General features: G+C 45.6%; 3 protein-coding genes across 3 annotated transcripts in view; all 3 read right to left on the reverse strand.

Moving 5' to 3' along the window:
• The window catches only part of KRT74 (keratin 74), an 8,079-nt gene extending 6,995 nt beyond the window's left edge, over positions 1-1,084 (reverse strand). Inside the window, exon 1 of the mRNA XM_079140892.1 lies at positions 572-1,084. Coding sequence (XP_078997018.1) covers positions 572-1,042 — 471 coding nt within the window. The 5' untranslated portion in view covers positions 1,043-1,084. The remainder of the gene's footprint in view (positions 1-571) is intronic.
• Positions 1,085-13,298: 12,214 nt separating this feature from the next.
• On the reverse strand, positions 13,299-25,936 carry KRT72 (keratin 72; the record flags this gene model as incomplete). The annotated part of the gene is made up of 9 exons (XM_079140896.1): positions 13,299-13,864; positions 14,572-14,606; positions 15,232-15,452; positions 17,538-17,663; positions 18,233-18,397; positions 19,109-19,204; positions 19,596-19,656; positions 23,820-24,034; positions 25,481-25,936. The coding sequence occupies 9 exons, from the start codon at positions 25,934-25,936 to the stop codon at positions 13,674-13,676; spliced, it is 1,566 nt and encodes a 521-aa protein (XP_078997022.1). The 3' UTR covers positions 13,299-13,673.
• Positions 25,937-43,201: 17,265 nt separating this feature from the next.
• Positions 43,202-52,988, reverse strand: LOC306661735 (keratin, type II cytoskeletal 73; the record flags this gene model as incomplete). Its single annotated transcript, XM_079140886.1, has 9 exons — positions 43,202-43,775; positions 44,364-44,398; positions 45,299-45,519; positions 45,860-45,985; positions 48,499-48,663; positions 49,308-49,403; positions 49,989-50,049; positions 50,799-51,013; positions 52,545-52,988. 9 exons carry the CDS (start codon positions 52,986-52,988, stop codon positions 43,519-43,521), a joined length of 1,620 nt encoding a protein of 539 aa, XP_078997012.1. The 3' UTR covers positions 43,202-43,518.
• Between the last annotated feature and the right edge of the window lie 19,101 nt (positions 52,989-72,089).

Genomic DNA, 72,089 nt, shown 5'->3' on the forward strand with positions numbered 1-72,089 from the left:
AGGGACTTTTGTAAAGTCATTTTGACTCCAGTTCTGACTCACTGACCTTGGCATCTGCTGCAAAAAAGACCCTTTACAAGTTCTAGCTCCCTCACCTTCTGGACTACCAGTTGCTAGTAACTCACCAAAGAAAGATGCCACAGCTTTCTTTGGTTGCCTCCCCTAGTCCCTAGAATGTTCTTTCTTATCTCAGGAAAGTGTTTCTTCCTGTGCTCTGAGTTCTTCCCTCTGAATAGCATTTGATTCTCTTAGCCCTTCATGTTCTTTGGAGAGCTGGGGTTCTCCCAGCTACCCTCCAGGAGCCCACCACTTCTTTCTCAAGGTAGGGCTACCCTCTGCCCAATTTCCCACCCTTCTCTGAAAAATCTCCAAAGAAGACAGCTCATTCATTTATTCCCTTGTTCTACCTGCCTTGCAAATCTGCTGAATCTGTTCTCTGTCCCTTTTGATGTGGGAGCCCTTCCTGAGGCCCAGCTCACCCTTCCATCCACATTGCCCAGCCCATTCCCAGGCATTAAGGAAATTTCTCCCACCTTACTGAACTGCTTTCTCTTCCTCCTGTGAGACCCACCTTGTCAATGAAGGAGGCGAACTTGTCGTTCAGAGCCTTGATCTGTTCCCGCTCCTGGGTGCGCACTTTCTGAATTTCAGGGTCCAGCTCCACATTGAGGGGGGCCAGGAGGTTCTTGTTGACAGTGACCTGGTGGATGCCCCCCGGCAGGCATGCGGAAGCACACGAGGGCCCCAAAGCCACACTGCCAAACATACTTCCAGCAAAGCCGCTGGCCCGGCCCCCTCCATATGCAGAGCCATGCCCAAAGCTGTACCCTCCAGCCCGAACGCCACTGCCAGCCACATGGAGAGAAATACGCCGATTCCCTCCGAGACTGTAGAGGCTCCGACTGCCAAAGCCAGCCCCCGGCCCGTGGCCAATGGTGTGGTAAGAAGCCACGTTGCCCACCGTCTTCCTCGGCAGCACTGCAGAATGCACGCTGAAGTTGCTCTTGTCACCACCGGACTTGAAGTTCAGTTGCCGACTCATGGCGGGGAGGAGGAAGCTGAGAGAATGGGAGAAACGCAGTTGCCAAGGGCTGGACAGCACGAGGCTGGGGCAGCCAGAGCGCTGCCTCCTTTTATCCCTGCTGAGCCCAGGCCCCAGGAACAGGGCGGCTCTGCTCCATCTCCTCTGCCCTGCCGCTGAAGGGCCGGGGGCCATGGGCAATTTGCAGAACAGAGATCTCCAAGCCCTTTGCAGCAACAAAGCCCTTCTGATAGCAAGTGGAATATGCTGCCCTTGCACACTGGAGTGGTCTAATTTGGAGTTTATCTGTGCTCCCTAATTAGGGGCCTAGAGAGTTATCCCCTCCCGAGATCTCCCAGTTCTGTTTTGCCAGCGCTGCCTCCTTCTTGCTTATCTATCATCAAGAAACAGGGGAAGGCCTGGCTTTATCCACAGAGGGCTCATCTGGACACCCCAGGTTTGCTTCTGAAGGAAACCATCTTCTGGTATCCATTCTTGTTGAGGAGCTGAGGTGCTTAAGCCAGAGAAGAGAATACTTGGAAAGGAGATTCTTCTTGGGAAGATATCTTCAAGGATCTGGAAAGAAGCTCCATGGAGCCACTCGGGGGTCATGTCAAGGATCACAGCTGTATGGCAGTGGAAGTGACCTGAGAGAGGGTAGGAATGAGCAGGCAGCAGCTCCACCAGCCCCTTCAGGGCTGTTGTTTAGGGATTTCTGTATTGGGCACGGAGAGTCTGGCTGGTAGTGACCTCAAAGTTGCCTTTTCAACAGTGGGAATCTTGTCAGACAGCTGGCATTTCTTCCAGTGGGCTTTTCTTTCCTGGATAAGGTTATCTGTCCCATCCTGGAAGGCCAGGCAGGAGCTGGACATTAGCTCATCTCTCTGTGTGTAGAACACCCCCTGGCTAAAGTTAATCAGGTACAAGGAGCCCTAAGTTTCACTATCGGAATCAAGGTGGGCTATTCTGCCAATGTCCTGATCACTGCCAGGAGTCACTCCATTTTAGAGCAGGAAATATCAGCCCTTTATAGCTCAGGTGGTCCTGATGGAGTGGAATGCTTAAAAATTATTTCAAACCTAGATATGTGGTAGCTGCCCTGCTGCGGGACGCTGACCACTAACTATGACTGTATCGGGGCCCTCAACTGTTTGAATCAGGCAGAGGGTAGCAGACAGCTGCTCCCACAGTTGGGGAAAATGGGCAGGGCAGGGCAGGGGAGATGGAGTGGAGGCTGGAACCCACCTCAGAGGACTTGCCCTGCACAGGGGTTTTCAACTCAGTCCCTGAAGCAGCAGTGGGGCCTGCCTCCCAACCTTACTGGCAGAGCCTTACCCTAGGGCCTGGGAGGGCATAATTAAAATGGTGGCTTGTGGTTTCCTAAACCCGATTACCCATCCACAGTTAAATGTGTGCTCTCTACCAGGCAGATGCTGGTTTTGCCTCCTTTCTGGTGTGAAAATGTTGACAAATAATGTAAATTCTTTGATCTGGGGGTGACTGACATATAGTCCCAGCCCTTAAGGAGTCTGCAATCCAATGAGAGGGATCTGCACCAAGAATTTAAACCAGAACCAAAGGTCCAGAATAACAGAAGAGCATTTTGAACTATGGAACAGAAGGCTGCAGAGGAGGAGTGGCTAATTTTGATGGGATTTTGGGAGCCTCCTGAAAACTGAGCTTAGTAGCCCCAAAATCCCTCATCACAGGGACTGCCTTAAAGGAGCAGGGATTACAGAATAACTTCCAGCAATAGTAGCCATGGTGTCAGCAGTAAGATAGTCACAGTAACAGTGTAACAGAGGAGTCAAGGCCTACCATTCACTTCATCCAAGCCAGGATTCCTCCAGGTGATGCATGGATCTCTAATTTAACCCTCACATTACTAACTTTATTTACAGTTGAGGAAACTGAGATTTAGTCCCATTAAAGAACTTTCCCAGTCGCTCAGCTATCCAGTCCGAGCTGGGACTGGAGTTCAAGTACACCTGGTTTCAAAGGCCACGTTCCTAACCACCATGCTATGTGATAGAGGCAAAGATGCTGAGGCTTCCCGGTGCGTGTGGCGGGTGCAGCAGGTGTGTGCTGAGTCCCTCTTGATGATAGTATTCTCTTTTTTTTTATTATTATTTTGGTACCTGGGATTGAACCCAGGGGTGCTTAACCACTGAACCACATCTCCAGCCCTTTTTAATATTTTATTTAGAGATAGGGCCTTGCTGTGTTGCTCAGGATCTTGCTATTTGCTAAGGCTGGCTTTGAACTTGCGATCCTCTTGACTCTGCTTCTTGAGCCACTGGAATTACAGGCGGCGTCGTACCTGGCTCTCATGTGGTTTTGAGTCAAGTGCTGTGTGAGGGGAAGGAGAGGTTGCCATAGAACTGGAGGCTTGTATTAAGTGCTTGCTCAGGATTGGACATCACTCTAGAGTTCAGAGAGAAAGTTAGGCCAAATAGGGATGGGCAGAGTGGAGGGAAAGACTCGCCTTCCTAGAGGCTTATTCTAGAATCCCCAGTATCTGGCCCTTCACTCCAGGCTCTGCAGGGGAAATAAATCTGGTTCTGATTAGGGCAGTGTCCTGGGCCCGCTTTTGTACCTCCTCTGCCTGGCTGAGGGCAAGCCCCAGTGTGTGGGAAAGCTGGGCCTCTTGCTGGGGACCCACAGCAGAGCCTTTGCAAAGTAGGAAAGGTTGGATCCTGGAGAAGACTGAGGATAAATTCCAGGCAGATTTCCAGGTGCCCATGGAAATGCTGTAGAATGAAGCGAACCCACCTGTGCTCTGAAGCCATGGGCTGGGCAGGGTTTGGGGTCCTAGCACCCTTGTGTTCATTTACAGAGTGCCTCCTGCATTGCCGGGCCCAGTGCTGGGGAGTGTCAGCAAGGACGTAATGATGGCAATGAAGATAGTGATGGTTGTGGTGACAGAGAAGGACGAGGCAGAGGTGGAGGGGATTTCCCCACAGCAGTGCCCTTTCTAGGAGGTTCCTAGGGGGTGCAGTTGCAGGGGAGCTGCCTTTGGCCTAGGGAGGAAGATAGCCACGGTTCCAGCCCCCCCCCCCCCCCACATTGGCTACCCTTCAATCACTCATCACACACCACGCCCCGCTCTTGGAGTTCATTGGACTAATTTGTGTCCATGGCCTGAAGAAATTGATTCATTCAATAGGTATGAAACCGATCACCTGATCCCCTACTGAGTGTTCAGCGCTCTGCTAGACATGGAGAGAGATGTCTAAGACACTCTCCTCTAGGAAGTTAACCAAACTGGAAGAGACAAAGCATAAGCACATAAAAATGTTCTATCATGATTGTTATAGTTTTAACTCTGAATGCCTGTGTTGGATTATAGGCAAAAGTGAGTGACTCAGATGAGCTATTACTGAAAATCTGAATTTTAAAAAATCACCTAAAATGTGCTTTTTGTTTCCCCTAGGTCATCACCAGCCTAAACAAACAAACAAAACCAGAATAAGACAGAGATGTGGCCATCTGGAGTGAGGGGTGGGAGGTAGGCCAGCCTGGGCAGGTACATGGAGCACCCGGGAAGCAGTGAGAAGCCCAGGTGGGCTATGGGTGGTCCCCTTCTCCTGCAGACAGTGTGGAATCAGGCAAGGGTCCTGAGGAGAAGCAACAGGGCCTGTGCTTTACATTAAATAGTAGAACCACAGGGATACGGGTGTTCAGAGAGCCAGAGGAAGCTGGGTCCACCGTTCCATAATCTCCCACCATCTTGGTTTAGAAAAGTCCCAGAGGGCAAAAATCCCATTCTGCAAAGCACGTTATGCCAGAGGTAAAGAGAAAGCAATCCCAGATGGAACATCGTAACAATCCCAAATGGACAGAAGTCAGGTAGGCTGGGTTTGAAGATGGATAATAAAGGTCATCTTCCTCCAGCCCTTTGGCCTTCTGACTGCCCCGGCACAGGACAACAGTTGAAGGATCAGAATCTGTAGGTAAAGGTCATTCATAAAGAAGAGAAGCGGCTCGAAGGATTCTTGAGCTAACTTTGGGGCAACATGATCCAGGGATGAACCACAGGACCACAGTGATGACATGGAATTCTCTGCTTTCCCTTAGAAAAGAAGCTCGGTTTAGAAAGCGGACCCACTACTTGTCCAGGATCAGCCAGCAGATGAGACGCATCTGTGGTCCCTTCCTCTCCCAAAGTTAGCCAGCTCACACAACGCCGGCCGTCTGTGTCCTCCCTGTTCTCACTGTGTCCCCACCCCCAGACTCTCCATCTTCCCCACCTCAACTGCTCAGGCTCCCGGAGAATTCAGCCCCACAGCAGAGATGAAATGCACCCGGGATGGGGTGTGACTGCTGCCATCTGATCTGGGGCACTGGAGAGGAGGGGCGGGGAGAGGGTGTAGGGAGACAGGTGACAGGTCACCATTTAAAAATAAAAATCTATTTGATTTTTGGTACTGGAAATTGCACCCAGCGGTACTTTACCATGGAACTAAATCCCCAGTCCTTCTTTATTTTTTATTTTGAGACAGGGTCTTGCTAAGTTGCTGAGGGGATCCTTCTGCCTTGGCTTCCCGAGTCACTGGGATTACAGGAGTGTGTCACCATGCCAGGCTCAGCATGGTTTTAAATTTAGTTCCATGCACACTCACTAAATGCCTACTCTGTGATGGATACTGTGCTGAGTGACAGACACACAGTCACTGAGGTCAAAATTCCTACTTCTCAGTGCCACGGGAGTGTAGATGTTTTACCATGAGCCTCTATTCATGACAAAAGGAGCAGATCGTGGTCAGTGACCTGAAACCTGGCAGCAGGCCTCCTGACTGCTGGCCTCACAGACTTTTCTATAGCACTCTGGGGGTACACATGGGGGAGTGCCTCTCTGCCACACCCTCCTCTGAGTCAAGGGTCTTCCCCTTTCCAGCATTAGCGTCTCGGCCCTTCTCTGCAGCAGCCTAGCTCGGGACGGGCACATGCCACTGTTCTCATTCAGTGAGAAGAAGGCGCCCTCTCTTCTGGGAAGATACAGTCCTCTGCGGGGTGCGCGAATGGGTTGCTGCCCCACTTGCCCCTGACCATGCCCTAGTGCTGGGCCCGACCTACATGTGGCCCCCCGAGCAGCCTTGCCAAATCTCAAGGACAGGCTCATGTTCCACGGGTGAGCAGAGCCTCTGGTCAGAATTCTCCCTCCTACCCAAAGAGGGTCCTCAGCATCCCCTGACTCCCCAAGCTCCCACCAGCTTCTGTAGGAAAGCCTGAGCTCTATCTTCGACCCCTGTCTTCTCTCTGGGTCCCAAGAGGAAAGTGACAGTCCCCAGCCCCTCAGGGCTCTGTCACCACGAGCCCTGCTCTGCCTGGCTTCCCTCTGGTTTAGGGGCTGTGAACCAGTTTTCATTTTCCCCAGTCCGAGTGTCCTCTGCCTGTAGCAAATGCTGGCTGGGCCTCACCAAGCTCCTCTGGGCCCCATGCCTGTTTCTTCAGGCTCTTCTACACACAAGGCCTTTATGGTGGGCCAGGCTCTAGCTTTACTGTAGACCAAGCCATCTTTAGTTCTCTTTCTCTCTCCTGTTTTAAGAGGAAAGCTCTCTGAACTCTTTACAGCTCCACCCACCCTGCCCAGTCATCACGAGGAGCTCCCCCCAGCGCAAATGCACCCAGGTATGTCCAGGCAAGCACCGTCTTGCTCAGAGAGAGATGGGATTCCTTCCCTTCACTCATTTCAAGATACCAACAGGCCCCTGTTTGGGTATTATTTCATCCAACCCCATATCTCAGGCTCTTCAACCACCACCGCCACCACTTTTGGAAAAGGTTTTTGTAAGGTATTTTCTGACTCCCAACCCCGTTCAATGGGTGATTCCTTTTTGAAAAAGAGAACAGAGAGGCTGAGGAAATGCCTTAATCTTTTGATCGTGACTGTGAAGACTGATGCTTGATCTGCCTCTTCCTCTGCCCATTTACAAAGTAAACAAGCCAGACTGCACAGCGGGCTGTAATTAAGCCACCTCATCACTAATGACATGCTCTCTATCTCCTATCATCCCTGTCCAAACAGGAAGGAGAAGCCCAGCCCCACCCCGTCCCTAGGGAGATGCCAGAGTAGTGGGCAGGCCTGGGGTGGCACATACCTAGGCTGTGGGGAATACACGGCCCCCCTCCCTGTGCCCACATTATAACTGGGCCTGCTGGGCCCTGGGGAGCACAGTTAGGAAAGGGACAGGGAAGGGGCACTAGGGACCCCGATAACACAGACAGGATGGAGATCGGGAGGATAAAAGATAAAAGCAGGATGTCAAGAAAGAAGTAGAAGAAATAAGAAGGGGGTCTTGAGGGAAGGGGAGCCTATAGAGCCAGGTCGGTGGGGAGGATGGTCGGGGTCTGAGGGAAGGGGCTGCAAACAGAGAGCGAGCGGGAGATGCGCCCTGAGGCTGGAGGCAGGGGGTGAAGTGAGCCCTCCAGAGTCCAGCCGCAGCCTGGCCTGGAAGGGGCAGCTACCCACGGGCCACAGGGAAGCTCTCACTGCTGTGGAGTGAGGGCCCTCTGCCCCACCCTCGGGGAGACAAACCGGCTGCGCAATTAGAGGTTGGGGCAGGTGGGTTCCAGGGGCCACTTTAACACTGGCACCTGGGGCTCGGGTCAGAGTGTGAGCTCCTCCTGCTGAAGCTGAGACCGGAGCTAAGCCCCTGCCCTGTGCAGAAGGAGGCAGGAGACATGGAGGCTGGGAGACCATGTCCTCACCTCTCCAGTGTGATGGGCCCCCAAAGGAACAAGCGGGGCTTATGGCTGGACTACAAGCTGTGACACCAGCTTTGCAGTCAGGAGGAGGGTTGGGAAATGAGCCAGGAGCCTGCAGAGCAGAGGGGGCGATGACATACACTGGGGAACAAGTGGCCTGGAAGTAAGAACCAGTGATCGCGAGGACTGGGCTGCTGGGCAGCATGGAGCAAGGCCGTGTCCCGAAAGGGAGCCAAGGACGGGGCTCAGAGGACCCAGCAGCCACAGAGGAGAACCTTCTGGAGGGTCAAGGAATGCAGTGTGACTGGTAGGGAGCAGGAAGCCAGCCTGGCAGGTTCACACTGCATGTAATGGAGCCATCATTTGCCCAGGGTCTGCTGCAGACTGGTCGCTGCGCTAAGCTCTGCGCACATCTGAACTCACTTCATCCTCATGTCAGTCCTGTGAGGAAAATACTCATATTTCTCGCTCTTTCTGAATGAGGACACTGAGTTACCCAAGTTAGTTTTAAATAGCAAAAGAAACAAACTAACCAAAGGATTCGACTCATACCTGGTCCATTGCAGTATTGTGTCCTTACACACAGGAGAAGTGCTACTGTCCCTTCCAGCCCTGGACCCAGCATACCATGGATCAGTTCGTGGGCTGGGAACACCTTTGCTCTAGAACTTGCTGCTTCGTCTGGAGTTCCAGCAGTAAGAAGGCTCTGGAATCCCTGAGAGCTGGGTGCAGAAGGATCAGCTCAACACTCCTGAGAGATGGTGGGACTGGAAGCAAGAAGGAGGTGTAAACTTGAGCCTCCTCAGCGGGGTTTGCACTGACATGGGGAAGCAGTGTGGACACCTTGCAAGGGGGAGGGTGGGACAAAGTGAGGAAGGTGGCTTGTAGAGGGGTGACCCTCAGCATTCTAGAACACTGGCCAAACGTGAATGTTAAGAACTGAGGGGCTGCAAAATGATTGTCCTTTATACAGGTGTCACCCTGCTGGTGGTTGAAGTCATGGAACTCTGGAAGGAAAAGTACAGGCAGCTGGGAAAGGGCAGTTCAAGCCCCCAAAACAACTTCACAGTGAGACCTACAAAATTTTAAGAAGTCCCCTATCTTGAATAAGTCATGCTCATTTTTACCTCCTCCTCCAGGAAGCCTTCCCAGCTTGTGTTCAACTCTGATGCCTCCCTCCTCCCTAGCTCTTTGGTTCTGCCTTTCTCGTGCCTCCATGGTCTGGCTTATCTGCTACATGAGACAGAAAGAGTTCTCTGAGGGCTCCCACACAACCAGGACCGTGGTCTGTGCTTTGGCTGTGGCCTTGGGAGAGCGGGTGTGTTATTGCCTAGTGACAGGACTCACTCCTGGCACCCCTGGAGCAGCACCAAGATTCTCAGGCAGCCATCGAGGAAGGGCTACCTGAAGACCCTGGGCTTTCTAACTAGAGGTAAGCAGTCCCAGCAGCACCCGCCCACCACCCTCCTGGGGAGGAGAAGGAGGGAAACAGGAGCCAGGGCCTGGGCAACATGGAGGCCAGGGCCAGCCAGGGCATGCCAGGGAGCAAAACAGCCTCTCTTTCAGCTGGCTGCTCTGCGCTCTGCCTGGCAAGGAGCCTGTCCAGGATGCTCCCTCACCCCTCCTGGAGGAAGTTTTTCCTCCAGGGCCACAAGGATAGGGGATGCAGAGCCTGAAGCTGCCGGCAGAGGGCAGTATGTGCACAAAATAGAGTACCATCCCTGAAGATTTGTCCTTGCTGGGCAATGAACAGTTGGTGACCCCATGGAAATGTGCTTCAGTGACCCTGACCCTCAGCGCAGCTTCGATGGACCTCTGAGCAAGTCCTGCTACTAATGCACACACCTTCGGCATGAACCAGTGCATAGCCACAAACAGAAAGCCCTGCCAACACACAGTAGTGCGTGCTGGGAATATGGTTCAGTGGTAGAGAACTTGCCTAGCATGTTCAGGGCCCTGGGTTCAACTCCCAGTACTGAAAATAAGTAAGAATAATAACAACAACAAATATAGTCATGCACCATGTAACGTTTCGGTCAACAGCAGGCAATATATACCACAGTGGTCCCATGAGATTCCAATGGAGCTAAGAATTTCCTACCTCCTTGTGATATCATAGCAGTCACAGGGCAAGGCGTTGCTCAGGTGTTCATGATGATACTGGTGCAAAGAACATATTGCCCTGCAATATCGCAGAGCACACGTATTGTATACATATGATTGTGATTGATGGTGGTCACAGACACTGTTACTGGATTCTGTATCTGCCATACTGTGCCTTTCATCATTATTTTAAAATGTGCCCCTTCCACTTATTAAAAACCCTCGAACAGCATGCCATGTACACGGCAGCATCCTCATCCAACTCAGGCTTGCTGCACCTCTTATTGCGCCAAGAGACCACACCGAGTGACCAACTGGGGCCAACTAAGGGTATGTGTGGGGGGGAGTGCACTCTGTGATTTCTGCATGACCACAGAATCACCTAATGACACTCTTCTCCAAAAGTATCCCCATTGTTGTGTGAGGCACACTGTAAACAAAATAGCAGTGGACACATGTAGATTTGTATTCCAGGCACAATTTGTCTTCTCTGATCTCTTTTCACATGCTCAGATGTCCTCTATGGTGAGTACTTTGATTGAAAAGAGATGTCCAAGCAGAAGCCTAGACGCCCGAATGGGACTGGCTTTAGCTTCCACCTCCGCCATTTCCTCACTGCATAATCTTGGGGGAACTATATTTAACTCTTCTAGGCTTTAGTGTTCTCCAAGTGCAACGGAAATCATAACAATAGCTCCTTCTGATAACAATTCATATGTAGCTGATGGGAGAGTTAGCCATGTTGCAGGCAAGTGCTTAGGTGGTCTGAGGGGAGCTCCTGGCGTATAGAAAGCACTCAACAAAGGTTAGTTGGTTTCAATCCTATTTTATAATGCCACCAAGTTGCACTAACTAGTAGAAGAGTCAGCCCTAGAGGCCAGGTGTACAAATCTTCAGCCAGAATGCCAGATCTGGAGGTTCTATTGTCTGATAGGCTGATTTTACCTGTTGTCCATGAATCCAGCTTAGCATCTGTCAGGACAAAAGGGCCCCAGTTTGGGTGATAAATTATACAAACTGCAGACATATGAATGGATATAAAATAGCAATTTATGAAATAGTCTCATCATGTCTCATCATGTGCATGCCAAGACACCAGACATACACAGACCTCCTACTTCCCCTTGGAGGTGGTGTTACAGTTTGGATGTGAGATGAACCCCAAAAGTTTGTGTGTGAGACATTACAGAAAGAGGAGAAATGATTGGGTTATGAGAGTCTTAATCCAATCAGTGAATTACCACCCTGATGGGATTAACTGAGTGGTGGCTGAGGGTGGGTAGGGTGTGGCTAGAGGAGGTGGGCATTGGGGGTGTGGTTTTGGGGTATATATTTGGTATATGGTGAGTGGAGTCTCTCTCTGCTGTCTGTTCATCATCTGAGCTGCTTCCCTCGGCCACACTCTTCTGCCATGATGTTCTGCCTCACCTCAAGCCCCGAGTAATGGACCTTTCTGTCTGTGGATTGAGATCTCTGAAACTGTGAGCTCCTAAATAAACTTTTCCTCCCATAAAATTGTTCTTGTCAGGTCTTTTAGTTACAGCAGCAAAAAAGCTGAGTAAAATAAGTGGGCTACACTCAGCCATGCATTCCTGCAGCAAATGTAAGTCATTGACGGCTACTGTGAGCCACCGGAGAAACCTGGAACTAGGGTACATGAGGAGGTGGATGAGACAGAAACGTGAGCCACTGCCATGATCCCAGGTAAAAAAGCACCAGCTGTAACACAGGTTAGGCACGGCACTGGCACGTGCAGCCATCGGTCCAGACCCTGCTGCTCCCAGTGCTGTGAACACATCACTCAGCACTTGGGGTCCCGGTTTGCTCACCTCAGACTGGGGGAATGGAGGGAACAGTTTGACCAGAAGCTTGAACGTTGCTTCTCATTTCATACTAGATGGCTTGATGGATTTCACCTTGAGGAACCAGGTACCACGTAAAATGGGAGGTGACATTACAGCCTGGTCACAAAGGGTGAACAGCCTCCTGATAAGTGGGGAATGGATACCCATCATGGAGAAATCATTATTTGCAAAGGCCCGCAAGTATGAAAAGCCTGTTTTTTTAGGTAAAGACTAGAATGTAAAGGTAGGGAAAGATAAGGGAAGAGAAGGCGTCATGGGTACCCCAAAGCCACCCTCAGATGAGGCTCATCCTTGAAAGATGAGCTGTCCCTTAAGAATTTTCCTCAAGTCAATGGTGCTAACTGACCGGAAAATGAATGATCTTGCAGAAACACACATTTCTAAAAAGAGCACCCTTGAGTCCCTCCGCTTCTCACGCTGCTTAGTTTTTCTTCATAGCAGTTAACGCCACTTGACATCCTATCACATGTCACTTTGTAAGTTGCATTTTTTCCTGTCCCCACTAGACTGTGAGCTCTATGAGGTCTGCGACAATTTTGTTTATTCTAGTGTCCCCAGTGCCTGAACCATGCCTGCATCACTAAATAGTTGTTAAATGAGCCACTATTTGATATATACAGTAGATGCAGATGCATCCATAGCATCAAGACATACAGGCCACACACTTGAGGGTGAAAATGAACTTGGCTAGGGAAGAGGAAAGCAGGGCCACTGTGAGGGAGTAGGACTGTGGGGCGGGGGTAAGGAAAAAGGAGGAACAATACCACATAAAAATAAACAAATAAAAAATAAAGGTTAAATTTTTTTTAAAAATGGGAAGTTGTATTTCGTGTCTGTATAATGTCAAAATACATTCTACTGTCATGTACAACTAAAAAGAACAAATAAAAAAAGAATACCAAAAATGATTTTTTTTAAAAAGTTCTAACTTCTGACAGCCCCAGCACATAACAGGTGCTATTACCCATCTCACAGGGCCATTTTGTAGAAGAGGTGACACAGTGCCTAGGAACCACTGAACCCGCCCAGTAAATTTCAACTATGTACAGGACAGCTAGCACCCAAGGGCTGCCTGGCTAGAACCAGAGAGGAAAGATCCACAGGAGGCTGGGGACACAAAGGGAAGCAAGAGTCAGACCAAGAAAATTTAGGGTGAGGCAAAGCCCAACATCCTGGGCAACAGAGTTCACTCTGAGAACCAGTGACCCTAGGGTTTGGATCAGGTATGTCCCCACCAAAATTCTGGTTGAAATTTGATCCCCAATGTGGTGGCATTGAGAAGTGGGGTCTTGGGAAAGTGACTAGGTCAAGAGGGTACCACCCTCATGAATGAATGAATGTCTTTCTCAAGAAACTGGATTAGTTCCTCCAGAGCAGGTTGTTATAAAGAGTCTGGCATCTCCCCTCAGCCTCTCTCACTCACGTGCTCCATCCACACATGCCCAGTTCCCCTTTCCACTTCGCTACCATGATGGGATGCAGCATGAGGCCCCCACCAGAAGACAAACAGACGCTTGGATCATGTTCTTGGACCTCCAGAACCATAAGTCAAAATAAGCCTCTGTTTTTTACAAATTACCCAGTCTCAGGCATTCTGTTATAGCAATAGAAAACAGACTTTATTGAAGAAGAAGCAGAGAACAGGACACAATCCCAGTCAGGAGACAAAGAGAGCTCCTTGGCAGTGAAGACCCAAGAAAAGAACCCTGAAAGGGGTTTGCAGCTGGCTGCAGCCAACCTCCTGGGGGTGTGCACTCTCTCTGCACATGGGCCAGTTAAGCAATGAAAAGTGACCAGGAAAGAGATGCCTGGCCTTCCCACATCAGAGTATGGCCCCACTGAGGACAACAAGGAGAGAAGATGGAATTGGGATTATGGTGACAGGCAAAGCATTTCCTGAGTTGGAAAGGGGACCCTGGGAAGGAGAGGGAGGAGGCGATGGCTTCTTCAGCCTTTGCAGAGTCGCCACCTGCTGATCATCTGGAAGCCTTTTTGGTTGCACAGCTGCTACCCGAGGTTTTGGCAAGGGGATCCTTGAGCTCGCTGCCACAGCTGCCTTTGGTCTTGACCTCCATCGCCACAGGTTTGTAGCTGTAACTGCTCGAGGTGCCAAAGCCCACACTGAAGCCGGCCCCTCCTGCACCTGCATTGGTGCTGCTGATGACAGCTGTAAGGGCAGAAAGAAGACCCCATCCCTAGTCGGCCGGGTGCCCTGGGCCACTCCTTCAGCATGCGCTCTCTTGTTCACTCCCTCTTGAGTTTACTAAGAGATTTTCATGAGCCACTGATATGTGGCTTCATTTTTCATGTACTTAGTCCCATATTTTCAACTTTCCCTAGTGGTCTGTGAAAATTTATCAAATCAGAATTTCAGCTCTTAGCAGACAGGACTCTTATCAGGAACGTCCCCACAGATAGGACCAAATGATGACAGGCACTTCACGGAGGGAGGCCTTCTGGTTGCTGCTGATGCTGAAAGGGGCTGCTGGGAGTCTCCCTGCCTCTCTATGCAGCACCTCCCCAGCCCTCTCCCCAGGGCTGAAGTGTGGAGGGGGTTGTTTCATGATTCAGCTTTCAGGTCCCCCTTAACTCCTTTTCCTGAAATCTAGGGCCTTTATGTCGGCCTGACCTCAATCAGGAAAGAAGGTAGCCATTAATGTTCTTCTAGCCAACAACTGGATTATACACTGTTGGGTATCACTGAATTTTTCTATAGGTTGCACTTTTGTATTTCGTAATATTACTATTCTCCATCCATCATTTCCCTTCAGTTACTAAAGCCAGTTCCCTGACTTCTGTTTCATGTCCTGGGATTAAAAGGACAGACTTCTGGTAAGATGATGGAGGGTAGAACTGGGCTGTGCAGGTACTTACAGATGCTCACGGAATTTGGGTATTCACCAGACATCCTGCAAAGGGAGAAGAAAACAGATAAATCTTTCATAAACAATTTCCCCATCTGTGAATTAACCTCTCCTCTCAGAACATGCCCTCCAAACCCATCCCAGCCTGTCTCTTCCTATATCCTAGGGGGGCCTCTCAAGAAATGGAGGACTAACGTGAACACTGTTGTAGGGAGTCATTCTTCATCATAGGCATTGGGATTATCTCTTCTGCAAGACAGCTTTGCCTTCGGTCCCCTCTAGTTATGCCATTGGTCTTAGACAATTAAGAAGAAGGAGCCCACATCCTCACTGGGCCCTAGGCTTCTCCAAAGTGACCTCGAACTTGAATAACTCTTGGGAGGCCATCTTGCTCCCCCTCTCCAAGCCAGATGAAGAACGAGAGGATGATGCTGTTCTCAAACACTGCTGACATTAATACTCCTCATCCCATGAATTCTTTGGGATTTTTACTACTTAGTCCTTCTTGCAGTCTAATTTCAGCCTTCCCTACCATGTGGCAAGCCCATCTGCTTATGATTTAGTCTGTGGGACCTGAACAGAACTAAACTGTTCGCCTTCAGACAGACAGTAGGAATACTTTATGAAGAAGAGAGGAAACTGCCCCAGGCAGAAGGTATCTACCCCTCACCTGCTCTCCTCGCCCTCCAGCAGCTTGCGGTAGGTGGCGATCTCAATGTCCAGGGCCAGCTTCACGCTCAGGAGCTCCTGGTGCTCCCGCATCATCCGGGCCAGCTCCTCCTTGGCCTGCTGCAGGGCGCCCTCCAGCTCGTCCAGTTTGGCCCGGGCGTCCTTCAGGGCACAGTCACCCCTCTGCTCGGCGTCAGCAATGGCCGTCTCCAGACTGGAGCACTGGTGACAAACAGATTTAGCACTTTAAGTCAGAGTCCCGTTCTGACATCCTGCTTGGGCAATGGCCACTCTGGTGGCCCTGACTGATAGCAAATGCTTTCAGATCCTCCAGGTCGATCCAACTTGGGACATCACTAGAGGTGAATCAACCCTTCCCCTGACTCCAGGCATGATCACCCTGGCTGATGCCTCAGCTTCTGAAGATGAAAGTAATTGTTTTTACAGGTGACAAACTTCTGCTGTTGGTAAAATCAGGTAACCTGCCAGAGGACACTGCAGATGGGGATGTGTGCTGACATGCATGTAAAAGCTCCCAGGGCCTTCTTGAGTCTTTTGTCTGGACATGTTCTGGTCACTCAATGTTTGGTGGGATCTAAGGACAGACTTCTTTGTGGAGTGCCCCCTTTCTGTGAAGGCAAGTTTGCTTCACACCCAGGAAAACAGCAACTGATCCAAAGGCCAAATGGATTTCTAGAATGCCATCTAGCTGGCACCACCCTCTTCTGCTAAGCAGCCCCCAGACTGCCCACTCTCACAGCATTTTGAGTAAGTATCTCACAGCCTTGAGGAGATGACCAGGACCCAGTTGCATAACCACAGAAAACCATGTCTCATCCTCGGGACTGTGGAGGGCTAGTCATTTAGAGGATGGTAATAATAACTCCATCCCCTGAATTCAAATTGCCCCCTGCCCTTTTTAACTGAGCAAGACCCCAGGATGAACCCAGGGCACCTCAAATCTTAGGTCTTATGAATGCAGTGTGAATTGAGAGGATGTGAAATCTTGGCATTCTTTGATACAAATGTCACATGGATTCTGGGGACACCAAATGCCAAGAGGCTAATGTGAAACTGTGAGCTTCTTTGAGAAGGGTAAGAAAGATCCTTGGCTGCGGGTTCTCAAAAGGAGACTTGGTGGGGACCAAGTGTCACAAAGGATCCCCACATGTTTACTATACAGACATCTTCCCTGATCCCCAGAGCACAGTGACATTCTGACCTTAAGTCACTTTCTGGTAATAACCTCACGGAACTGTGAGCACACAGAATTTGATCAGCTAGACACCATCATCAGATGCCAAGGGGGGCTTCAGCACCACGTGTTTTTCTTGCATTTATACATATCTTGATTAAACAAAGAACTTAAATAAGTTCTTACTTAATTCTAAGTTCTTCTTCTTCTTCCCAGAGTGATGAGCCTACTACACAGAGTAACAGTAGTGTGCGTGCACATGCTCAAGAGGAGCGGGTGGAGGAGGATGTGAAGGGCAGGGAAATGGGGCAACTTGGCCTGCCCAGGCTGCTGAGAGCCTCGGATCCTTGCACAGGTCTCCACAAACTTTGGAAAACTCCTGGGTTTGCTGGCTTCAGAAGCACAGGTGAGGTGGCCAGGAGTGGTCACAATTATGCTCTCGCAAAGAGGGGGAACTGAGTGCAGAGCCTGCCACATGGCAGCACTGTAGGGAACCCCCCCCCCCCCGCCCCCACCACCCTAAGCTGAGTCTAAGGAGGGAGATGATTTCCTCCCAATTTTGTTCCAAAATTAACCGCAGATTCTCCTTCCTCCAACAAGGAATGACCATGTCAAACCTTAAAAAGGCTTCCTTTTACCTTCAGCATCAGGTCTAACCCACTGCCTGACTTAGAAGGTGTCCAGAATCTGCCTACCCATACCTCCTGGTTTCCAGTCGCCTTGCTGCATTGCAGGTCTTTTGCTCCAGGGAAGCCGCCCCTGCACATGTGCCATGCACATCCCTACCTCCTTCCGTGTCTCCTGCTGGCTCCTTCAGCTGGGTACCTTTCCCTCGTCCCTTTGCCTCCCTTCCCAGTGCAATCCCACCTCCTACAGACAGCTTCCCTTGGGTCCTCACCCATCCCCAGCCCCTCTGGATTCCCACGGCACTTACAGCACACACTGTGCTGTGCAGAATGCCCTATGGTCCCCACAAGCTCCATCCTCCTCTCCAGATGAGTTATGAATACTTGGGGGGTGGGGGAACCATGTCTTACCTTTCATCCGCATTCTGTCTTGTCCAGATTGGTGCTCAATAAACCCCATTCACTGATTCATTTCATAGAACCCACCTGCTTCTTCACATTCCCTATTTCCGAGTGAATCCTCTGGACCAGCCGGTTGAGCTCAGAGATCTCTGTCTTGGTGAGTTTGAGGTCATCCCCATGCTGGCCTGCTGCAACCTGCAGTTCTTGGATCTGAGGTTGGATGGCAAGAGAAGAGAAGCACAGGTCAGATAGAATTCACCTGCTGAGGGGTGCTCCGCATGGGGACGGTGACCCCATGCATTCTCATTATTGAAGTAATAGGAGCGCAAGAGGAGGGTGAGGAGGGGCTGGAAACGCTTTCTCCTGGAAGGATGGTTTCTACCCTAATTCAATAGGATTCCTGGGTTCTCAAACATGAGAACCTTGGCAGAGTTTTAATTTTTCTGTCCTCATTTTGTCTAAGTTGGAAACAAGAAGAAAACCTGAGATACATGGATTATTCATAGACATGATATCTATCAGGGTTGTGGCTGTCTAGCCTCAGCATTCAGTCAAGGGCCATGTCAGGGGAAAGGCTAAGTCCCATGTGTATTCCTAACACTCGCCAAGACTGTGGTTGATCTCCCTGGGCCGTGGGGAGACATTTCCACACACATGCACATACACATCAAGCACACGCAAGCACATACACACATGCGTGCTCACGCGTGCACATAAGCATGCATGACGCAGTGCTAGCTGCTGTTACTGGGCTTTGGCACACCTGACACCCAGCTCACCTTGCCCTGGTACAGGGCCTCAGCTTCAGCCTTGCTCTTCAGGGTGGTCTCCTCATACTGGGCACGGACCTCATCAATGATGCTGTCCAGATCCAGCTGCCGATTATTGTCCATAGACAGGACGACAGATGTGTCACTGATATGGGACTGCATCTGAGCAATCTCCTGGAGGACAGTTGGGGGAGAGGAGCCAGTTAGGGGATCCCTGTGCAAGAACCACTTCTCCTGAGCCTCCCTGGGCAAATGTCTTGCGGCCCCTCCTGCTATCTGCGTCACCGCTGCCTCAGACTCAGGTGGTGGGACTCCTCTCTAACATGTCCTCAGGCTTCTCCCATCCCTCTCCACTCTTCCTCAAAAACCAGCAATGCCACCTTGCCCCACAGAATCAAGCCACTCTTCATGTGGCACTTACAGGTGTCAATGGAACGACTGCCGCCTTTCTCCTCTCCAAGCTTCCGCTTCCTCCCACACCCTTCATGCTTTGAGAGCGGGCTTCTGAATCTTCACTTTTTCTGCCCCTTCAGACAGGAACAGAAGGCCCTTCCCAGCACCCACTGAACTCTTCCTCCTCTCTCCAGGCTCCTGGATGGTTCAGGCAGGACTCTCCATGCCTGCCTTCGCTCTTTCAAATCTCCTGTGCATGTTGATTTTCCTGCCAGGCCATGAACTCCTGGAGGACAGGGGTCATTCCCTCTTCCTCCTGGTCTCCTCAAAGCCTTGGTCATTGCTTAGCGCCCAGTAAGGTCTTGGCAAATATCACCTGGACCAAGTTAAAGACTTTTTCCTCCCAACCCTTGGCTATAAGCCCTTGGCCAGGTGCTAGAAGTCACCTGCAAGAACCACAGCCCATAACACAGAAGCCAGCAAAGCCCTTACCCCTTCATAAAGGTCCTTGAAGAATTTGATGTCCTCTGTCAAGGAGTCCACCTTGGCCTGGAGCTCGACCTTGTTCATGTAGGCCGCATCCACATCCTGAGATACACAAGACAGACAGACTGCCTAAGACAGGCAGCTACCCTCCCCACCCTGCCCTCCCTGCCACAAACAGCCTCAGCTCCCTGGCTCTCTCGACCTCCCTGACCTCATGCTTTGGGAATGACCCAATTCCTGAAAGCAAACCAACTCAAGGGCAGTACAATAGCTGCTCCAGAAGAATAGCAGAATGCCCGGATTTAAGCTGGCACGCTCTAGGAGCAGCACACAGCCCAGGAAGGGACTTAGTGCAAGGAGCTAAGAAGTTAAAATCCCAGTCACCCCTGCCCAAAGGACGGCATGAGGGTCCCTTTGCTCATCCCATGAACATCACTGTGCCAGGCCGTCAGGACCCTCTAGGCGTCTTCCAGTCCTACCCAGGCCCTCTCACCTTCTTCAGCATCACGAACTCATTCTCAGCAGCAGTGCGTCTGTTGATCTCCACCTCGTACCTGTTAGGACAATGCAGCTGTGTAAACCCTCACCCAGCAGTCAGTGATCCCCTGTATGCCATGAGTCGGGTGGAGACCAGAAACTCCTGGTGCACACATAACAGTCCCAAAAGGCATGTGGGCAATGACAGGCTCACAGTCCGCTTCCAGCTCCTCAGTCTTCCCTAAAATGATTCACCTGAGAAAGCACCAGAGGTGGAGAGTCACCCAGATCTACCTTCCCACCTTCCTCTTGCAATTGGCTGCTCCTGTGTCACAGCAGAAAGGCATATGCCTTTATACGGCGCTAGGGCTGTGGGTGCCAAAGCCCCCCCAGGCACAAAACAAAAGCCATATGTTGTATCTGTTTCTTACACAATTTTTCTGTTCCAGGCAAAGCGAGATCTTAGAAACAGTGTTTGGGGGGGAATTGGGACGTTCTTCACACAGACATATTGTAGATTGGAGAGGGAAGATTATGGATCTTTTTATTTAAACAAACCACCTTTCCCATCCCTTACTATGGTCAAAGAATGTATTATAGGACCTTTGTTAGACAAAGAATTTGAGCATTGGTAAAAATAATATAATAATAATAATATTAATAATAACGATAATGTAGGACTGGGGTGTGGCTCAGTGGTGGAGCCCTTGCCTGGCATGTGTGAGGCACTGGGTTCGATCTTCAGCACCACATGTAATACATAAAATAAAGATATGATGTCCATCCACAACTAAAAATACTAATACTACTGATAATAATGATAATATAAAATGTCATATATGTATAAATTAAAGTATTTAGGCTTATAAAGAAAGTCTGCAAGATGATAGGACATGAATGAACTTTAAGGACATTATGCTAAGTGACATAAACCAGTCACAAAAAAATAAATATATATGATTCCATTTATATGAGGTTCTTAAAGTAACAAATCATACAGATGGGAAATGGTATGATAGTTGCCAGGGACTAGAAGGCGGAAAAGCTTTCTGGAAATTTGGAAGACAAATGGCTTTATTGACTAGGAAACAATTCTTTTTTGCAAATCAGATGGTTTTCAATTAAAAAAAAAAAGAAGGGAAGGGAGGGGATGAAAATAAGAAAGACAGTAGAATGAATTCGGACATAACTCTCTCCTCTGTTCATATATGAATACACAACCAGTGAAACTCCTGTGAAGGACTACCAAAAAAAGAAAGAAAAGCCTGCTTTGTCAGCTGATGGATTATTAAAAGTGATTTATAATGAATAGTCATTAATGTGGTTTTAACATGTAATCATTCTTCTAAGAATTATATGTGGGGTATTTTATAGGCAGTTGGGAATCAGTGAGCAAAACAAATATTTCTGTCCTTAAGAAGCACAGTAAGGCAAACTATAAATAAATCAATTACACAGAATACTGGAAAATGATAAGAAAGGAAAAGCAGAAAAACTTGGAACACATCCAGAAAACTGAAGAACACTATTCTCACAAAAAACTCTTTACAATCTATTTGTATGATTAAAGTCTCCCAGAATTTACCTAGAAATGAAAATAATATTGGACTAGAATCCTACATAATTCTAACAAGAATCAACCTCCGACATGGGTAACTAAGCCAGATAGAAGAAAATCAGCCTTGTTCAACTCATTAAGAAATCTATATCCACTGGGGAATGATACTGGCCAAATTATATTGTTATATTGTGTGCATGTATAAATAAGTAACAACAAATCCCACCATTATAACAATTATAGTTCACCAATAAAAATGCAGAACAAATAAAAATAAAATTTAAATTTTTTTCTGAATTTTTAAAAAACTTTTATGTCTTAGTTAACAAAAAGAGTAATACATTTTGTGATCTGGATAACTCAACGTAGAATAAATCCTAAGCATTTAAAAACTCATCGTCATAAGAAAGAAACTTTCTAAAGTTTCAAGTTATATGTATATTTTATGGTAGTGAGCATAGTCAGTAAAAGACATAAAGGCATAAAAATATATTACACTGTAATCAAATGATGTGGGGAAAGTGGCATGAAACTGTGAGTTCCAATGGGGAAAAAAGGTCAAGGTAGAATTTATAATTTTTAAAGCAGAACTTTTTCATTAACTTTTTAGATGAAGGAAGGTGGGTATTAAACTGCTGTGGCACCTAGATGCAAGTGGAGATATTTTAATTTATTTATTTTGATTCATTGTAAACAAACAGGGTAAAACTTATTTCTCTGGTTGCACATGAAGTAGAGTCATACCATTTGTGTAATCATACATGTACATAGGGTAATGATGTTTGTCTCAATCTGTTATTTTTAAATGATGGTGTAGCCAATATAATTCTAAATAGCAATACATAGAATATGCTTGAAATTGCAGCCTTTGCAACTACTTAAATTTATAATAATTTTTAGGAGTGAATTTTTTAAAAAATGTGAGGATATTTTTTTAAATGGTGAACTTTTAAAGATTATTTTAAGGAGAAAAACCTCAGAGTATACAGTGATGCTAAAGACACACTGTCTTTTAGAAACGCATAGTTTAATGGGAAGGTAAATGCACAAAAAATGTTCATTCAAGTATGATTTATGATTAGGAGCTCCTATGCAATGTCATAACAGGCACCAAAAAAAACACTGCCTGAGGACCCATAGATGGAAGAGATTAAGGACAAAGTTAATTTAAAATAATAGTAATAAATGCAAGTAATATTTATCCACATTTCTTCATGCTAAACATCATGTTAAACTTTTCAGTATCTCATTTAATTCCCACAACAGCCCTGTAAGGTCAGTTCTACCCCAATTTTACAAATGATACAAAAGACATTAAGAGACTTGGCCAAGGTTATAATATTAGTTAATAGTGAAGCTAGGATTCAAATCCAAGACTTTGGCTTTGGGGAAACAATATCTTATATTTGTGTTGTACTTTGATTCTTTTAAGAGCTTTCAGTACATAACTATCAGGCATTATCTTCTCAACAGATTTTTTCAGGTGGTGAGGCAGACGTCAGCATTTGATTTTGGGTTGGGGGGTACTGGGGATTGAACCCAGGGTTACTCTGCCACTGAACTACATCCCAAGTCTGAGTCCTTTTTTTTTTTTTCCCCCTTTGGTGGGTGGGAGGCAGAGTCCCACTAACTTACCCAGAACTTGGGACCCTCCTGAGTAAGTATCTGAGATTACATTTGCACACCACCACACCAAGCTCATGTGTGATTTTTATAAATTTTAATAAGTAAATTCACAGTGAATCAGGTTTATTCATGAGTTAATGGCAATTCTACAACTACAGACCCTCAACTTCTAAAAGGTACAATCCCTGGAGGCCTCTGCCAGGGACTTCCAGCCTGTAGCTCCCTCCTTCTTCTAGAATCTTGTCAGACATCACTTGGGGTTCAAGTCACATCTTAATTCCACTTGAACTCAGTTCGTACTGTATTCCTTTCCATAATCTGAAAGTATTGTACAAGTCTGTACTCACAATCAATGTGCTCTCTGGGGTCAGGGACCATGTCACTTCCCTTGGGGTCTCTATGCAGGGCCCAGGCCAGGGTTCTTTTTCAGAATAGGGTTGGACAGGCATTGAATGTGGAGCAAGAGAAAGAATTCAGTCCTGATCATCTCCACTTATCCCTAGAAATCCTGGCTCCTGGAAGCAAGCTTTCAAACTGTCAGGTCTCACTGACCCTAGATATTTTACCCTCTCATTATTGGCTTAGCTCAGAGGGAGATACAATATGGGATTCCAAACCATTTTCACTTATTCTCTTCAATGACACACACATGCTTCGACATGAAGTGAGTCTTCATTTTTGCTTAGTTTTGGAATTTATTCTGGGATTGGCGGAGCATCTCACTTTCTAGGAAATGCCATGGAAAAACCTCAGTCAGGAGAAACTACAACGCCCCTTGGGTTGTCCATCTGATTTTGAGTCCATTCTCTTTCCCCCATTCCTCCATTTCCATTGCTAGAAATTGAACACACATTTCCTGCAATTCAGAGTACCATTCTGGATAGATCCATTACTTTCTTAAGTCCCATTCTGTTTGGATGACTCTCCCTCCTCTGTGGGGAAGAAAACAGCAATGCTCTCATCCAAGGAACTAAGAAGGAAAAAGAGATTGACTTGAGATGGAAACCTCACCTGTAATCAGATTCTGCAGTGGCCTCTGCTCTGCCTCCCACTCACCTCTTCTTGTAGTCCTCTACCACGTCACGCATGCTTCTCAGTTCCGAGTCCAGCCTCACCCTGTCTCCAGAAAGCGTCTCCAGCTGCTTCCGCAGGGTGCTAATGCGGGCTTCATAAATGGACTCTAAGTTCTTCCTGCTGTTGTTCAAGTCTAGCTGCTGCAGCAGGTTCCACTTGGTCTCCAGCACCTGGTTCTGCTGCTCTAGGAACCGTACCTGGAACCCAAAAGTTGGTCAAGACCCAGAGTCTCCACATTGTTGCCTCTTGAGAATGGAGCAGAGAGGCTAATCAGAGGTGGAGTCAACCAAGGAGACATGCTCCAGAGGACAGGAAGTAAGACCCAGTTGAAAAGAAATCAGGAGGAGGACTTGAGCAACTGTGTCATCTGCCTCTGCCTCAGTGAGTTTTCATGTGACTGAGATAGTTTCTCCTGCTATGCTGGGAAAATGGGGAGGAGGCAGGGGGAAACAGGGACTGAGAAGGGACTGGAAAGTCACACTGATTGTCAGGATGCTCTTTCTCTCATGGAGACTAAATTTCTTGTTGTTCGAAGAGGGTTCTCACATGTTTACAAGGGATTCCTTCAACTTTAGTCCCTCTACTACTCACCAGTATCCTCTTCTCACCTATCTCTAAGCTTGGGGGACCCAAGGAAACATGCTCAGGAACAATACACCCAGAAAGAGGAAGTAGATGGTCCCTCTCCTCCAAAACAGTAGCTGTGTCTCTCACTCCTGGCCTCTGCCCTCCAGCCACCTTACTCCTCCTCTTCCCTAGCATAGAGTGAGGAAGAGGTCCACCCTCAGCTATTTATCAACTTGGGCTCATTTCTTATCCTCATATGTCTTAGTTTCCTCATCTGCAAAGCAGAATAATAACAGAATTATAGGTTGTGCATTGATAAACAAGTCCCTTGGGACAGCACCAGATGCTGAGTGATGTCTCCAAATGTCAGCTATTGTCATCATTATTAATGTCCCCATGTCACCACTCATGGTCTAGACCTGCTACTGCAGTGGAGACAAGAGAAACCCATTCCTGTCTCCTCCCATGCATTGGGGTCACTGCCACTGAAACTTCAGAGACACCTTCCCTATTACCCCCATTTCTGAGCACAATCCCTCTCCAAACACACAGAACTTGACTTGCCCTCCTTCCAAATGTCCCCTCAGCATGATGCTTCAGTTTTCTGACTCTTCTCTAGCCTCTTCTGGAAAGCTGCCTGAGTAACACACAGACCCCTCCTACCTTTTCATTTCTCCCCTATTCACCAAGCCCTATGACATTCTCCAGCCTACATCACTCTAATGCCTTGTCCTGGATGTCTGTTCCCATCTCCTTGAGCCATCAAAGTATCCATTCCACAAGCCTCCTGCCTCTGGGCATGCCCCCCCCTTCTCAGAGTTTTGTCTCACACAAGAAGGGAACGGCTCCCCTGTACTGGGAGTGTGTGCCAGGCACTGTCCTAAGCACTATAAACATCCCAGCTGATCATTACAACTCAATGGGGTAGGATCCATTACTGTGTCCATTTTACAGACAAGGAAAGGGAGGCTCAGAAAGGTATTAGCTAACCCCAGTTCACACGCAGCTCATCAGTAGTGTACACTGCAGGGGAGGGCAGGGGCAATGCAGGGACAGAAGGATGTCCCAATACCCACCTTGTCGATGAAACAGGCAAACTTGTTATTCAGCGCCTTGATCTGCTCCCGCTCCTGGGCGCGCACCTTCTGGATCTCGGGATCCAGCTCCACATTGAGGGGGGCCAGGAGGCTCTTGTTGACGATGACCTGGGGGATGCCACCAGGAGGGCACACGGACGGACACGCGGGCCCCATTCCTGCGCTGCCAAACACCGTGCCCACGAATCCGCCCGGACGGCCGCCGACCGCACCCCCGTGGCCAAGGGCATAGCCGCCGCCCCGAGCGGCTGCACTGAGCGCCAGGCGCCGGCCGCCCCCTACGCAGAAGAGGCTCTTGCTGCCAAAGGAGGCAGCACTCTTGACCCCGGCCCTGAAGGAGGCGGGGCTGCTGCTGAACCGGCTGGAGATGACAGCCGAGCAGCCACTGAAGCCCAGGCGCTCCCCGCTGGGGTAAAGGGTCAACTGGCGGCTCATGATGGCGAGGACTGGTCGCTGGGCAGTGCGGTGCGGGCAGGGCGGCAGACCAGGCGCAGACAGCAGCTGCTCTCTCCACACTGCTGGCCCCTTAAATAGCCCAGTGTGGCCGGCAGGCTGGAGTCACCCTAATTTGTATGTTGAGAACACCTTTTAGGTAACTTGGGGCCCCCTGGGTTCTTCATTTAGGAAATTAGCATCCGCTCCCCAAGATTTTTGTCTCTTCCACCTGAACTCTCCATGAATCCCCTATAAAATGTCCAGAACCCTGCATTTTCTTTGCTTACCTCCTGCATTATAATAATTTAGCTACCTTATCTCCACTTGCTGTCCTCCAATTACTGGGGTCATCACTGCAAGATCTTCAGTGGAAGATTCCAGTGGATCTGGCTTGTTGGGTGTGGTACATGCCACAGATGTCCAGGCTGGTTCTGCATCAGAGGGGCATGTGCAAGATCAAGAATATCCCGGAGAATCATCTTAAACCCATTCCTTCTTGCCTCCCCAGGCCTCTGTAGGACGAGAGCTCCTCCTAAGCACCAAGGAGGATATTCAGAGACTTGGGCCCCTCTGCAGGAGACTCACTGCGACAGACTTCAGGTAACTGAAGTCTGGCTGGGGGTGACTTTGGGGCAAAACTAAAAGGTGTCTCCAGAAAAGCATTTCCAGATTAAGAATAGGGGAGATCCTTGCCAGGAAAGAGGAAAGATGAGGAGATGGCAGGGAAGGCTTTAGGCATGGTTTAGAAAATGCTCTTTCCTGAGGTTTTTTTTGTTTGACTTTTGTTTTAAGAGAAAGAGAAGTTCATTCATTCAATCCCAGAAACCTGTGATCAGCGCATTTCTAACCTAACATCTCTGAGTCACCATCAAACTGGGAATAGGAAGGGCTGGGATAGACTTCTCAGATCCGAAATCCAGAACTGGATTCTAGAACTTCATTCCTTGCAAACTCCAGAAGATCTTTCTCTAGTCGAATCCAACTTCCTTTTCTCCAACTTCAATTGTCTTAGAGTCCTCTCGTCTCTGAGAAACAGCCCTCCTGTTCCTCTGACACCAGTTGGAATTGTGCTTTATTAGTCTCAGTTCTCCACCTGTCTGCATCCCGGGCATGGGTTTCATTTCGTCAAATAGACAAGGCCCATAAATTGACCCTTCCATCCCCCATGGTCCCAGTGCTAAACCCAGACCTGGGCACCAGGGACATTCAGGATGATTGTGAAGCAGAGTGCTTGGAACTGAGCCCATTGCTGTGCCTTAGTTATGCCCTAGAGCTTCCCTTCAGCCCTTATGGGGTAGCCAGGTGGCACCTGGGTGTAATTGCTGACACATACTCCACTGAGCCAATCACAGGGCATAATAACAGCCAAGCTGTTTGCCCCATGGGGAACGAAGTGGTGGGGCATCCATGTCGAGATGGCGCCAGACACAGATTGACAGATAGAAGAATCTGGGGTATCCCCAATGGGGAAGAGGGTGGATTCTGTACTGTCAGAGGAGGGGCTGTAGTTCATTCCCTGTGCAGAGGGGAGATCTGTGGGACCCACAGGCCCTTTAAGAAGCAGGTTGTGCTTTTCATTATCTGATGGGATTTTCCCTTCACCCCGTAACTCTAGCCAGTTTTTTACTCACAGTCACAAGAAAGAGTTTAATTCCAGCCATTGAGAATAGGAAAGCAAGAAAAAGGATTTGAATTGGAGAATATTTACATAGCATAGTCCTACAAAGGGAGTCTTTGAAGTCACCTTTTTTCTGGAAACTTTCTAAAAAGCTGAGACACCCATCCCTCTGGAACCAGAGCTCTTCTGCCCAAGGATAGAGAGCAGGTAAAATGAGGTTTTCTTATCTTCCCATTAGTGCTTCACTGGATAGATGAATCAGGAGCTCCTCAACCCCTGAAATCACCTTTATTACAGATTATGGAGAGACAAAAGTGACACACTCAGGTGTCAGAGGCACGTGACATGTGGGGATGTGGGCAGATCAAAGGTGGCTGAGCCTGGGAGGAGGGGTTCTCATGGCACCTACCTCTGATAGCTGCTTACTGTGTCACCTCAGGCCCTGGTGACCACCTCTGCCTTTGGTTCTTGGGTTACAGCAACCCCAGGATTGATAGTCTAAGCTCAGAACATTGCCCTTTGGAACCAGCACACCATAACAAAGATGGATGAAATTATTCTAAGCAGAGACTTACGAATGTGCTAATTAAACTGGGTCTCTTTTGTCCTGGAACGCTCATTTTGGGAAAAGTAATAGCTATTGTATGGGGGGAAGTCTGAGGGCAGATTCTGTGCTAGATTAAAAAACATTAATCAGGTGTCTCATTACAGAACTTTCTAGAAACATTAATATGCTGATGGTCTGCCGTTGTGGCTCAATGATAGAGCACCCGCTTGGCATGTGTGAGGCACTGAGTTTGAACGTCAGCACTACATAAAAGTAAATAAAGAAAAATAAAGAAAAAATATCCTGAATACTGGAGGATTTTTAGGACAGTAGAACTACTCTGTGTGATACTCTAATGGTGGATACCATCATTATACATCTGTCCAAACTCACAGAATGTCCCACACCAAGAGTGAAACCCAACATAAACTACGGATTCTGAGTGATGATGATGTAGGTTCATCAGCTGTGGGGATGTTGATAATGGGGGAGGCTACACTCGTGTGAGAGCAGAGCTACGTGGGAAATCTCTACACCTACCTCTCAGTTTTACTATGAACCTATAACTGCTCTAGCATTTTAAATTTCTATGTAAATATCCAAATGCGTGGATGGATACTACTAAACTATGTTAACAAGAAAAACAGTGGAGGTTTCAAGATGGCGGCCTAGAGGGTGGCTGCATTTCATGTTGCTCCAGGACTCAGGATTCAAAAGAGGAGATATAGAGAGACTTGGGACCAACTCAAAGCAGCCGGGTGAGTCTCTCCCATTGGGGACGGTAGTCCCGGAATGCAGGGAACTTTGTGAAGTAGAGCTGCCGGCGAGACGCCCCTCCCCCCGCTGGAGCAGTGAACGTGGACAACTGGGAGCATCGTAGAGGAGGCCGCTCAGCACAGCGCTGGCACTCGGAGCAACCACTGGGGCTCCGGTGGCTGCCCAGGGAAGGAGCAGTGAGGAGAGCTGTGTGGACTCAGAACACCGGGGCCTGCCCTGAGGAGGAGGAGGAGCAGCATGGCCGCTTGGATTCGGAGTGACTGTACCAGAGCTACAGGCGGTTGCCAGAGGAGAAGCCACGCGGTGAGCTGATTGGACTCAGAGCGACGCTTCTGAACCCCGGGGCCTGCCCTGAGGACGAGGAGGAGGAGCGCGGCCGTTGGATTCGGAGTGGCTATACCAGAGCTACAGGCAGTTGCCAGAGGAGAAGCTGCGCGGCGAGCTGTTTGGACTCAGACCACTTCTGAACACCAGGGCCTGCCCGGAGGAGTACGAGGAGGAGGAGGAGGAGCGCGGCGGGTCATTTGGACTCACAGTGACTGCATTAGAGCTCCAGGCAGCTGCTCAGAGGAGAAGGCGAGTGGTGAGTTGTTTGGACTTAAAGCGACCGCTCCTGAACACAGGGGGGCTGCCTGGAGGAGAAGCGTGGTGGGTCGCTTGGTCTCGAGTGGCCGCACCAGAGCTCCGGGCGGTTGCCCAGAGGACGCGTGCAGCGGGTCACGTGGATTCAGAGCCACTCAGAGCGACCGCTCCTGAACACCCGGGGGGTTACCAGGAGGAGGAGGAGGAATGGGGAGGGTCATTTCGACTCAGAGTGATTGATTGCCCAGGGCTACGGGTGGTTGGTGGGAGGAGGCACGCAGTGAGTTGCTTGGACTCCTAGTGACCGCACCAGAATACTGGACGGCTGTCTGGAGGAAGAGGTGTGTGGCGGGTCTCTGGGACTCAGAGCGATTGTACGGGGCCCCAGGTGGCTGCTCAGAGGAGGGGTCGCATAGCCAGGCGATGAGGTGCACAGCAGGGTCCCAGGATCTAGGAGGCTTCTTGGTGGAAGAGCCCCACAGAGGCACGCTTAGGGGCGGAGCGAAGGTTCCAGGACTGCAGGCAGATTCTCTGAGGAGGAGCAGCCTAAGGAGATTCATCTGCGAAGGGTGAGGCTCCCAGGCCCAGGAGGTAGGGCCGGGCCCCTGGGAACTTTGCAGAGGAAGGCAGCCCAGCCCAGGCGGTAGCTGTAAATTGAGGGAAACTCTAGGAGGGAACTGACCAGAGAGACCTCCCCACCGGGTGAGTCTTCCCTGGCGGGTGAGGTTTCCCCACAAGGACGGTAAAACCAGAGACACAGGCCCAAACAGGCCTTGCCTCAGCCTGCAGTCTAGTTCCCCTTTGGATGACCATTGGTCAACAAGTGGAGGCACCTCTGCCCACTAGCAGGGAATATACCCCACCTGAAGGCCACCACTCCTAGAGAGGCAGCTTCCTTGTGGAGCACCGCATTATCAACTTCCTCCAAGACTTCAGCCTACTGAAGGCTAAGAAGGGGATATATATAGAAATCTTCAGGGACATTGTAAGTCAATAGAGGAAACCTACAATATCTCAGCAGTCCGCTGATACCTGAACAATATGAGAAAACAAGGAAAGAAAATGCTGCAAACAAATCTAGATGTTACATCAATAAAACCCAATGACAGCATGGCAGAAGAAATGACAGAAAAGGAGTTCAGAATGTACATAATTAAAATGATCAGGGAAGCAAACAATGAGATGAAAGAGCAAATGCAGGCATTGAATGATCACACCAATCGACAGTTAAAAGAGCAAATACAGGAAGCAAAAGATCATTTCAATAAAGAGTTAGAGATAATGAAAAAAAAGCAAACAGAAATCCTTGACATGAAAGAAACAATAAACCAAATTAAGAACTCCACAGAAAGCATATCCAGTAGGATAGAACACCTGGAAGACAGAACCTCAGACATTGAAGACAAAATATTTAACCTTGAAAACAAAGTTGAACAAACAGAGAAGATGGTAAGAAATCATGAACAGAATCTACAAGAACTATGGGATATCATGAAAAGGTCAAATTTAAGAATTATTGGGACTGAGGAAGGCTTAGAGAAACAAACGAAAGGAATGAACAATCTATTCAATGAAATAATATCAGAAAATTTCCCAAATCTGAAGAATGAAATGGAAAATCAAGTTCAAGAGGATTATAGGACTCCAAATACACAAAATTACAACAGACACACACCAAGGCACATTATAATGAAAATACCTAACATACAAAATAAAGACAGAATTTTAAAGGCTGTGAGAGAAAAGAACCAAATTACATTCAGGGGGAAACCAATATGGATATCAGCAGATTTTTCAATCCAGACCCTAAAAGCTAGAAGGGCCTGGAACAACATTTTTCAAGCCCTGAAAGAAAATGGATGCCAACCAAGAATCTTATACCCAGCAAAACTTACCTTCAAATTTGACGATGAAATCAAATCCTTCCATGATAAACAAAAGCTAAAAGAATTTACAAAAAGAAAGCCAGCATTACAGAACATTCTCAGCAAAATATTCCATGAGGAAGAGATGAAAAACAAAGAAGCAAATCAGCAAAGGGAGGTATTATCCTAAAGGACTTGTCAAATAAAGGAGGAACCAAATTGTGTCAAACAAATAAATAAATAAAATTTAAAAATGAACCATATGACCGGGAAACCAAATCATATCTCAATAGTAACCCTGAATGTTAATGGCCTGAATTCATCAATCAAAAGACATAGACTGGCAGATTGGATTAAAAAGAAAGATCCAACAATATGTTGCCTACAAGAGACTCACCTCATAGAAAAAGATACCCATAGACTAAAGGTGAAAGGATGGGGAAAAACATACCATGCACATGGACTCAGCAAAAAAGCTGGAGTATCCATCCTCATTTCAGACAATATGGACTTCAAGCCAAAGTTAGTCAGAAGGGATAAAGAAGGTCATTTCATACTGCTTAAGGGAAGCATAAATCAGCAAGATATAACAATCATAAACATCTATGCCCCAAACAGTGGCTCATCCATGTATGTCAAACAAATCCTTCTCAATTTCAGAAACCAAATAGACCATAACACAATAATACTAGGTGATTTTAACACGCCTCTCTCACCACTAGACAGATCTGCCAGACAAAAATTGAACAAAGAAACCATAGATCTCAATAACACAATCAATAATTTAGACTTAACGGACATTTATAGAATATACCATCCAACCAAGAGCGAATACACTTTCTTCTCAGCAGCACATGGATCCTTCTCTAAAATAGACCATATATTATGCCACAAAGCTAATGTTAGCAAATACAAGAAGATAGAGACACTGCCTTGTATTCTATCAGGTCATAATGGATTGAAGTTAGAAATAAATGAAAGAGTAAAACACAGAAACTATTCCAACATCTGGAGATTAAACAATATGCTATTATATGATGAATGGATAACAGAAGATATTAGGAAGGAAATTAAAAAATTCTTAGAGGTAAATGAGAACAAAGAAACATCATATCAAAATCTCTGGGACACTATGAAAGCAGTACTTAGAGGGAAATTTATTTCATGGAGCGCATTTAATAAAAGAAGTAAAACTCAACAAATAAACGACCTAACACTACAGCTCAAAGCCCTAGAAAAAGAAGAACAGACTAGCACCAAAAGTAGTAGAAGACAGGAAATAGTTAAACTCAGAGCTGGAATCAATGAAATTGAAACAAAAGAAACAATACAAAAAATTGACAAAATAAATAGTTGATTCTTCAAAAAAATAAACAAAATTGATAAACCTTTAGCCACACTAACAAAGAGAAGACGAGAGAAAACCCAAATCACTAAAATTCAGAATGAACAAGGAAATATCACAACAGACAGGATTGAAATACAAAACATAATTAGAAGCTATTTTGAAAATCTATACTCCAACAAAATAGAAAATTTCGAAGACATCAACAGGTTTCTAGAGACATATGAATTGCCTAAACTGAACGAGGAGGACATACACAATTTAAATAGAACAATTTCAAGTACTGAAATTGAAGAAGTCATCAAAAGCCTACCAACAAAGAAAAGTCCGGGACCAGATGGGTTCTCAGCCGAATTCTACAAAACCTTTAAAGAAGAGCTCATTCCAATACTTCTCAAAGTATTCCATAAAATAGAAGAGGAGGGAACCCTCCCAAACTCATTCTATGAAGCCAATATCACACTGATACCTAAACCAGACAGAGACTCATCAAGGAAAGAAAATTTCAGACCAATATCCTTAATGAACATCGACGCAAAAATTCTCAACAAAATTTTAGCAAATCGCATACAAAAACATATTAAAAAGATAGTGCACCATGATCAAGTGGGTTTCATCCCAGGGATGCAAGGTTGGTTCAACATCAGGAAATCAATAAACGTAATTCACCATATCATTAGACTTAAAGTCAAGAATCACATGATTATTTCAATAGATGCAGAAAAAGCATTTGATAAAATACAGCACCCCTTCATGCTCAAAACACTAGAAAAAATAGGGAGAGTGGGAACATTCCTTAACATTGTAAAGGCCACTTATGCTAAGCCCATGGCTAATATCATTCTAAATGGTGAAAAACTGAAAGCATTCCCCCTAAAAACTGGAACAAGGCAGGGATGCCCTCTTTCACCACTTCTATTTAACATCGTTCTTGAGACTCTAGCCAGAGCAATTAGACAAACCAAAGAAAGTAAAGGGATACGAATTGGAAAAGAAGATCTCAAACTATCCCTGTTCGCTGATGACATGATTATATATTTAGAGGAACCTGGAAATTCCACCAGAAAACTCTTAGAACTCATAAGTGAATTCAGTAAAGTAGCAGGTTACAAGATCAATGCTCATAAATCCAACGCATTTTTATACATAAGTGATGAATCTTCAGAAAGAGAAATTAGGAAAACTATCCCATTCACAATAGCCTCGAAAAAAATAAAATACTTGGGAATCAATCTCACAAAAGAGGTGAAAGACCTCTACAATGAGAACTACAGAACACTAAAGAAAGAAATTAAAGAACACCTTAGGAGATGGAAAGATCTTCCATGTTCTTGGATAGGAAGAATTAATATTGTCAAAATGGCCATACTACCTAAAGTGCTATACAGATTCAATGCAATTCCAATTAAAATCCCAATAACGTACCTTACAGAAATAGAGCAAGCAATCATGAAATTCATCTGGAAGAATAAGAAACCCAGAATAGCTAAAGCAATCCTTAGCAGGAAGAGTGAAACAGGGGGTATTGCAATACCAGATCTTCAACTCTACTACAAAGCAATAGTAACAAAAACGGCATGGTATTGGTACCAAAATAGAAAGGTAGATCAATGGTACAGAATAGAGGACACGGACACAAACCCAAATAAATACAATTTTCTCATACTAGACAAAGGTGCCAAAAATATGCAATGGAGAAAAGATAGCCTCTTCAACAAATGGTGCTGGGAGAATTGGAAATCCATATGCAACAGAATGAAACTAAACCCATATCTCTCACCATGCACGAAACTAAACTCAAAATGGATTAAGGACCTCGGAATCAGACCAGAGACCCTGCAGATTATAGAAGAAAAAGTAGGTCCAAATCTTCACCTTGTTGGTCTAGGATCAGACTTCCTTAACAGGACTCCCATAGCACAAGAAATAAAGCTAGAATCAACCACTGGGATAGATTCAAACTAAAAAGCTTTCTCTCAGCAAAGGAAACTATCAGCAATGCGAAGAAAGAGCCTACAGAGTGGGAGAATATCTTTGCCAATCATACTTCAGATAGAGCACTAATCTCCAGAATCTATAAAGAACTCAAAAAACTCTACTCCAAGAATTCAAATAATCCAGTTGACAAATGGGCCAAGGAAATGAATAGACACTTCACAGAAGAAGATCTACAAGCAATCAACAAACATATGGAAAAATGTTCCACATCTCTAGTAATAAGAGAAATGCAAATCAAAACCACCCTAAGATTCCATCTCACCCCAATTAGAATGGTGATTATCAAGAATACAAGCAACAACAGGTGTTGGCGAGGATGTGGGGAGGTACACTCATACATTGCTGGTGGGGTTGCAAATTAGTGCAGCCACTCTGGAAAGCAGTGTGGAGATTCCTTAGAAAACTTGGAATGGACCCTCCATTTGACCCAGCTATCCCACTCCTTGGCCTATGCCCAAAGGACTTAAAATCAGCATACTACAGAGATACAGCCACATCAATGTTCATAGCTGCTCAATTCACAATAGCCAGACTGTGGAACCAACCTAGATACCCTTCAATTGATGAGTGGATAAAGAAACTGTGGTATATATATACAATGGAATATTACTCAGCCATAAAGAATAATAAAATTATGGCATTTGCAGGCAAATGGATGAAATTGGAGAATATTATGCTAAGTGAGAGAAGCCAATCTCAAAAAGCCAAAGGACGAATGATATCGCTAATAAGTGGATGATGACACATAATGGGGGGAGGGAAGGGTTAGTGTTAGGGTTAGAGTTAGGGTTAGGGAGGGGGGCACGTATGGAGGAAGGAAGCACTATAGAGGGAAAAGAGGGGTGGGAGGGGTGGGGGGAAGGGAAAAAAATAAGAGAATGAATCAAACAACATTACTCTATGTAAATTTATGATTACACAAATGGTATGCCTTTATGCCATGTACAGAGAAGCAACATGTATCCCATTTGTTTACAATAAAATTAAAAAAAAAAAAAAAAAAAAAAAAAAAAACAAGAAAAACAGTACTCATCGCTTTCGGCTGTACCAGAAGGCATTACAGACCTCGTCTTTTCCACAGGCAGTGAATTCAAAATAAGATTGTGAAATTATTTTCCTACTTTTTAATATTTCTGATTTGTACAACCTGAGCATATAATGTTTTTATAAATGAGCTATTTTAAAACAAACTAGAGAATAAGTAGAAGAAAGCTGATTCTTATATCAGAAATAAGTACTCCATCTCACCCCAATTAGAATAGCGATTATCAAGAATACAAGCAACAATAGGTGTTGGAAAGGATGTGGGGAGAAAGGTACACTCATACATTGCTGGTGGGGTTGCAAATTAGTGCAGCCACTCTGGAAAGCAGTGTGGAGATTCCTTAGAAAACTTGGAATGGACCCACCATTTGACCCAGCTATCCCACTCCTTGGCCTATACCCAAAGGACTTAAAATCAGCATACTACAGAGATACAGCCACATCAATGTTCATAGCTGCTCAATTCACAATAGCCAGATTGTGGAACCAACCTAGATGCCCCTCAATTGATGAATGGATAAACTGTAGTGTATATATACAATGGAATATTTCTCAGCCAAAAGAATAATAAAATTATGGCATTTGCAGGCAAATGGATGCAGTTGGAGAATATCATGCTAAGTGAGATAAGCCAATCTCAAAAAACCAAAGGATGAATAATCTCACTGATAAGCAGATGATGACACAAATAGGGGGTGGAAAGAGGGCAAGAATGGAGGAAGGAGGGACTCGATAGAGGGATAAGAGGGGTGGGAAGGATTGGGGGAAGAAAAAAATAACAGAATGAATCATAAACTATTACCCTAGGTAAATGTATGACTACACAAATGGTATGCCTCTACTTCATGTACAAACAGAGAAACAAGATGTATCCCATTTGTTTACAATAAAATTGAATTTAAAAAAAGAAATAAAGTACTTTTTATTTAAAAAAAAAAAACTCATTGTTTTCAAAACCTATTTTTAGCCATAGAGCCCTCTATGCCCAAGTTCCCTTAATGGAACTAGGTTTTCAAGGAATATACTTTAAGAAACACTGAACAAGGTATCATCTCACCACTAAATAGACTTAAATTCCCTGAGCTCAAACAGACTTGCACTTTAGAAGTCTTGTTAAGGAAGTCAGTACCTGAGCCAACATGTTGAAGAGGGTGTTGGGCCTACATTTTCTTGTAGTAGGCACAGGGTCTCTGGTCTAATGCCTCAGTCCTTGATCCTTTGACTTGAGTTTGGCACAGGGTGAGAGATAGAGGTTAAATTTTATTCTCCTACATATGGAGTTCCAGTTTTCTCAGCACCATTTGTTGAAAAGGCCATCATTTCTCAATGTATGTTTTGGCGCCTTTGTCTAGTATGAGATAACTAGGGCTCGTCTCTGTGTCTTTAATTGTGTTCCACTGGTCTTCCTGTCTATTTTGTTGCCAATACCATGCTGTTTTGTTACTTTAGCTCTATAGTATAATTTAAGATCTGATATTGTGATGCCTCCTGCTTCACTTTTCTAACTAACGGGAATTGCTTTGAATCTGTACAGCACTTTTGTTAGTATGGCCATTTTGACAATATTAATTCTGCATATTCAAGAACATGAGAGGTTTTTTCATCTTCTAAGGTCTTCCTCAAATTTTCTTTAGTGTTCTATAGTTTTCACTGTAGAGGTCTTTCACCTCTTCTGTTAGATTGATTCCAAAGTTTTGTTTTGTTATTTGTTTTTGTTTTTGAGGCTATTGTGAATGGGATGGTTTTATTAATTTCTCTTCCAAATGATTTATTATTGGAGTATAAAAACACGATTGATTCATGAGTGTTAATTTTGTGTCCTGCTACTTTGCTAAATTCATTTATGATTTCTACACGTTTTCACATGGAGGATTTTGGAAATACAAAGGAGATATAACGTGAAGCCTGATCTAGTTAATGGCCATCTGTCTAGGGTTATATTGTCAAAACCAAAGAAAGAATATCTGTGTGGACTTCAGAGACAACGCCCAGCATCCTCCCCCCACTGGCCAAGGGAAAAACAAATCCTCATCCTGGTGATGGCACGGGGTCTGTGGGCTGAGCAGGCTTATGCCAGAGGCTGCCGGAGCAAATGGCCTCACACTCCTCCTCATTTTCCAGCCTCCAATGAGATTCCATGGGACTTCGATTCATGTTATTAGCATTAGACATTGAAGTGTAAGTGGTATTGAACGATGTCCCATCTGGGATGATGAGGTAGTTAACAGCCCATGTGCCTCTTCCATCTCCCTTTTCCCCTAACTCAGTGACCTTGGAGGCCATGTGTCCTATGTGATGGGACTACAATAGCTATGATGTAGGCAACCCTACCCAGCCTTGACCTAGGAGTGGGACCAATCTTTTTGTATTAAGATACTCATACCTTTTTTTCTGTGTTTGCATTTTTGATTGATTCTTTTTAGTTATACATGGCCACAGAATCCATTTTAGCATGATTATAAAAGCATAGTATATATCGTTCTCATTCAGTCCCTAGTACCTCTCCTTCCCCTCCCCTCACCCCTGCCTCCTGTTCCTTTCCCTCCCCTCTACTGATCTCTCTGATATGTACTTATAGTTTTTATAAATTAATTTCTTATGTATGTACATAATGGTGGTTCACTGTGGTATAGTCATATACGTACATGGGAAAGTTAGGTCAGATTCATTCCACTGTCTTTCCTTATCCCATCCCTCCTCCCTTCCTTTCACTCCCCTTTGTCTAATCCACTGATCTTTCTTCTATTCTTTTTTTGAATCCCTTCCCCTTATTATGGGTTATTCCCACATATCAGGGAAAGCATTCAACCTTTGGCTTTTAGGAACTGGCTTGGTTCACTTAGCATGACAGTCTCCAAGGCCATTCATTTACTGGCAAATGCCATGAAGTCATTCTTCTTTATGTGTATGTATACCACATTTTCTTTATCCATTCATCTCTTAAAGAGCACCAGGTTGTCTCCACAGTTTAGCCATTGTGAACTGTGCTGCTATACACATTAATATGAGGGCTGGGGTTGTAGCTCAGCTGGCAGAGTGCTTGCCTCTCAAGCACAAGACTCTGGGCTCAATCCCCAGCACTGAAAAAAAAAAAAAAATTAATGTGACTGCATCACTGTAGTATGCCGATTTTAAATTGTTTGGATATATACTGAGGAGTGAAATAACTGAGTCAAACTGTGTTTCCTTTCCTAGTTTTTTGAAGAGTCTCCATACTGCTTTCCAGAGTCGTTGCACCAATTTTCAGCCTCACCAGCAACATATGAGTGTACCTTTTCCCCACATCCTCGCCAACGTTTATTGTTCCTTGTATTCTTGATAATTGCCATTCTGACTGGAGTGAGATGAAATCTCACTGTAGTTTTAATTTGCATTTCTCTAATTGCTAGAGATGTTGACCATTTTTTCATATATTCATTGACTGTTAAATATTACTTCCTTTGAGAAATATCATTTTAGTTCCTGTGCCCACTTATTGATTAGATTATTTGTTGTTGTTGGGGTTGTATGTGTGAAGTTTTTTTTTAATTCTTTGTATGTCCTAGATAGTAAAGCCCTATCTGAGGAGCAGGTGGCAAAAATTTTTCTCCCATTCTGTAGGCTCTCTCTTCACATTCTTGATTGGCATCAAATTAAAAAGATGCTCACATTTCATTTAAGGCAATCAGCACTAATGATCAGAATCCAAGCATAGAGGTTGGGTGGCAGAAATATCTCTTAATAACCAATGGCCTTCATCCAGTTCATGTTCATCAATCTTCTGTTCTCTGTTAGACCTCCTCTGCTTCCCTTCTCACTCAAGTTTCTTTCTTTTATTATTTTTATTTTCTGTTTGTTGATGGACCTTCATCTTACTCATTTATTTATATGTGGTGCTGAGTGTCAAACCCAGTGCCTCACACATGCTAGGCAAGTGCTCTACCACTGAGCCACAACCCCAGTCCTCAAGTTTCTTGGAAGAATAGTCAAGACCTTACAATGCCAAGAGGATTATGCTCAGGAGCCATTACTAAGTCCCAGGCACTTAACTAAATAATCCTCAAACATCATTTCATTAAATTTAATTCTTGTGGCAACTTTATGAGGTAACTAAAACTTTTAACCCCTCTTACAGATGAGGGAAACAAGGAGCAGACCATCCTGCCTCATGGTCATTGAGTGGCAGAGTTCCCCTGAGGAACTCCATCTGACAGCCAAGGTGTCAAGTCTCCCTCAAGTTCTCTAGGAGAAAATCCTAACTCTTAGCAGATGAGTAAAGTCCTCTCTGGTACGCTGCTGACTCTCCTCCAACCCAGGTGCGGCTGCACCCCCCACCCCACCTGCTGAGCTCCCTCCCAACTCCAGAGATAGTAACAAAGTGCCTCTGCCCCAAACCCACTTCCTCCTCTTGTTCACCTGGTAAACACGCATAAAACCTCTGAAACAGCCCTATTGCCTCCTCTGTGAGCCTTCCCTGCCCTCCCTCTCTCCCCTCTGTTCTGCCTCTCTAACTTATTTTATTTCTGTTCTCTATGTTCTGTTTACTTTTTGTTGTTGGTAGTGGTAGTCACTTACTTTTTAAAATTTTTTTATTTGTTCTACTTAGTTGTACATGACAGTAGGGGCACTTATTCATTTTGATAGATCATACATAAATGGAGTGTAATTTCTCATTTTTCTGATTGTGCATATTGTAGGATCACATGGGTCATCCAGTCATACATGTATAGGAGATACTAATGTCTGTTTCACTCTACTATTCTTCCTACCCCCCATACCCCTTCCCCTCTACCTAATATAAAGTAACTCTCTTCATCCCTAGCCACCCCCTATTGTGAATTAGCGTCCACATATCAGAGAAAACATTCAGCCTTTGGTTTATTTGGGTTTGGCTTATTTCTCTGAGCATGATATTCTCCAGCTCAATTCATTTACCAGCAAATGCCATAATTTTGTTCTTCTTTAAAGCTGAGTAATATTCCATCTTGTATATATATACCACACTTTCTTTATCCATTCATCTGTTGAAGGGCACCTAGATTGGTCCCATATTTAGCTAATGTGAGTTGAGCTGCTATAAACATCGATTTGGCTGTGTCACTGTAGTCTGCTGATTTTAAGTCCTTTGGGTATAAACCAAGGAGTGGGAGAACACTCCCTCTAAAAACCGGAATAGGACAAGGATGTTCTCTTTCACCACTTTTATTCAACAATTGTCCTTGAAACTCTAACCACAGCAATTAGACAGAAGAAAGAAATTAAAAGTGTACAAATAGGTAAAGAACTGGAACTATCACTATTTGCCAATGACATGATTCTATATTTAGAAGATCCAGAGAATTCCACCAAAAAACCTGTAGAACTAATAAATGAATTCAGCAAAGTAGCAAGATATAAAATCGATACCCATAAATCAAATGCATTTTTATACATAAGTAATGAATCCACTCACAGTAGTCTCAAAAAAGAGTAAAATACTTGGGAATCAATCTAACAAAAGAGTTGTGAAAGACCTCTACAATGAAAACTACAGAACATTAAAGAAAGAAATTGAAGAAGACCTTAGAAGATGGAAAGACCTCCCATGCTCTTGGATAGGCAGAATTAATGTTGTCACAATGGCCACACTACCAAAAACATTCTGCAAATTTAATGCAATTCCTATTAAAATCCCAATGACCTTCGTAGAGCTAAAAGGGCAATCATGAAATTCATTTGGAAAAATAAGAGACACAGAATAAACAAAGCAATCCTTAGCAAGAAAAGGGAAGCAGGAGGCATCACAATACCAAACTTCAAACTATACTACAGAGCTACAGTGATAAAAACAGCATAGTATTGGCACCCAAACAGACACATAAACCAGTGGAACAGAATAGAAGACACAGAGACAACCCCACATAAATACACTTATCTCATAATAGGCAAAGGTGCCAAAAACATTAACTGGAGAAAAGATAGCCTCTTCAGCAAATGGTTGTTTACTTTTTTAATGTTATGTCTCCATAAGGGTTGTGGACCAATTTCTTCATCACTGTATCCCCAGAATAACACATACCAGGCTCATATTAGATAATATTTATCCAACTGGCCTTCACTAGCCCCAAGAGTGGGCTGGGTGGTTATTCTGCCAGTCAGTTATTTGGGAAGTAAACTTTACTGCTTAAAAGATGGTCAAATCCAACTTTGGATTTTGCAAATTGCTTTACCAGCAGTCACACATCTCTTGCAGCAAGCTCATTAAGTCAAGTTTTGAACCAAAAAGATAGAAGGCACGTTTCTGTTTTCATTAACATTTATTAAGCATCAACATGTGCCAGAAACAGCACAAAACCTCTTTGTGTTGTCTCATTTTAGCTTAACAACTATCTGGGAATCTGATTCTGCCTAGTTTGTAGCTAAAAAGTGGAGGCTCAAAAGGTTTGATAGCTTTGCTCTTAATCATCAGTTAGTTGCAAACTCTGAATCCTCAAAGCTCTGGACTTGGAAGTGTAGCCTTTCTGGACCCACAGGGTTCAGGAGTAACATGTCAGCCTGAATGTGTACTGGCCTCTCCCTGGCCTGTGCATCCTGACAGCATCCTCCCAGCCTGGGGACCTATGAGGCACCTCTGGGCATACAAGTGTTTTGAAAACAAAGTGGTGAGTATAACAGAGATGGCCCTCTACTTACACACACACACACACACACACACACACACACACACACATCTATTTATATATACCAAATCTCATATGTGTGTGTGTGCCCAAATATTTACCAAATTACATGTATACACACACATATATATATACACCCAACTAAGGACCAAAAGTAATTGATTCTTGAACGAGAAATCTACCTTTGGACCTTTTCTCAGGGAATAAAAAAGATATCAAGTGTTATGCTTTCTGCTGCCTCTTGACCAATTTTAAATCTTTCCACCAAATGTTTTGTCCTTCTCCCACTGATAGCCTGAGTATTTCTAAAGATTGTGCATTCACTGGGCCACATTGAGAAAAGCACAGCTTAGAAGGCTCATCTGCTGGGGGCAGGGCACAGATGAACGCTGGGTGTCAGTATAATCGTGAAGGGTCTCTTTCTGATCAAAAGACGCTTTGGGGCTCTGTGATCATGGGACCTCAGATGCGCTGGGTTCCCATTCAGTGACCATTCCATACACAGAAGAGACATGGTCCGAGACAAGGTTTCCCTCAGGAGAGAAAGGCAGCCTGAGCAGGCAAGAGTTTCATAAGTTTATTGGTGGGATACAGGAAGCAGGGAAGTGAAGGTTAAACAAGGACAATAACTCACCAAGAGCCCAAATCCCTTGATTGGTAGGACAAGCCTCAAAGTGGATGCCCAACTCTATAATGGGCAGTGACCATACCAGATACACCTGTGACCAGGTACCTGTCCTGAGCTGGCACTTGTCTAAGAGGACACCCTTCTTCCAGGACTATGCACCAATGCACCTGAGATCTCCTGTGCCCAGGGAACACCTGGCCAGATGACCACCTGAGCAGGAGAATTGGGGCCACTCTTGAGAGAGGGGTTTCCTCTGTAAGGAGCCATGCAGGCAGAGAAAGGGCCAGGTCCTCATCAGGAAGGAGAGGCTGAGTTGAGGGGGTCTCTGTGTAGAGGTAGAAGGATGAGGGAGCCAACTCCAGCCCAGAATCAGGATTCTGATTAAGAAAACTAAGGCAGAGAGGTCAACGAGAAGGAGGAGATGTGGGTGACAAAGAAAAGCAAGAAGGAGATGATAACAGACAGGACAGAGGACCTTCTGGAGAAGGGAGTCCAGAGAAAACGCTGGGGGCAGATGCTGGGAACAGGCTGTCTGCCACTTTATCTGGTGGTTTTCTTGGTGGGTGAGCTCAGAACTGAAGTCTTCCCTGGGGCATCCTTGAAGTCATTTGCACTGCCCAGCTTGGCCTTGACCTCCCCGCGGGGGCTGCAATTCCCACTGCCAGTGACACAGCCCCCAGGCAGCACACTATAGCCCCCGCCGACAGAGCTGGTCCGGTAGCCGTAGGTGCTAGTACCACTGAGCCCAAAGCCAGCCCCTGCACCTGCTGTCCCAGAAGTGGAGCTGCTGATGACCGCTGTGAAGGAGGGGAGAGAGGTGATCAGTTTGTGTCCCGGACAGGGGTGGCCTTGAGTCCTTTCCAACCCCCAGTGCCAACTAGCTTAAATGACTCTCTCTTAAGCAAACAGTTCACAGTCACTGGGAACTTTGGTTTAGTGACATATGTTCAATTCTTAAGCAGTCGAAGCATGAGGAAAAACAGCCCAGATCCCTCAGGACCCCCAAACTGGGCCCCTGCTCATTACTGGAATGAATAACAGTAGAAAGACCTTCAAGGACAGAAGAAGCTCAAGCACCAGATAAGCCCTGTTCTTGCATTTCACTTTAGAATGCGTTCTCAGGTTTTTCCTTTCAAAGAATTTTCTAATAGACTGAAGTAGGGTATTTTTACCAGCATCTCTTTTAGAAGGAATCTGGGCTGAACTGAACCCTGTAGGGTCAGCATTAAAACTGACTCACACAGCACGTCAGTGCGGAGGTCTCTGCTCTCAGAGGGGAGGTGGGACTCTGAGGCCACAGTTCCTTCACACAGGAAGGCTGGGGTGGGGTGGGGTGTGTTTGTTGATCACCTAAAAATATTCCCTTAGAAATATGAAATACTCACAAATGCTCACAGAATTGGTGTATTCTCCAGACATCCTGCACAGAGAGAAAACACAACTGAGTCTCCATCACATGGAATTCCAGGTTGTCCCCACCACTGCCTCAATCCTAGCCTGGAAGTCACAGCCAGACCAGCTGGGCCTCCATGAGTTCCTGCACCTGCTGCCTCTAGGCATCTCCTCCCTCCTCAATCTATCCTTCCCACTTCAAAGGCATGGGGGCCAGGGACCTTGGGTCCCCTATGTCCCTCCCAGGGTCCCTCCTTCAGGGTTTCTCTTGAATACCCCTGTATTGCTGGGAAGTTCTCCCTCTGTAAACACACAGGTGGAGATGTTAGGACCAGGAACTGCTACTGATGAACTAGCTATGTGACTTGAGACCAGTAATTCCTCTCTATGTTGTGGAGTTTTTCAAACGTCAGTGCTTCATGAACTATCTTTCTAACTATTGCTGTGACCATGTGCAGGTTACACTGTCATTGATTTAGTATTTTTAACTGACTGCCTTTTATCAGAAATGCATTTCTCTTTTTAAAAAAAGTTTTATATCACCATGATAAATAGAAAATCAATATTATTTAACCATATTGTGGTGGGGGGGGAAGTAGTAGCAAAAATGAAAATAAAGAAAAAAAGCAATTTAATTGAGGGGCACTAGATACACTGCACTTGGGATTGACTGTCTCTTTATTAACATGGGATTCTGTGCAAGTTTGTGAGAGGCCTTAAAGACATGGCAGCACTATGCTGAGACTCTCCCTGAAGAGTCAAAGGACATTGCTGTCACATCATCTGAGTAAATGCTGCTCCAGACTATGTCCATGGGTGGTGAGCCAAAAAGTATCTCCTGCCCTCAAGCAGCCTGGCGCCCACACTCTGGGAACTGTGTTGAAGGGAAGATGGCAAAGGTTCTTCCAGCCCCTAGGCTGCCCCTCACCTGCTCTCCTCGCCCTCCAGCAGCTTGCGGTAGGTGGCGATCTCAATGTCCAGGGCCAGCTTCACACTCAGGAGCTCCTGGTGCTCCCGCATCATCCGGGCCAGCTCCTCCTTGGCCTGTTGCAGGGCACCCTCCAGCTCATCCAGCTTGGCCCGGGCATCCTTCAGGGCACAATCACCCCTCTGCTCGGCGTCAGCAATGGCTGTCTCCAAGTTGGAGCACTGAGGGACAAGAAGTGGCATTTGCCCCCAAGCTCTAAGGCACCTGGGCCTCACTTCACCCTCCTAGTGCTCACGGTGGTTGGACCCTCCTCTGTCCTGCCCCCTTTCCTAGGCCAGGGACCCAGCAGATGGTGGAGTTCCTCAACCTAGCACCAGGAGACTTATTATTCTGAGCCCTGAGGCCTTATGAAAAGACCCTTGGATGTTTCCAGACTTCAAATGGGAGTGAACAGGTAGAGGGGGATGGAGCAGGGTCTCCATGAGAAAGGGGTTCTGAGATGGAGAATGAAGAGAGAGAAGCCTTGCCTCCTTGGGGTGAGTCAGGAGCCCAGCCCCTCACCTGCTTCTTCACACTCTCAATCTCTGAGCGCAGCCGTTGGATGACGCGGGTCAGCTCTGAGATCTCATTTCTGGTGTGTTTGAGGTCATCCCCATGCCGGCCAGCCGCTAGCTGCAGCTCCTGGAACTGGAGAACGAGGGGCCAAAGCAGGGACATGACTCTGGGCCTCACTGAGCCCAGCTTGTCACAGAGACAGTTTGGGGAGCATGGCAGAGGTAGGCAGGGTCCCCCAGATTCACCAGCCCATCAACAACCTCCCCTTCAACCATTGATCCCTGAACTTTTTTGTTTGCCTTAATCACAGCTCATCTCATTGATGGTTAGATTTGGCCATAAGGACTACCGGAAATCCCACCCTCTCCACACCGCAGCTTTGTAACACACAGCCCCAATTATGATCCTTGTAGCCCTTCAAGGGCAAGGGCAAATTCAAACTCCTAGCTATCAAGATGCTCATTTCTCAGTGCCCCTGCCCAGCACCTGACTTCCCAGCAGTATCAAATAGCTCTAGGGTTCCCCAAAATGTTTCACCCACTCTTGTGTCTCAGAGTCTTTGCTTGAGCCTCTTCCTCCACCTGTAAACCCCTCCCCTATCCATTCTCCCTTTTCCCCTGGCTAGCTCCAACTCACAGGGCAGTGCCACCTCCTCCAGGAGGCCTTCCCTCATCCCCTGGTTAGATGCAATTCTGTTCCCATCGTCCCTGGCACATTAGTCCATAGGGAAGATCATACCACACCACAATGGCACATTTCTGTACCTTCCTTGTCACACTCAGAATGCGTGCATGACAGGATCTTTAATTTCTGCATTACCAGTATCTAACACAGTGCCTAGCTGGTGCTCTAGAAAATTCTGGTGAATGAATGACTGTATGAATGAATGGATGGAAGAGGGAGTTGATAAACTGTCCATCTGTACTTTCTTGACTTCCTCTCCTTGACACCCTAGCTGGATCCTTGGCTATGGAATTCTTGCTGGACTGGTAGGGAGGATTTAGCAGTGAGGAACTTTTGTCTACGGTAGGGGCAGAGTCACCTGTACCCCAATATGCCTTGCCATGAATTTCAGGTCATGTACTGGATTATTGCTGCCTAGTAGTCAACAGAGAGTTCTAGCCCAGAATTTGATTTAAGAGGAACACAAAATGGGTGTGACTTTCAGCACTCTAGGGACATACACTGCCCTGTCTCTGTCCCTGAGGGCTCAGCCCCAGCACAGACTCAGTTTCAAGAGTCTTCCTGGGGATGCCAAGTCCTCAGAAAGGCAAGGGAAGTCTCTCTATGCTCCTTATGTTTAGTCTTTGGTGCTAACCCTACACAGAAGCTTCTCCCCACTTCTCTGCAAGGCTGTGTGGGTAGGAGAGATACCCCAAACACTCCTAAGGCAAGCAGGTGAGCGCCATCCTGCCACTCAGCTCTCAGTCCAGCCAAGCCCTGGTTAGAGTCGGTGCTTCTTCCTCAGTCACCTCCTGACTTCTTGCTTAAGCACCATGGAAGTTGTAGTCAGTCCCCTCAATTCAGATCCAGTTCCATCATTGATCAGTTAAATGCCATTGACAAATTACCTGGATGTCCTGAGCCCCGGTTCTTCATCTTGAAAAGGGAAATAACTAAAACACTCATAATTAGAACTCCACCAATGATATTCTGCTCAGTAGGTACTGACCCCTAACTGGAGAAGTAGAGGTATGGATAACTCCAAGCAGCCAATGGTCCAATACTCATGTCTGTGTGTCTGTGCAGACCTACCTAATCCTCTGGAGAGGGTTGGAGGTTGTAACAGACCGGGATCGAGCACTGGCTCCTGAAAATTCAGTGTGGTTAGGCTACATGGCCATTCCCAACCCCAACTTGAGACAATAATGTGGAAGGATCTGGGAACCAGGCACTCAAATCTGTAACTATATCAAGAAACCCTGACCTGTGTTATCTCTGAGACCCTGAGAACCTCCCTTCCCAACTACAGTCCAAACTTCTATCCCAGGCTGGCAAGGATTCAGGGGAGGGAGAAATAAGTTCTTCCAAGAGTGATTTCCCTAGAGAAAGAGTCTGATAAACAGCAAGGAACAATTAGAGAGTCGCCATCTTGATCTGAGAAACCAAATTATCTAGAATCACTTCCCACCCACAACCCATTAGAGAAGTTAAGATCTAAGGGACTCAAACTCACCCTTCATCCTTGGAGTAGGACTTGAATGAATAGGTAGGAGTTACCTGATCCCAGATCACACTGCAGGATCCCTTAATTTATTATAATGAATAATGGAGCTGAGGCATTAACTATTCATGTTTCCCCTACCCGAGACTCAGGTCAGAATTCTGCCTTCAGGAAGTCAGTCCTGGCCCGACCTACCTGGCCTAGTTCCCTAGTCTGGGTTCTGTGAGCATCACGTTCATTTGCACCCTGCTGTGTGCATCTCCAATGGCTGCCATCAGTCTAAGTGGATCCCCAGGCCTCAGCTATATCTTCTCCTCCTTCAGGCTTTCTCCAGTGTCAGGGGACAGTACTGTGCTCCCAGTAAGCACAGCACTAAGAATGAGAACATACGCTTGGCTGAAGGTCAGAGGGTCGTGGACAGACACACCAGAGACTAGATGGAGCTCCCTACACACATGATTGGCCAGGTGTGCAGCCTCACCTTGGTCTGGTACAGGGCCTCAGCCTCAGCCTTGCTCTTCAGAGCAATGTCCTCATACTGGGCACGGACCTCTGTGATGATGCTGTCCAGGTCCAGGTTCCGGTTGTTGTCCATGGACAAGATGACAGATGTGTCACTGATATGGGACTGCATCTGAGCAATCTCCTGCAGGGAGACAAGAAAGCATTCACTGCTTTTCATGACCAGAGGAAGGTGCCAAGGGAATGGCCCCATTCCGAAAGTGTGGCCCCAGACCATTCCAAACAGATGTAAGTTGCTTCCCCCAAAGCCTATAAGAATGGAGTTCACGAGCCCAATGTTTCAATATCAAAAAAATCAAAATTTCACATCAAAAAACTGCTGAATGGGTTTAAATAGACCAAGAAGAAAGTAGCCCTTATGTCTGTCATCTAAGGCAGGACAGGAGTTGGGGAGAAGAGGGAAACAGCCTAGCTACTACATAAGGGTGACAGGAACCCATGGATGTTTGGCTCATACGAGAAGCAGAAAGGGGGTGAGGAGTGCCAACTCCATCCCTGGGGATTCCTGCCAAGACCCCAGGAAACATCAGAGAGAAGACAAGTGCGAATGAGAATATGCTTGACTGAAGTTCAGTGTGAACCCCATAAGGAACCGTGGTTTTCTGAAAGAGGCAAGAGGGACTTCTGGAGGTCAGACAGGGACTGATAGATTATATTGCCTTTGACCTATAAAATTTCCAGTCCCCTGGGCTCCTAAAGTTACCAATAAGAAGAACATAGTTCTGTCCTTCTAGAAAACAGAGATGGAGGTGAGCAGGGGGAACTTACGCCTTCATAAAGGCACTTGAAGAACTTGATTTCTCCATCCAGGGCATCCACCTTGGCCTGAAGCTCCACCTTGCTCATGTAAGCTGCATCCACATCCTAGGGAGAATCCAGAGACCCTCGTGACACAGCCTTCTGGCAAGGCTATATAAGCCTCTCCCACAAAATGACACACCGGTACCCAACCCTGGGGCAGCTTGAATGGGGTCAAAACCCAGGGGCAGGAACCTGACTTCCAGCCAGGACTTCCTGTGAGACCTCAGGTAAGTTCCCCAGGCGTCTGTAACTCCTCCTGCCTCTTTTTGTAAAGAGGCCAAGGGAGCCTGCTTCTCCATGTGGTGGCCACTAGAAAGTCAGTGAGCCAGGGACAGTCATGGCGACTTGCCAGTGATGAGCAGAGTGAAAGGTTGATCTCAGCCCCTCCCAGAGCCTGTCCTATGGCCTAGGCAGTGGGCATGAGCTGGGGACTGACTGTCAGTGGCTGGACTCCTATTCCCTTATACACACACCAAAAATGGTCTGTGCCAGACAACCAGCAAGTGTCCAGGGTCCCGAGCGGCAAGCCTCTGTCTCCTCTGCTGGCTCGCCAGTCCCAGGCTTTCCCTGGGGAGCAGAGGCCTCAGGCCTTCCTCTGCTCTTACCCTGGTGCCCACACCTGAGGGACCAGAGGTCAGGCCTCCTTACCTTCTTAAGTACCACAAATTCATTCTCAGCTGTTGTTCGCTTGTTTATTTCCTCTTCGTACCTGCAGAAAGAGCACCAGTGAGAAGGACGTGCATGCATGTGTGTGTTCTCATTGAGAAATGAGAACAGAGATGCTCACATTGCATATCTTTCAACAGGTATTATTTTACATCTTTGCAATGGTCCAAACTCTAGGACCACTTGGCCAGAGTTGTAGGCAGGGTCCTGGGTCTATGACTGGATGTTTTGGGTCTGAATTTCCTCTGATGCCTGGGGAGTGAGGAGGTTCTTCCTCCTCCAACTCAGCATCCAAATCATAGAAACACACTGCTGCCCCTTTCAGCCATGCTTTTTGTGAAACCCCTGCTACCTGACTCCCTTAGCCATAACTCCACACCATCCTGAGGCATGAGTGCCAAGGAAAACAGAACTGTCGCCAGAGCAAGAAGGAGCGTGGCTTCAATGTCCAGGACCTAAGGGAAGTGAGAGGAGAAGCCCAACAGAAACTCCATCTCCTGTCCTATTCGGGGGTTTCTTGGAACTCAGGGCACACGGGGTGTGCTTACGAGCCAAGAGCCTGAGCTGTCCACACACAAGACTCTCAGGTGGGCAGCAGCAAAGAGCATGCCAAAAAGGGATGCCTGCCAGGACAGCCCTGGCACTGCCCGAGAGCCTGACTGCCCACTGCCCAGCCTGCCTGGTCGCCACAGAAAGCTCTTGTCTTGCCTGGGCAGAGAAGCAAGGTCCCAGTGCCTGCTGGGAAAGCCCAACCCGAAGAGGCAGCCAGCCCAGCACAGTGTCCCTGCTCACCTCTTCTTGTAGTCCTCCACCACGTCCCGCATGTTCCGCAGCTCCGAGTCCAGCCTCACCCTGTCCCCAGACAGTGTCTCCAGCTGCTTCCTCAGGCTGCTGATGTGGCCCTCATAAATGGGCTCCAGGTTCCTCTTACAGTTGTTCAGGTCCAGCTGCTGCAGCAGCTCCCACTTGGTCTCCAGCACCTGGTTCTGCTGCTCCAGGAACCGCACCTGGAACCCAAATCAACAGCCACCTTGAACCTAGTTCGTAGTCAATGTGGAGAGAACAGTGAAGGAAGTGCTATCTTAGTCTATGTTAAAAGGTGAGCCACTCAAGTCCCTCCTAGGACCCTTAGTCTGATGAAGGCCCTCACTCTGAACACAGTCCCTAAGAGGACCCCAACACCTTCATTGCCCTCTCAATCTGTTGAGATCTAAACCTCCTGTCTCCTCTGCACCTACCTAAGCCTGCCTGAGCTACCTCTCTAAGGTGAGTACCTACCTAGGCTGCCTGAGCTACCTCTCTAAGGTGAGTACCTACCTAAGGCTGCCTGAGCTACCTCTCTAAGGTGAGTACCTACCTAAGGCTGCCTGAGCTACCTCTCTGAGTACTTAAACAATAAGCTGGCCAAGGTTGGCTGTCCCACTCCTGGGCCCTTCTGCTTGGGACATGATAGGCCATCCTATGTTCTGCCTACTCTCTGTCCCCTTGTTCCTGGCCTCTCCCAGTCCAGCCAGATGGTCAATGCTCAGCTCCTCTTGGGTCTTGAGCCTTCCTCCATTATTTAATTCTCAGAGCTCTAAACTCAATCTGAGCATTTCCCCAGGGTAAACAAGCATTCTCAAAATGCAGTCCACAAATATCATGTCATTCCCTTACTTAACACCGTCTGGTGGTTCCACATCACCCACAGGGTCAACGCTCTTCACAATGTGCCCAGCCCTTCGGCCCCTCCTCCACCATACATCCAACACTCTCACAACCCCATCCTCAATCCCCATCCTCAGTCCTGCCATGCTGCGTCGGCTCTCTCCCTAGACTGCCTTTGCCACCTCCATCTGGATCACTCCTATTCACACTTCCCCTGCTACCTACGCTGAGGAAATTTCTACTTCTCAAGACCCTCCCACACTTTGTTCCTTAGCGGTTCTCAACTTCTGCATACATCAGCATTACTTAGAGAGCCAGCCAATGCAGATTGCTGGGTGCCATGCTAGAGTTTCTGATTCAGGAGTCTGGGTGGGACTTGGGAATATGTGTTTCTATCAAGTGTCCAGGTGATGCCCATGCAGCTGGTTCAGGGACCATGTTTGAGAACCACTGCCTTGATACCCGTGATTGCATCAGCCCCTCTGCTAGGTTAGGTGTATTGCAGGCTGAGTCTTTCATTTGACCAAGTCTGAACTGGTCTGGGTCCCCTGGGAGGAAGAATTAGGGCCCTTGACTTTCTAGAGGCCTGCCACTGGCTTCTCCTCTCCCTGGCTTGTAAGGCTCAAAAACTGTCACTCTCCCACTTATCAACTTGAAGTCCACTTTCTACGCCTCCTGACAGTTTCCCAGACCGAACTTTGTAGTTCTCTCCCTGCAGATGCCTGTCCCTGAGATTTAATATCCAGCTCTTTTCTGATCTGTCCTGCGCTATGTCTGCCTCCTGGGAAGGTGTCCCTGCTTTCTCTGCTCTAGACCTGAAGCCCCCTCAAGGACAGTAAAGGTAGAAGAAACAGGAAAGCTCTAGACTCATCTTTCTCTAGAAAGACCTACCTTGTCAATGAAGGAGGCGAACTTGTTGTTCAGCGCCTTGATCTGCTCCCGCTCCTGGGCGCGCACTTTCTGGATCTCGGGATCCACTTCCACATTGAGGGGGGCCAGGAGATTCTTGTTGACAGTGACCTGGTGGATGCCCCCAGGCAAGTATGTGGATGGATACGAGGCCCCCAGGGCCACACTGCCAAACATGCTACCAGCAAAGCCTGTGGCCCTGCCCCGACAAAACCCATAGCCTCCTGCCCGTCCACTGCCACTGGACACATTGAAGGACATGCTCCGGCCGCCCAGGCTGTAAAGGCTTCGACTGCTGAAGCCCCCACCAAGCCCTTTGCCCCCTGCCCTGTAGGAGGATGAGCTGCCCCCAGAAAGCACTGCCGAGCAGCCACTGAAGCCCCCCTTGGAGGCAGCTCCCGACTTGCAAGTGAACTGGCGGCTCATGTTAGGGAAGCCAAAGAGCTGGAAGAAGATGCTAAGCCGTAGCTGTGAGGCAGTTCACCAGCTTGTGATCTTGACACCCCCTTTATAGGGCTCAGGAGACAGCCACTTCCCTAATTTGAGGGTTTAGTTTGCCTAGGAGCAAGAAATCATTTTCTCCCAGCAAAATCAGAGACACTGGGTAAAGAACTTGAAAACCCCCAAAGTGCTGGACCGGCAAGCCTTGCTCATATAATTGAGTCTTACCTAATGAACATGTGATAATTAGCCTGGCCATATTATCCCTAGAAAGATCTTGGCTGGGAAGTTTGTCACAACCTCAATTGTCCTTCCCCTGGGGGGAGGGGAAGCTGAGATTGTAGGGGTGCTGGGGAGACCTTTAATTGACATCGTCATCTGTGAGAGATCTCATGAACATGCCGGCATCAGATAGGCTGCTTCAGGGACCCTGGCTAGGCTGCTTTTATGTGGTTAGGACAAGAGCCCAGAAGCCTGGTTTCCCAGGGCTCCTCAAGACAGTTCTCATGACTGGCCAGGGCCATGGAAGAGAAAGAAGCCCACCAGGAATTCAGGCCCAGTCCAATGGCTGCTGGTCCCCTGCTGTGTCTCTGATCAGCCAGGCTGCCTATTCATCCTCACTTGACCATGCTAACTTCTGTCCCCACTCTTGACCTTGAAATCATAATCATTCCCACGATTCACCATTCCCAATGGCTGACACGAGTGCTTTTGAATCAAAAGAGTCTCTTGCACACAGAAGCTCACTCATCCATTTAGTCTGCCTGGAGAGGAACGACAACCTCTCACAAACAGGGAAACAAGAGCTCAGAGAGCTGGAAATGTCCTTCCTTTAACAATCATTTAATGAGCCCTGTCTTTGTTAGAATCCCAGAAGATGAACACATCCAAAAACAACACAGGCCCCAGCCTGGAGGACTCCCTTGGCTGTTCTGCTGACTTCACATTCAGAGTTATGCAGACTTTATTCATTCATTCAACCAAACCAACCAGCTAGCCAGTCATCTACTTGCTTGTTCATTCATTTATCCTCTCATTTAACAAGCGCCTATGGAGGGCTGACCCTGTCCCTGGTACTGTGCTAGGTTCTGGGGACCTGAACTAAGATGACCAAAACCTAGCTAAGAATTCTAGGGAGACACTTGAATTTCATTAGGCCCTTGACATTATAAAGTATGTGACCCAAGAGCTTCACAATTCCTGCATCTCAGGAATATAATATATAATTTCTTGCATTAAAAAAGGCAGTCATTTCACTAGCTGAGTGTTTGGATGAAGTTCACCAATCTTCCCTTTCTATTTCCATACAGAAGTTCTGTGTGTCCCTAATACCATTATACCAAGCCCTTGCCAAATTCAACCTTATTTTTTTAAACACAAAATAGCTATTTTCTAATTAGGACTAACTATTTTCTTAGATGTCCTCAATTTCACTACAGACAATGGTACTAGGCAATCTTCTTTTTTTTTTTTTATGATCACAAAGGTGGTATTCCTTCACAACCTCTGTATAAGACAGGAGGAGCGAAGACCAAGCAGACTGGGCACTGATGAGGATGTGAGCATTGCAGTTGGAGCAGTTCCTGGTTGGATCCTGTCCACACAGCAGCTTGAGAATGGGGGTAACTCCTTATGAACCTGCCACAGAAGGACCCCAAGAAACTTTCTCTGGTCATTGTCCCAATCCAACTCCTCCTCTCTGGACAGGTGGCAGGGTGGTAATTTAGGGATGATGAACAATACTCAGATCCACAGGGCTGGGTATGTGGCTCAGTGGTAGAGTGGTAGCCTGGCATGCATAAGCCCTGGGTTCTATTCCCAGCACCACACACACACACACACACACACACACACACACACACACACTACTAAGGTCCATCTGGTTAGTATTTTTAGTTATCAATAGAATGATTTTCCCATGAAGTTTATTGGAAAAGTATGGAGGAGTGGAAGTAGGTTGGGATTAGGTGACCTCTTAAATGGAAAATTAGGGCACAAGATCTATTCCACAAACAGTCGGGGCTCAGGGCTCTGCTCACGCCCTGTAGCCCAGCAGGTCACAATGGACACTACATCAAACGAGTCTCTGCCTGCAGGATGGTCCCTGAGATGTGTTGCATTGTTTCCTCGTCCCTGAAGGAGACACGAGAACTCTGCCCACCTCACATTCCTCTCTAGGCAGATGGTCCTTGCTGGCTTTCTCCAGGCCACACTGGCACACACTCACTCTCCAGGCCCCCACGGACCTTTCTCTCTGCTCTTTCTTTGGGTGACCAAACAGGGTCTGTGAATCCATTGGAGACAAGAGTCCTTATGCCCCAACATGGGCCAAATGGGGCTTTATAAAATCAAATAAAAACAAGTTCTTCATAAACCAGGGTTAGAGAGCATTGGTGCCAAGGCTCATCCATTAGGGGTAACTGAGAAGGGCTAGTTATTATGGTGGTGAGTGCATGCCCCTCCTTCAGGACTGGAGACAGGACTAGTGCTCTTGCTTCCTTCCAAGGAAGGGGACAGTGTGGACTCTGAGCACTGCAGGGTACAGGGAGAGGCAGGGACAAAGGTGACCAAAACTCTGAAGACCCACTAAGACTCTTGGGAGAGTTCTTTACAGGACCCAACCTTTGGATGTATGCAGGCAGATGAGGAAAAAAATTGGTTTAACCCAGGTGCCCATCTTCAAAGAGACCAAGAATATAAATGGCGGGGGTAGAGCCAGAGCAGGTAGAAACACTGTGGAACGCTCAAGTCAATGGATGCCACAAGAGATCAGGGCCTGAAGCCTGGCTGTTGCCACTGGAAGGGGGATCTACAGGCTTCAGTCCCTGAGTTGGAGTCCTGGACTCTCATTGACTTGGATTCCTCATTGCTCAACCAGAAGTGATGTCTCCAAAATTCTCAGCTTGAAATCTGAGCCCAGTGGTCCCTGAGGGCCCCACTGTCCTGGTCACAGATGCAGACACTGCAACAGGTCCTCCTCTCCAAGAGATTCTGCCACTTGGGTAGAAACCAGTTGCAACCAAACCAGAAGCAGACATTATGCTGGACACCAGTGCTGTGGGGAAATGGAGGAAGGTGCAGGGCAGCTCTGTGGTCGTGGCTCCCCTTCAGGTCTTTGAACATCCATCTCCCACACAGTGCTGAAGATCATCCTCCTCAAGTGTCCCATAAAGGAACAATGGCCACCAATGGCCCCCATCCATCTGGACCATCTCTCTACCCTCTGACTGAAAGTCTGCTTCCTCCACTTGGAGGCGCACATGAGATCCTACGTGCAAAAGGACCCTTGTGTCCCCTCTACTCTAATCTCCTCCATGGAGGCCATAAGACAAGAAGTGACTTGTCTAAGGTCACATGACCAGTGCTTGCAAAGCAAAGTCCAGCACCCCAGGACTCCAGCCTCGCTGAGGAAGACTCCTTCCTCTTCCTCTCAGGAAACAGAGAAGGACAACCCCCAATGACTTGGCAGAGGAGACTCCCCAACCACTTACAGTAGCTCGTAGTGTCAGTGGCTTCTCCAGACAGACACAATCAGAATAATTAGCAAATCCTCTGAAAGAGCTCAGAGGAGGACAATGTGCAGAGGGAAGGATTCCCTAGGCCTGATTCCCAGTGCATAATGCAGTCTCACTCTGGGAGAATTACTCTCTGCAATTCCCAGAGTGAGACTGAATTATGCAGAGTAGAAAGTAGCCAGGACAGCTGCTGTCATCACTGTGCCCTGCTCAGCCCCAGTCACTCATCACAACTGCTCTAAGACTTGCACAGCCACTTGTATACCTCTCCCAGGCCCCTCTGCCCCATATGCCTCTACACATACCAGGTCAGCCATACCTGCTGGGCAAAACTGAAGAAAGCAATGCCTTTTCTGTCTGTCTTTCTCAACAGCAGGGAAGCCCCCCGTTTCCCTCTTGTCCAAGAAAGGGAACATCTAGAGAAGTGCTTTCAGCATGTGGGGCCAGGACCAGGGCTCGGCACGTGCACTGGGGACACCCCTACTGAACAAGGCTCTGCTGACATTTCAGGAGTGAATGAGTCAACCATCTAAGCCATAATACAGATGGGAAGGCTCACATAGGGTCCCTCCTGTAACTCAGAACAATAAGGACACTTGCTCATCCTTGTCCACTGGGAGGCCCACCTGCTCTCCTCCCCCTCAAGCAGCTTGCTGTAGGTGGCCCTCTCCATGTCCAGGGACTGGTTGGAGTCATGCAGCACTGGTAGTCATGCAGCACTGGGCAGGTCCTCGTTAGCCCACTGCAGGGCAGCTTCCACCTCAATCAGCTTGTCCTGGACACTGCTGAGTGCCTCCTTGCCCTTCTGCTCTGCCTCCAGGATGGTGTCTTGCAGGGAAGTGCTCTGCCAAGGCCAACAGCAGACAGGGAGTGGGGCATGGGACACCAGGCACCTGCCCACCCCTCCTTGTGTTCCTCTCTCCTCCACCCTCACAGCCCTCATTTATTGTGGAAAATGTGAGAATACAGAAAAATAGAAAAGAATCTAACACCCCTGAAAGGTTACCCCTGCCAAGTTGGTGACCACCTGTTTCTTGAGGTTGGTGATTTCTGCTTGAAGTCTCTGCTTGGCTCTCTTCAGTTCATGGATCTCTATCTTAATTCCTTTGAGATCATCTCTTTTTCTCCTGGCAGTGACATGGAGCTCCTGCCACTGGAATCAGGAAGAGCCCAGGGTGACAAGTTGGCCTGGGGTGAGCCAAATCCAGGGCTCCTCAGCCCAGATCTCTAAGCCCTTGTTCAGCCAGAACTTATGTGTCCTGTCCAGTCTGAGACCAACATCCAGAAGAGACATATTCCTTTCTGCTGGCAATGTATGTTTCAGCTGAGGGAACAAAAACATTGCCACACAGCATAGCTGTGTAACTGTCAAAGATCACCTAGCCAGCTCCTAGACTAGGACACACCTTTTCTCTGTCCTTGCCAGTCAGACCTTGAAGGCAGAGAGAGTGATCTATGTGATATACGGTGGAAGGAAGAAACCCACTATTTTATGTGCATAGCTGATTATTATTTCTGCCACAAAATGGCCTTAAATCATGCTCTCCTCACATGAGTATTGGGGATGTCAGGCTTCCTGAAGATGTGCTTCTGTGGGCCATAGTGATGGAAGGCAGGAGGGAACAGGCGGGGATGGAAGGAAAGAAGCCCACCTGGTTTGAAACATTAACCACCACCAGATATGGAATGAGGAGCTGACTAAAATAGTGTGAGAGCCACTTGGTATCTCTCAATGTGCCTATGTCTGCATAATTGGGACAGTTCCCCTGACAGGACTAGCAAGTCTCAAGGAAGCCAGAGCCCTAGAGACTTCCTTGTTACTGATCCAGAGGTGTTTATAGAAGGTCCTCTTACCTGAACTCTAGGACAAGATATACAAGGTCAAGTGACCTTACCAATCACAGGACAAGTAGAGCTGCTGGACAGTGTCTGAGTGGTCTTGAACTTACCCAGTTCTACTTCCTTTCTCACTTGTAGTTCTCAAGAAAAACTGCAAAATATTCTGGGAATACAACATGGTGAGCTAAGGGGGAACCACCTGGGCTCTGTTCCTCACCCTACCCTGGAGCAGCATATCCTCCAACGCTTTAGCCCAGCAATTCCCATTGCCCTACAGCATAAAATCGAGGGAGGCTGCTTTCTGTGGTCCTTCAGTTGCAATGCATGTGAAACACGTGACTCCACCTGCCTCAGAATTCCCTGAGCCTTGACAGACTGGCTCTCAGTGAATCCTAGGCATCTATTGTCCCTGGATACCTAACTCTAAGTAATAAAATGGCTTCATGTAACTTGTGGAAGGGGGTGAGTTCCGTCCCCCTGGATGCAGATCAGTAACTAAACTATGCATAATGAACTTGCTTCACAAACCCTGGTGACCAAGAAAGAAAACTTTCAACTCCTTTGTGCCCAACTCAGTGCAGGGCACTTCTCTTGGCCTGGTACAGGGCATCTGCCTTGCCTTTGCTCCTCTGGACAACCTCTTCATTGTACTGCATCTTGAATCTCAGAGATGATATTATCCAAGTCCGGGTGCCAGTTGTCCATGGAGAGCACCACATTAGTGTCACCTGAGCCAGCTCTTGTGCAACAGGGCAGGGATTAGGGATCAATTCCTGGGAAATACTCCACCTCCCATCTTTTGGGGCTCCCACAGCCATCTCACCAGGAGCCCACAGGGCTTCCTCAGTTCTCCAAGCATCCCAGGGACTCCCAGGGAGCACATACCAAACTTAATGCAGCACAGAACACTTGGAAGAATCCAATCTCCCTCTGCAGGGTGTCCACTTTTGAAACAAGATCCACCTTGACCAAGTAGGTGCTGTCAATATCCTGAATGGAGGCAGTGGGCACATTAGGGTTGGGCTGGAAGATTTTTGCCTGTCCTGTCAGGATGCCAGAGGGAGAGCAGCACAGATGGGGCAGGCACTGGGGCTAAAATCAAACCACGTGAACAGGCAGTCGCGGAGCAAGCTGGCGCAGGAGCGAGGCTGCCTGCATCGCGGAGGTAGGCAGCGGGCAGCTATCCCACCCAGCCAGCAGGCCAAGGACAGATGTCATAACCCAGCGACCCCACCTGACCCCTGCACTAGGTCAGTGGCGGAGCCCGCCCGACCACCACATGGAGGCTTGTCACCATCACTGAGTTAGCCAGAAGCTTCTTTATAGGCTGGTGCAGGCATTTTGAATTACTCCTGAGGGCGTGGCAATCATCATTAGAAGGGCAACTCCCTTCTTGAGACACCTACAGGAGACCAGATGATCTTTGACAGGACCCAGGAGCCAAGAAGAGTAGGTATTGAGAGACTCGGGACCAACTCAGAGCCATTGGGAAATATACCCCACCTGAAGGCCACCACCCATAGAAGTTCAGCTTCCTAGTGGAGCACCGCATTGTCATGTTCCTCCAAGACTTCAGGCTACTGAAGGCTAAGAGGTGAGTTATTGGAAATCTACAGAGACACTATTAGTCAATAGAGAAAATCTGCAATATCCCAGAGTTTCGCTATTAGAGGGGTAGATACCTGAACAATATGAGAAAACAAGGGAAGAAAATGTCCCAAAAAACCTAGATGGTATAGCAATAATATCCAATGACAGCATGGCAGAAGAAATGTCAGAAACAGAGTTCAGAATGTACATAATCAAAATGATTAGGGAAGCAAATGAGGAGATGAAAGAGCAAATGCAGGCATTGAAGGATGAGATGAAAGATCAAATGCAGGCATTGAATGATTGCACCAATCGACAGTTAAAAGAGCAAATATGGGAAGCAAAAGATCATTTCAATGAAGAGTTAGAGATATTGAAAAAAAAACAGAAATCCTTGAAATGAAGGAAACAATAAACCAAATTAAAAACTCCATAGAAAGCATAACCAATAGGATAGAACATCTGGAAGACAGAACCTAAGATATCGAAGACAAAATATTTAATCTTGAAAATGAAGTTCACCAAACAAAGAAGATGGTAAGCAATCATGAACATAATCTACAAGAATTATGGGATATCATGAAAAGGCAAAATTTAAGAATTATTGGGATTGAGGAAGGCCTAGAGAAATAAACCAAAGGAATGAACAATTTATTCAATGAAATAATATCAGAAAATTTCCCAAATCTCAAGAATGAAATGGAAAATCAAGTTCAAGAGGCTTATAGGACTCCAAATACACAAAATTACAACAGACACACACCAAGGCACATTATAATGAAAATACCTAACATACAAAATAAAGACAGAATTTTAAAGGCTGTGAGAGAAAAGAACCAAATTACATTCAGGGGGAAACCAATACGGATATCAGCAGATTTTTCAATCCAGACCCTAAAAGCTAGAAGGGCCTGGAACAACATTTTTCAAGCCCTGAAAGAAAATGGATGCCAACCAAGAATCTTATACCCAGCAACACTTACCTTCAAATTTGATGATGAAATCAAATCCTTCCATGATAAACAAAAGCTAAAAGAATTTACAAAAAGAAAGCCAGCATTACAGAACATTCTCAGCAAAATATTCCATGAGGAAGAGATGAAAAACAAAGAAGCAAATCAGCAAAGGGAGGAATTATCCTAAAGAAATTGTCAAATAAAGGAGGAAACAAGTTGTGTCAAACAAATAAATAAATAAAATTTAAAAAATGAACCAAATGACCAGGAAACCAAATCATATCTCTATAATAACCCTGAATGTTAATGGCCTGAATTCATCAATCAAAAGACATAGACTGGCAGATTGGATTAAAAAGAAAGATCCAACAATATGTTGCCTGCAAGAGACTCACCTCATAGAAAAAGATACCCATAGACTAAAGGTGAAAGGATGGGGAAAAACATACCATGCACATGGACTCAGCAAAAAAGCTGGAGTATCCATCCTCATTTCAGATAATGTGCACTTCAAGCCAAAGTTAGTCAGAAGGGATAAAGAAGGTCATTTCATACTGCTTAAGGGAAGCATAAATCAGCAAGATATAATAATCATAAACATCTATGCCCCAAACAGTGGCTCATCCATGTATGTCAAACAAATCCTTCTCAATTTCAGAAACCAAATAGACCATAACACAATAATACTAGGTGATGTTAACACACCTCTCTCACCACTGGATAGATCTTCCAGACAAAAATTGAACAAAGAAACCATAGATCTCAATAACACAATCAATAATTTAGACTTAACGGACATTTATAGAATATACCATCCAACCAAGAGCGAATACACTTTCTTCTCAGCAGCACATGGATCCTTCTCTAAAATAGACCATATATTATGCCACAAAGCTAATGTTAGCAAATACAAGAAGATAGAGACACTACCTTGTATTCTATCAGATCATAATGGATTGAAGTTAGAAATAAATGAAAGAGTAAAACACAGAAACTATTCCAACATCTGGAGATTAAACAATATGTTATTATATGATGAATGGATAACAGAAGATATTAGGAAGGAAATTTAAAAATTCTTAGAGGTAAATGAGAACAAAGAAACATCATATCAAAATCTCTGGAATACTATGAAAGCAATAATTAGAGGGAAATTTATTTCATGGAGCGCATTTAATAAAAGAAGTAAAACTCAACAAATAAACGACCTAACACTACAGCTCAAAGCCCTAGAAAAAGAAGAAAAGAACAGCACCAAAAGTAGTACAAGACAGGAAATAGTTAAACTCAGAGCTGAAATCAATGAAATTGAAACAAAAGAAACAATACAAAAAATTGACAAAATAAATAGTTGATTCTTCAAAAAAATAAACAAAATTGATAAACCTTTAGCCACACTAACAAAGAGAAGATGAGAGAAAACCCAAATCACTAAAATTCAGAATGAACAAGGAAATATCACAACAGACAGGATTGAAATACAAAACATAATTAGAAGCTCTTTTGAAAATCTATACTCCAACAAAATAGAAAATTTCGAAGACATCAACAGGTTTCTAGAGACATATGAATTGCCTAAACTGAACGAGGAGGACATACACAATTTAAATAGAACAATTTCAAGTACTGAAATTGAAGAAGTCATCAAAAGCCTACCAACAAAGAAAAGTCCGGGACCAGATGGGTTCTCAGCCGAGTTCTACAAAACCTTTAAAGAAGAGCTCATTCCAATACTTCTCAAAGTATTCCATAAAATAGAAGAGGAGGGAACCCTCCCAAACTCATTCTATGAAGCCAATATCACACTGATACCTAAACCAGACAGAGACTCATCAAGGAAAGAAAATTTCAGACCAATATCCTTAATGAACATCGACGCAAAAATTCTCAACAAAATTTTAGCAAATCGCATACAAAAACATATTAAAAAGATAGTGCACCATGATCAAGTGGGTTTCATCCCAGGGATGCAAGGTTGGTTCAACATCAGGAAATCAATAAACGTAATTCACCATATCAATAGACTTAAAGTCAAGAATCACATGATTATTTCAATAGATGCAGAAAAAGCATTTGATAAAATACAGCACCCCTTCATGCTCAAAACACTAGAAAAAATAGGGATAGTGGGAACATTCCTTAACATTGTAAAGGCCACTTATGCTAAGCCCATGGCTAATATCATTCTAAATGGTGAAAAACTGAAAGCATTCCCCCTAAAAACTGGAACAAGGCAGGGATGCCCTCTTTCACCACTTCTATTCAACATCGTTCTTGAGACTCTGGCCAGAGCAATTAGACAAACCAAAGAAATTAAAGGGATACGAATTGGAAAAGAAGAACTCAAACTATCCCTGTTCGCTGATGACATGATTATATATTTAGAGGAACCTGGAAATTCCACCAGAAAACTCTTAGAACTCATAAGTGAATTCAGTAAAGTAGCAGGTTACAAGATCAATGCTCATAAATCCAACGCATTTTTATACATAAGTGATGAATCTTCGGAAAGAGAAATTAGGAAAACTACCCCATTCACAATAGCCTCGAAAAAAATAAAATACTTGGGAATCAATCTCACAAAAGAGGTGAAAGACCTCTACAATGAGAACTACAGAACACTAAAGAAAGAAATTAAAGAACACCTTAGAAGATGGAAAGATCTTCCATGTTCTTGGATAGGAAGAATTAATATTGTCAAAATGGCCATACTACCTAAAGTGCTATACAAATTCAATGCAATTCCAATTAAAATCCCAATAACGTACCTTACAGAAATAGAGCAAGCAATCATGATATTCATCTGGAAGAATAAGAAACCCAGAATAGCTAAAGCAATCCTTAGCAGGAAGAGTGAAACAGGGGGTATTGCAATACCAGATCTTCAACTCTACTACAAAGCAATAGTAACAAAAACGGCGTGGTATTGGTACCAAAATACAAAGGTAGATCAATGGTACAGAATAGAGGACACGGACACAAACCCAAATAAATACAATTTTCTCATACTAGACAAAGGTGCCAAAAATATGCAATGGAGAAAAGATAGCCTCTTCAACAAATGGTGCTGGGAGAATTGGAAATCCATATGCAACAGAATGAAACTAAACCCATATCTCTCACCCTGCACAAAACTCAACTCGAAATGGATTAAGGACCTTAGAATCAGACCAGAGATTCTGCAGATTATAGAAGAAAAAGTAGGTCCCGATCTTCAAGTGTCGGCCTAGGACAAGACTTCCTCAACAGGACTCCCATAGCACAAGAAATAAAAGCAAGAATCAATAACTGGGATAGATTCAAACTAAAAAGCTTTCTCTCAGCAAAGGAAACTATCAGTAATGTGAAGAAAGAGCCTACAGAGTGGGAGAATATCTTTGCCAATCATACTTCAGATAGAGCACTAATCTCCAGAATCTATAAAGAACTCAAAAAACTCTACACCAACAATACAAATAATCCAATCGACAAATGGGCTAAGGAAATGAACAGACACTTCACAGAAGAAGATGTACAAGCAATCAATAAACATATGAAAAAATGTTCAACATCTCTAGTAATAAGAGAAATGCAAATCAAAACCACCCTAAGATTCCATCTCACCCCAATTAGAATGGCGATTATCAAAAATACAAGCAACAGGTGTTGGCGAGGATGTGGGGAGAAAGGTACACTCATACATTGCTGGTGGGGCTGCAAATTAGTGCAGCCACTCTGGAAAGCAGTGTGGAGATTCCTTAGAAAACTTGGAATGGACCCTCCATTTGACCCAGCTATCCCACTCCTTGGCCTATACCCAAAGGACTTAAAATCAGCATACTACAGAGATACAGCCACATCAATGTTCATAGCTGCTCAATTCACAATAGCCAGACTGTGGAACCAACCTAGATGCCCTTCAATGGATGAGTGGATAAAGAAACTGTGGTATATATATACAATGGAATATTACTCAGCAATAAAGAATGATAAAATTATGGCATTTGCAGGCAAATGGATGAAATTGGAGAATATCATGCTAAGTGAGATAAGCCAATCTCAAAAAGCCAAAGGACGAATGATATCGCTAATAAGTGGAGGATGACACACAATGGGGGGGGGGGGGGGGGGAGGGGTTAATGTTAGGGTTAGAGTTAGGGTTAGGGAGGGGGGCAAGTATGGAGGAAGAAAGTACTGTATAGAGGGTAAAGAGGGGTGGGAGGGGTGGGGGGAAGGGAAAAAATAACAGAATGAATCAAACAACATTACTGTATGTATATTTATGATTACACAAATGGTATGCCTTTACGCCATGTACAAACAGAGAAACAACATGTATCCCATTTGTTTACAATAAAAAAAAAACTGTGGTATATATGTATACCATGGAATATTACTCAGCCATAAAGAATAATAAAATTATGGCATTTGCAGGCAAATGGATGCAGTTGGAGAATATCATGCTTGAGATAAACCAATCTCAAAAAACCAAAGGACAAATGATCTCACTGATAAGCGGATGATAACACATATGGGGGGGAGGGGGCAAGAATGGAGGAAGGAGGGACTCTATAGAAGGATAAGAGGGGTGGGAGGGGTGGGGGGGAAAATAACAGAATGAATCAAAAGATATTACCCTATGTAAATGTATGACTACACAAATGGTATGCCTCTACTTCATGTACAAACAGAGAAACAAGACGTATCCCATTTGTTTACAATAAAAATGAATTTAAAAAAAAAAAGAGTGAGTGAGACCTTGGTCTTGCCGTAGGCAGACCCTGCAGGAGGGTCCCACAGTGGCTGGGGCTTGTCTACTCCCACTTCCCTTATTTTTCTTGATAACAGCATCCACTTTCCCTTTGAGAAAATATCTGTGCTCCAGCCCATGTTATTGAGAAAAAAATTCTCACTCTTTTTGTCTGGTTTTCTAAATTTTTTGAATAAAAATAACTCTTTGATTCTTCACCCTACTTTGTTAATAACAGTACAGTAGGTTTTATTCAAAATTGTGAATTTAAAATATTTTATCAAAAGAACCCATTAAGTATTCAATTTAAAAAAAAAGAGAAGGAATATTATATGTAGAATGCAATTTAGCTATTAATAAATAGTAGTTCAACAAATGAATAAATGAACCATTACAACTACTTTGTGACATGTAAGTTATTACAACTTCATTTTGGGGCTTATGAAAATGAAGGCTCAGAACATTACAAAATATTTCTGTGTGCTGTAAATCTAGTGAATGAAAGACAGTGTTATGATTCAGAAATATCTCCAATCTCTAATCATGTCATCATGTGTTCTGCTTCAACTTATTCTGTTCCTGTAATAAAAGAATCTGAGCTGGTATTGTTTGAACACCTTCAAGTTGAGCTTACACTTGATCTGGCAGTCGGATTTGGAGGTAGGGACATTCTACCAATATGGCTTGTGTTACCTTGAGTGTCAATTAGAGTCTAGAGTAAGCCTCAGATGTTCACTCACCTCTCTTCTAGCTAAGGAAAGAGTTCTAGAATGGCCAATTTATTTCTTAGATCATTAGTAATCTGGGCTGCTGGGACCTGCTGATAACACTGATAGACCTACTTGTCACAATAATGAGTCACTTTCTTAGTGTAGTGCAAATTAGGGGGAAAGGGCTTTTCCACTTCATCTCTGGGGAAACAATTTTTAGAGAATAGACAATATATCATTTCCGATTATAATATATTTTAACACTAAAAATACCATAGTATTTGGCTAGCTATGAAATTATATTTCTTCCTACTTTTAAAAAAGAATTTATCAATAAGAATTCCATATAGAACTTCTATTAAAATGGTGCAAACCCCTGAATCATCAAAGCACTTTATAATAACTCATAGAAAATTGTTATTCTTTATTGCATGATTAATATTTCCATAATTAATATTTCCATGTCTAATTTTAAATCTTTCTTGGATAATTTCTGTAGAAATGTTTAGAAAATTATATACCTACAGTTATCTCTTAGTATCTAGGAGCCTGCTCAGACCCTCAAATATATGGGTGTTCGAGTCCCTTATATAAAATGACCTATGCCTACATAAAACCTACATGATGTTCCTGTAGGTTTGATAATCTATACCATCCTCTTATGTACTTCAGATCAGCCCTAGATTACTTCTAATACCTAATACAATGCCAATTTTATGCAAACATTTGTTATACTATAGTTTTTTTTTCTTTTTTTTTTTTATTTTATTGTAAACAAATGGGATACATGTTGCCTCTCTGTTTGTATACTATAGTGTTTTAAAAATAGTGGAAAGAAAATAGAATAATCTGTACATGTCTCAGTATCCTTTTTAAAACATTTTTGTTCTGTAGTTAACTAAATCCTTGGATACAGAAAATTTTCCACTTCTATATTTTACAAGTTTAAAAGGAGGTATACAGAGGGTCTCTCAGGAGTACTAGATTTATTCAACATTCTGTTGATACATAGTTTTCCAATCTTGGACAAGTAATAACTAATGTGGGAATCAAGTGCATAAGTTATAAAAGTGCTAGATAAAAGTATGACTCTTTCACTTAATATGCTTTTCTAGCTATGTCCTTGACCCTTCTGAATTGGATAAGACTTCTGACTGCTGTGACCCTTTGTGTAGTATTGTAATTAAACTTAAAATAAAACATGTTGCACTGGGGAAAAAAAAAAAAAACATGTGAACACTTATGGAGTGGATTTATAACTTGAGCAACTATACCCTGAAAACAAGAGTTAGAGCCAGAAAACAGGCCGTCTTCATTTCTATCACTTCTGGAAGCCTTACACTCTGCGCACAGTTGAGCTGGAGATTAACTGGGCTCAGGCATTGTTGACAGCTAAAGAAACCAATCCCAGAGCAGAGGAGGGTGGAGAATAGCAGGATTAAGATGTGGGGGTAAAGCTAACTGTCCCTCACCTTCTTTAGCACCACAAAATCATTTTCGACTTTTGTTCAGTTGTTGATTTCTGTTTCATATTTAGTACAATTTAGCAGATAAGAAGACTGTTATGTTTATAGATATCCTCTTTGCCCTGATTTCCTATACTCCTGAATATGCCTTCATAAGAAACAGATTCACAAGGAGAAAGTAAGTAGAAAGAGGTCCTAAGGATTCCTGGTCAGAGGCCAATTCTAGGCCATCATGCTACATTCATACCTAGACTGGAAGCTTCACTTTATTTTGACTGGATACCAACTGCCCTCATATCCCCTGGCTTGCTCACTTCCTCTTATATTGCCCCATGGAGTGTTCCTCAGCTCTGTTTCCCACCTGGACTGGTCCACCTGCTCCCTGAGGTTGCTGAGGCAGCCCTGGAAGACAAGCTCCAGGCTGGTGATGTGGGTCCTGGCATCCAGCAGCTCCCACCTGGTCTCCAGCACCTGCTTCTGGTGCTCCAGGAATCACCCCTGGAAACAGGAAGTTGAAGGGCTCAGTCCCAGGAGACAGCCTCTGTGCACTTGAGAAGTTCCTGCTGGCTTGGCAAGAGTGAAAAGTGATTCCAGTTTGGCCTTGATCCCCAAAATGCTTTGAGAAGTTGTTCAACTCTCCTATTAGAAGCAATTTCAGGTATGTGTATGTGACCAATGGCCTAGAGTAATGATGTTCCCACTCTAGTGGACGTTAGGATCAATCACCCAGAAGATCATAAAGAACACACGTGTGAGTAGAATAGGATTTGGGCCTTCACGTGGCTACCAAGTGGCCAGTTGATTCTGATTTCCACCAAATTGGAGAACTACTGGCCTAGGTTATCCGGAAGTTAGGAAGTCTCCCATCAATGAGACAAGAAAACAACGTACCCTCAGGAATATACTTCAACCATATAGCCACAATTGTCTGATGTGAACAAAATCTTCTACATCCTCACCCCTCTCACTATTTTCATGACAATGCAAGTGGCAGCAAGCAATCAGAAGCCAAGGAGAAGAATTAACTGATAATGAACACTCTGAACTTGTTTACCACCTTCCTCTTAAAGACCTTGAGACATTTTTTCCTTACTGTGAATCTGTTCCCCAACTTGTCCTCAGAGGCAGGTGAAGGAGGAAGGTAGATCCTCAATGCAATGACACTGGTAAGACTTCCCTAAGCCTGGAGCTTGGACACAGTCACCAACTCTAGTTTATTTCTTATTGCCTTCTCATTTGTTCCCAATTCCAGATCTAGGCAGGAATGCTGATCCATAGCTGCTCCTCCCTAAAGAGAAAGTGGGGCTAGGCAGAAATACAGCATCCCTCCTCCTGTTGGAGCAAATTCAAGATGCAGCCTCCCTGACCCTTCCTCTCCAGGGCCAGTACACAGCCAGACTCAATCGCAGGTTGGCCAAAGAGCAGGTTGTTGCACAAGGCTGGTGTAAGAAGTCAGGTCTCCAGTTGGTGTTAAGACTGGATGAGATCTGAAGAACAGGATTTCTCAAGGCTATGAATAATAATTCACCACTCCTGTTCTGGCCAAAACCATTTAAAACTCACCAGACCAGATCATTTGCATTTGTTCCAACCTTCTTTTCAGAACCTGTTGACTGGACCACATCTGATTTTTGTGGCTTCCATTAACTGCCTTGGAGACCTGAAAAGCCAGTTTGCTGCCAACCTGCTCTGAGTCCTAGTCTCATAGAATCATGTGGAAACTTAGGGGGAAGAAATATTTTGTCAATGTCTTAGTGTGTGAGTCTACAACATAACCACTGAATTGTCTGACTTCTTTAAGGTTAGATATGTCAACCTGTGATTTACTGTACTTGCAGGGGGTGACTGCCTTCATTACAGTGAGACCACAAGGCCCCGATTTGACATGACTGTAACATGTTGCTGAGGGTTAGACACAGCATCCTGGGAAGGCTCTGAAATCACGTAAAACAAAGTGACCACCTTCCAACAGGGTTGATTTCAGGAGAAAGGTGCTAACCTAGTAAGCCTCAGATAACCTAGACCTGCACTGCACATATAGCAACCACTAGCCACCTTCCCACCATGGCAGAAAGACCTTTTCCAAAGGTTACTGGAGTTATCCATCCCAGGCCCTTTGACCTCCAGGCAAGATAGTCACCTTAGCAATGAAGGAGGCAAACTTGCTGTTGAGCAAATTAATCTGTTCTCATTCCTGATGCTTCACCTCCTGGTTCTCAGGGTGAAACTTCACATCCAGAGACTCCAGCAAAGCTTCAGTTCATTACAACTTCCTGAATGCCTCCAAGACAAACCACAGGACCTAACAGACCTAAGCCCCCCAAAACCACTGCCCCAGGTGAAGCTCAGCCTGCTAAGGCTGTCCACAAAAAAGCATCCACCTGCATTTCTGCCCAGACTGCTTCCATGGCCCAGGTCTCCAGATACCCTGGTGGAGATGCTCTTGTTCCCACCAAGACCAACAAGACTCCAGTTACAGTCACCACCTGACCCAGCATGGCCTAGGTAGTGACCACCACTTTTACAGACCAACAGAAAGCTTCCTGCCCCTCTTCAGCACCCTCCCTGAGGAACCCTGAGCCACTGCTAAAACCTCCACTCAGGTCCTTGGAGCATAGACCTGCCTGCTCATGGTGACTCAAGGTCATGACACTGAGAAGGTGGGAAGAAGGTGTCTCAATGACTCCCACTGGGATGCTCAAGGTGCCCCTTGTGTATCTCCTGGGGTTGGCAGCTGGCCAAGGGCAAATTCAGGGTTTGGCTCCTCTGAAGTCAAAAGTGACAAGAAAACGAAAAATGAAATATAGCTTGGAAGAGCCTGTCGAATAATTATCACTTAGTTAACAAAGTGTTCTTATTATTATTTATCTACCAACTACTTGCTGACCTAGGCAATATGAAGTATGTGTAATTAAACCCCCAAAGCTCGCAGGTGCGGTGTTTCCTGATTGTTAGTATTTCAACACTTTTGGTTCCTACCCAAGTGGTATTAAAATCCAAGATATGTCTTCCTGAAGCTTTGGGACAGAGTCCTTGATGAACTAGAAACTGATGCTGAAAAAAAATAGTGATTCAGAGACCCACCCAATGGACTTCTCTGTAATTAGAGGGAACTGCTTTTCATCCCCTACCCCGCAAAATTAAATATATATAAACACACACACATTTTCCTAAAACGATTGTCCAAAAAAAATTGAGAAGTATTAACTATGTCTACCAATAGAATATTATGTAGATAATAAAATTGCAAGAATTTTGTAAACAAAAAATAAAGTTCGTGTCAATGTTAAGTGAAAAAAAGGAGAAATCAAAATCAAATACTCAGCATGACCACTAAATCCTAGGCACAGAAAAGGCCACCTAGGACAACATTGGAACAGGATGAACATAGCTATATATTTTTAACTGATTAAAACAAAATACTTTAGAAACACATGTTCAAAAAGAAAATGTATCAGTGTCAGTTGTTTCGTGTTATGGTTGATTTTTACATTTTTCATCTTTCTATTTTTCCAGGTTTAAAATAATGAGTAGGCATTATTTTTGTAATCGAAGTCCAAAGTCCCATGAAGCTCGACGCTCCTGTGCAGAGAGGTGAAGCAACCCTTTTAAAAAACAGTCAAGCAGGCCAAGGACCGGACCCTTTCTTTTGGTCACCCCATAACTATTTGACCAGCTGCTAAGAGAATATTCTGGGTTCAAATTTCTCTTGTCCACCCTTTATCCAGGCCAGGAAGGTGCCATTGTTTTCAATTCCAGCTCTTCCACTTTCTAGTTTTGTGATTGTGGGCCTTTCAGTCTGTTTTGTTATCCATCAAATGGGGTAATAATGACACCAATCCTTGCTCTGTACCCTGAGTATTATAGAAACTGTTCAGGGGAATAGAAATGAATGTTAACCTTTGCCATTGACATTTCACAAAGGTACATGTCGAAGTTCACACCTGACCCTTGGTTGCAGTGTTAGCAGCAGCACATGACATTTTTTTCCTGATTATTGTGTTCCAGAACTGTTAAATGCTTTATAAAGATAATCTCCCTTAATCCTTATAACAGCACCAAGAGGTAGCTATGACTAATACCTTCATTTTTTTTTAAAGTGGAAACTAATGTTTAAAAGATTAAGTGCTTTGCCCAGGTGATGCAATTCTCTAAGTAGTAGAGACAGGATTTGAACCAAGTTTGACTGATTCCAGAGCTCAGAACATACATGTTGATTTGAATCAATCACTGAGTCCATAAATACCAATACAGGGATTGGGACCTCTGCATGGAGGGGTG

Source organism: Sciurus vulgaris (genome assembly GCF_902686455.1).
Source record: "Sciurus vulgaris genome assembly, chromosome: 5".
Taxonomy (NCBI): Eukaryota; Metazoa; Chordata; class Mammalia; order Rodentia; family Sciuridae; genus Sciurus; species Sciurus vulgaris.